Raw genomic sequence first — 72,089 nt, forward strand, 5'->3', positions numbered from 1 at the left:
GGGGGCTCTTTGATTTATGGAAGCACTTTTGCTCATAATATTTCTGACCTAAACACTATTTTGAATTCTGTTAACTTGAAACTGAATGTTTTTACACTCTCCTGGGATATTTTTTGCTAGGTAGACTAGGCTAAATGATGACTTCTTTTTTTTTCTCCCCACAACAGCACACACACAGCTGGAATTACTCATTCTGTGGCTGCAGAAAACTGCTCTTATTCTCCATCAGCTTGCTCCTGTTAAGTTAATAGCTTTACATATGACAACCGTGCTTTCATGCTCTCCATATGCCGTTTGTTTCAGGCTATAAGACCGGCGGAAAATGTAAATGCAATTATTACCCACACTGTCCAGGGCTCGGGGGTAGGCGGGACTCTGTTGCTATGACAATGACGTCAATGTTGGTGTCGAGTAACCAAAGGTCAAAATAAAGACAAGTGAATGAAAACGGAAGGAAACTTACCAGGCTGCTCAGAATAGCACAGAACAGGAGCAAATCGGCTCAAACTTCAAACTACTTCACTGCGGTAGGTGTCGACGTGACGGGGACCGGGGGTATCCGCTTTATTCGTCGGTAAGGAGACGTCAGACAGCAGAAGGTTAGGGTCACAGACGAGCTAACAGGAGCTAGCTGTGTCAACGAGCTAGCTGCAGCTATAGGTCGTTGGCTAACAGGAGCTAGTGCTAACACTTTACCACATTATATTGTTAGCTCTGGCCGTTCCGCCCGACGAGTCAAAGTTACTTTGAACGTTTCGCCGGCGACAGCGGTGTATTTCCACCATTTGACGCGTGTTAGTGAAGGCTGTTGTGCTATTTAAGTTAGCTTTTCCACTGTTGCAGCCTGTCAGGATAGGACACAGTAGCTGGCCTTGCAGCAGAGTATGTTTCCCAGCTGTGCAACTTCACTGACATGACATGACATTACCGTTATATACAGGCAGCGTTTACACGATGTGTAAGAACTGCGCTTGTATCAGTTAACGTGTGCTTATTAAAACGATAAGCTTAATGTATTAGTCATTTTAAAGCAGTTCTGTGAGTCTAAAAAAAAAGCTCTAAGTTTGACTCAAAATCCATAGTAACATGTAGCAGCTGTTGATAAATGAGCAGACCTCAGAGGTGCGCGGTAGTGAGCCTGCAGTGGAATGTCTCTGTCTGCTGTCATGACAAATGTAATCAGTTTGAGTGTGATAAAGCAGCCAGGACACCAGGATAATGACAATGAGGTCAGGCTAACTTTTCTTTTTCTCCATCTTCTTCATCTATAGTGTTTCGGTATTGAAATACGAAGCAGCAGACCATAACGCCTTTGATGCTGGAATCAGGATTCACTACAGTCATCATCTACAGCAGCAGTCAGTGTCACTGTGGTCAGATGATCATTTCCCATGGGTTTTGCTTCCTGTGAATGTGATACCTGCAGATGGAAGCCCGCAGTGATTTTGTAGCAGGTTTGACATTGATATCACAAATGGGATCATATGAGAGGAAGTCTTCAACTTTTCCGCCCCTTTCCCCGCTGTCTCCGGAGTTCTTATGACATATCAGCATTTTGCCTTTGCCTGGCTGTGCACGTCGCTGTCAGGGACAGATGTTACAAATGAACTTTGGTAGTTTGGAGCTGTAAACATCCCCGACTGGAAGCTGTCTCTCCACAGAGCTTTCAGTCTGATGTTTGCTGCTGTCGACTGCCTCCAGCCACACGGGAATGGACACATACGCTATGTCCTTTTATCTGACGACCTTTTAAAATCCAAATGTATTTGTTGGGGAACTTTTGTATTAAGTCATTCATTTGTTTTTGGTGGTGTTTTGTTTTATTTATTTATTTATTTAGTCAACAACAGTTGTTCAGACTCAGTTCATGTAAACATCCTACACTCAGCTGTGATTGGTTGCAGCAGAGGCTGAGAGAAGGTTGTTTACTTGAACTGCCTGGAAGTGACACACTTTGACATAAAGCGGAGTGAGCGAAGCACATTCACATCAAGGTCATATATCACAGGTTTACCATGTGATGACAACTGTGACATGTGATGAAGTCAAAACACCAAACATTTTGCTTGTCTTTATCTGTCAGTGAAACTTATATTTTTATATTCTGTATAATACCGATGGGCGTTTGGACTGTGCGACTTGAATGCATCACTTTGAGGTTTGATAAGATGCCACAGACAGCTTCACAGGCATGCTTAATGATTAATCAAGCTTAATAATATCATTACTAATGAATACAATCATTAGCTTCAGGCTTGATGGAAAAATGAATATAGATCTGACAAGTATAGACTGTAATCATGATCTTGTTCCCTTGGTGCAGTGCAGTGAGCCCTGCCAAAGTAAAGACGTTGCCTATTATCACAATGAGATTTATTATAAGGATGTTAACAAGGAATTTGTCTCCGGCTGCTGCAGCTCTCTAGTAATAATAATAAAATAAAATTAAAAAAACCTGAAGACACTATACACAGATGCAATATACAGGTGATAAGAAAGACAAACAGTAATGCTATGTTATGTAATGGTGTTGAATGTTTCTATGGTGTTGAAAACAGAGCAGCATAAAAGGTAGAAGATAGTAAAATGATTGGTAGTGAAGGATGTGATGCGTTCAAGCTCAATCAAGAGTTCCTATTCTTGCCTTCATGTTGACCTCTTAAACATTGTATCTATTAATAGCGATCCTGTTGTAGGGCCTAACAGGAGCAGTCTAATTTTTGGATCCATCCATTAATCAACAGGAATAGGTAGGTTAGTGCCAGGACGAGTTTATTTTTACCACAATTTGTTTGTTTTACTGAAGTACACCACTTAATTGTCGACTATGATAAACAGTAGATGTTTCGTGTGCTGTTTGTCATTTTGTGCTGCTGTGCCAAGGAGCTCCTCATTATCTCACAAACTGAGGAATACTGATGGGTAGATATTGACTGAAGATGTTGACAAAAGGTTTAATGTGTGGCACCCACCATGTAATGATTTGGAAATCTAAATAAAATAATGTAAATGGTCCACTTGTATGTTGTATTATTTCTTGATTTTTTTTTTTCAGACTCCTTAACAGTTAAAAGGGAAGTCCTGACATGTTGCAAATTTTTCTATACATTTCTGTAACAACACAATGACATTTAGCGTATTGGGAAAACAGATTTGTGTAGATTTGTATGAATCAAGAATCTTTGGGGATCATATGAGCATGAAAATACAAGTAAATAGAACTTGGAAATACTTATATGTATATACATGTGTGTGTGTGTGTGTGTGTGTGTGTGTGTGTGTGTGTGTGTGTGTGTGTGTGTGTGTGTGTGTGTGTGTGTGTGTGTGTAATTTTGATAATGTCAAATTAACAGATATTTATTTGTAAGGAACTGAAAGTGAGACTCAACACATTATGAACATTCACCACTAGATGTCATACTTGTGCTTCTAATTGATCTGCATTGTTCTGGATGCAACTCACTGACAAATCCAAAAGAATACATTCACATTTTCTAAAAGTCAGACGTTTGTATACAACTTCCTTTTTTAATTGTAATCACTGAAGATGCCTGTTGCAAATCATAAAGGTATGTTTATTATAGGGTGAAGTCGGGTAATATGGGACACTTTTTGGTAGAATTACCCAACATCAAAAAAGGTAGTTACTCACTCTGTTGATGTTTTCATCATTTATAGCAGATCTTTTCAATATTTCTGTTGTGAAGTTATTATTATTATTATTATTATTATTATTATTATTATTATTATTATTATTATTATTATTATTATTATTATGTTCTAAAGTAGATTTGTTTAGAAACTACAGACCTATAAACTCACTGGGACCCCTTCTCTCTCCGTTCTGCATGTTTCAGGTAAAATGGGACATTAACTTTTAGCCCAATTTTCTTTTCTTTATTTGAACATTATTATGCTTTTTTTTAAAACAATGAGGATAATAATAATATAATATAAACAATCAATCATCCATCAGTTTGTTATAATTATAATTATACATCAATGCCGTGTAGGCTAATTACTAATGGGCTTTATGCACAGCTCCACTACTTCCTGAAGTTAAGCCAGCTCCTTTATTTCCTGTCTTACATTATTGGACAAACTGATTATGTAATCCAGGTGTGTCTGAGTCGTCATAATGGTCAGCATCCGTGCCTTTTGGTACTGTGAAAAAATCAGGAGGACTTTGGGGGATATTGAAAAATGGTTGGCAACAGCTGGTAAAACAAATGCTGTACTATCACCAGCAATTTGTATTTTTCAAGGTGTGGAGAAACTAAGATACCCAGCGGTATGGCAAATTCTCTACTCATCCTTAGTTTTTAAGAAATTAATTCTCCAACATTGGAAAGATACTGAAGCCCCTACTATTTCACAGTGGAGACATTTGATGAAATATTATTTGAATATGGAAAGGTCGATAATTGAGGAGAATAAGAAAGAGAAACATTTCTTGCAGGTATGGAGTTTAATTCATGACTCCTTGTAAATGAGAGCTGCAGAGATCTACAGTAAATACACGTTTAAAGGAACTCGGCATTGTGTATTCTTTTGTGTGCCTGAGTGTGGGGTGTGTATGAGTATGAATGTGGGTTTTTGTTTTTGTTTTTTTTCTTCCTCTATGGATGTTTTTGTTGTTGAAGTTTTATTTGCTCCTGCTTTTTGTTTCTCCTATTTTTTATTTGTATTTTTTTTTTTTTGCCTTTTTTCATTTTTATGTTATTACTTATTTATTTTTAACAATTCGCTGATCGATAATAGGTTAGTTTACTTTAAATTTGGTGTAATAGCTGTTCGTATTTTTGTTTTTTCCCTTTATTATTGTTGTTACTTCTACTATTATTGAATGTTCTTGGTTGTTTGTTATTGCCCACTGGATACTTGTATTGGGTTGTTGTTGCTGACTTGACTGCCAGTGGTAGCATCTAGCAGCGTGTTGCCCATTGTATGTACACATGAGAAGGTATGCTTTGTCCTTTATGTGTTTTTTTATTTTATTTTGTTATAGCCTATATTTTTGTTCTGTTTTTTGGTGCGTGTGGATAAACTGAAGAAATAAATAAAAAAGAATTATAAAAAAAAAAAAAAGAAACATACTTTAAATGTTCTGTGTTGGTCAGGTGGTAGCTCTGGGGTTTTGACCTTTTATGGCTCCCTCTCTCCCTCTTTGGTATGGTTTCCAGGTCGAGGAAGGACACTGACTTGGCCACAGGGAATCAAGAGATGGGAGGTTGACTTTGATGACAGATTCAAGTAGGAGGTTAAAGTGAAAAGTATGTTCACACACAAGCTACCTACCTTGGAGGTTGATGACTCATCATCTGAGACTGGAGTGAATCTCCATCCTCATCCAAAGCCATGATAATAACCCGTTCTGCACCCAGATATTCAGAATGAATCGGCATCTCAATGTCTGGCACCTTGGGTGGTGGTGGCAGGGAGGGTGTCAGTGTGCCACAAACAACTTTCCCCACTCGAGGAACAGCCCACTGTTAATCCAGCAGCCATACAGCACACCATCCATCAACTGCTTGGCTGTAACAATCACAAGTGTGCAGCTGTACATACTACATGTCCACAGCATTGAATGCCACCAGCAACTCTGTCATCTGGTCAAACTGGACTACTATCCAGTCTTATTACAAACTAGAAATAGAAAACAAACGTGAATAAGTGACCAGAATATTAGCGGCAGTTGCCTTTAAATTTAGCTCGGGTCAGTCAGTGCTCAAGGCAGTGTTCTGGCCAGTACAACACAATATGCCAAAAAGTTAAAAGTCAAATGTTTTTAGAAACTTAAAAGTTTGGATTACATTCTACTTCTACCTTTTGATAGGTTTAAGTAACGCATTTCAATTTTCAGTTTGTGGGACTAAGTTAACACAACTTAGACAAAAACACAGACAGCCATATTATTTTTTCTCTTACGCCAACTCATTGGTTATTAGTTTACATTGTCATTGTTTTTAAGTACACAGAAGTCAAACCTATTGATATTATTATACTCAAAAGGGTACATATCACAGTGACATTGAGTAAATGTGATATGTCTAAATAAACTCTATTGAAAGGGATTTTCTTGCCCTGCAATGCTAGTATTAGAAAAGTAAGTAATAAAAACATTGCAGCAATTAAAGCAGTACTAAAGAACTTTCAGTTTTGGTTGAGTTTGGCGGTGCCAGTGGCCCAAAGCAGTAGTGTTTTGTCTGAAGGAAGACTCCATTTCCCATGAACACTAGCACGTAGCGCCGTAAACATCCTGATCTCCCGGTGCATGGAAATGAACAGAAGACGTCCAAACTAAGTTTCTGTTTCCAGCGGATCATTTCACAGTGAACACACATACACAATCCGACGGGAACGTACCGCATTGCTGCTCCCTCCTCGTCGTGACTCGCAAAAGTGAAAGTGAAACTTAAGTGAGAGCCGGTGTCCCACCATGCTCCTCAAAGCTGCTTAGTGCCAGTGAAGGCGATACAGACCATAATGATACAGACCCCCTCAGGCCATGACAGAGGTGTCATTCAACCTGTTGTAAGTCGATGTACCATCACAAAAGTTATGAAAATATTTTATGAAGGTTGAAAAGTTCCTTAGTGTTGGTTTAAAATAAAATACAAAAAATATAGGCTAAATATATAGCCTATAATTTTTTAGTAGTTGCAAACTATTTAGTCTAATTAATTGCATTTTGGTTGAAGATTTTTTGAGGTACAGAGCATTAAATTTCCCCTCGGGGATTAAATAAAGTATTTCTAATTCATAGATAAGTCCAAACATTCAGGAAGCCATCATCTTCAATGATAACAGATTTTCATTTACTACTGATACTAATTAAATGGTCTTGTGTCATGGCCAGCATTTCTGCCATTCTTTTTAACACGCTCCCAAAATACCAATAAACATTAAAGCAGAAGTGAGTGATTTGTGTTAATATAAGTCTTAAATAGTTATATCTTCCGACAGCAATCACTTACATAGAGTGTTTGGACTGAAACACGGGTCTCTCAGTCCCTCTGCTCTGCTCTGAGCCGAGGAGAAAACATTTATCGTATCCTACAGTTTTTATCCAATGAGGAGAGAGAACGGCATGCAGGGCTGTGTGTGCAGCCAAGGAACGCCGTGAATGTGGTGACGTAGCGACGAGGACTGTTATGGTGCGTTCAAGGAAACTCGTATTTTTCCGACCGTGAAGTGGTACCAGTTCAATCTGGTACGAGTTCACCGGTCGGAAGTTACGAGTGGCCGTTATAGTGACTTTCACCGGTAAAACAGGTCGGAAAAACACGAGTGGGTTGCCTGAAACGCTACAAAATCGTAAGTTGTGACTTGAAGCTGTAATTTACGATTTCAAAAGCCTGCCTGGAACGCAGCATTAGCGAAAACGACCGGACCACTCACTTCTGCTTTAACTTCTCTAATATTTTTGCCCTCCACTAATGTCTATGTCCTCCTATTTCAGTAATAGCCTATGTGTTTTAGGTGATGATTAAGCCGGATTTCATTAGTTTAAGTCTAGTGTTTATATTTGAGCAAAAACCTCCAGACTCTACCTTTAAGATCACTGTACTTTTTAATTGTTCAGAATGATTTCAGCCACTAACCACCACTGGCCTGTAAAAGAAACTGGAAAATTTTCTCGCAGAAATTCCAAGAGTGCCACAGGGGCTGCCATCGAGGGTGTGATCTGTCAACACGGGAATCGAACCTGCGACCTTAAGGTCAAGAAAAAGTGTGTGTGTCTGTGTGTGTGCACGCGCACATGCGTAGCCTATAGGCTTCTCACAAAAAGTTACCTGTGTGTGTGGGAGAGGAGGGTGTGCGCATGTGTGTGGTTGTGTTTTACAGAGACTTCATATTACATGTATGGGAGATAGGGGTCAGAAGTAGATTAACTGCAGGGGGACAGCTCTCCATTCCGACACACCTCCACTTCGACACCCCGCTGTTCCGAAATACCCCCACTTCGAAACAGAAGAAAGGAGTTAGTAAAAAGACCAGGTAGAACATTATATGTCATTAATATGAAGTATTTGCTTGTTTTGCAGTTAATTATGCACATGATCCGTTTCGACCCCAAAAAGGAAAAAAGGATCAATGCGCACTGCGCACTGGGGGTTTCCCCCAATAGCCTTTTCGGAATAGCAGGGTCTTTAGAAAAAATAGAAAACCCCGCTATTACGATGAATGGGAGTCTATTGTCGGAAAGGCCGGGTGTATTAGATTAATGAATTGGTCTCAGCTGTGGTTCTGGTCTGAGGTTCAGAGGTTGCCATGACGACTGATGCACCCCAGGCTGAGGAGGATAGATTTAGACATCAATCAAACATCTATTGCTTCAGCATACTTTCACTTAGAGCAGGGGTGGCCAACCCGCGGCTCGCAATCCGCATGCGGCTCTTGGCCAATAAGAATGCGGCTCTCCAATTGACAAGTAAATTACTGTTAAATAATACAACGCTCGCTCGCTTTCTGTTTCATTTCATTCTGTTTTCTGGATGCTTATAGGCGGGCTTACACTGTACGATTTTGCCACGATTTTGTCGTCCCAGATGAGTCGCAGCCCAATTTGCATAATCTTAGAGGGATCGCGGGGTCGTGAGCATAATCAGGACGTATGGTTAGTGAGGCTCTAAAGACGAGTCGCCGACCTCCCGACAAATTTCCGACATGCCAGAAAATTTCTCGTCGTGACGGACAATGTATGGGGTCCTACGTCACGATTCTGCACATACGACAAGTTATTGCCCCAAGTCTCCACACAAAAACACAAAAGCAGCTCAAATATGACTACCAGAGGTCGAGGTCGAGCTCCCGCTGCGCGCACCCCCAAGGAGAAGGAGGAGAGACTAGTGGAGCTATGGAGGGAGCACAAATGTCTTTTTGACGTCTCCGCTGCTTCCTACCATGATAGAAACATGAGGGACAATAGCTGGAGAGCCATCGCATCAGATCTTGGTCTACCTGGTAGGATATGATTAGCTAGCCTATATTCACATGGCTCCAGCTTTGTTGACATCGATGTTTTCACTGTTGATAATAAAGCAGTGGTGGACAGTAACGGAGTAAATTTACTTGAGTAGGCCTAGTGTACTTAAGTAGGCTACATATCCAGAGGATTTGTACTTTATTAGATTTCTTTGGTACTTATTACTCTTACTTGAATACATTTCCAAGACAAATATTTTTACTTTTACTCGAGTTAATTTCTAGGAAGGCTGAAAAGTACTTGTTACTTTCAGGTCTGCTGTGTTTGTCAAAGAAGGAAACCCTAACCCCTAAAAGCAGCACATCAGTGCAGCTGCTTTCAAAGAGTTCATTCTCACAAACAAGAGTTAAAAGCTCCTTACATTCATTTAGAAAAAATTATAGTCATTCATTGATGTGAAAAATAAGACATTTACTCTTAAGGCCCTTTCACACCGGAGACGTATTTTTCGTGCGAATAATTCGCGCATCAATATTTTTTTTCGAACCCCGGTTTTCATAACGGGTCCTTTCACACCGGCCGCGAACGTGAAAATGCGACATAATTTTTTTTCGGAGCGAGGTGGATTTTTCTGAGCTTTCGCCCGGCGAATAAACGCATCAACCAATCATGTGGCGTGAAGAGGAGGTAGGCCACGTCACAGCCCCCACGTCAGAACACAGCTGTTTCCCTTAACAGACTGTGGCCGCACAGTCTCGGCCTGCCACAGTCTCTCACAGGAAAAAAGTTTTTTTCTTTTTTTAGCGTTTCACCGTCTTTGCTCTCATCTCTGCCAGTCAGCCCCTCCACCTGCCGTCTCTCTGGCGTGCGGTCGCACCGCAAGTACACACACGGACACACACACGGGCGCATGGACACGTGCTTGGCCGCTAATGTAAATAAATAACCTGTGTCTCGGAGGAGAGGAGAGGAGGAGGAGGGGGTAAGTGGAAAGAGGAGAGGGGGAGGAGAAATAGCAATAGAGTGTGTTCATACTGTCAGGACAGTGATCAGATATTGATCAGGCAGTGATCAGATATTGATCAGTGATCAGACAGTGAGCTGCTGTGTTGAGTAAAGTTGGTAACAAGACGACAGTGGCATAGCAAATACGTGAGGGAAAATAACAGATTAAAGACATGACGTGGAGGCGAAGAACCAGCCGTCGCAAAGCGAAACTTTGGAATCTAATCGTCGCATCTGTCGCATATTCGTGTCGCCGCCGGTGTGAATGGTTTTGATGCGAAATATTTGGCCGCGAATATTTCGCAATTTCGTGTCGTTTATTCGTTACGTCCGCGGTGTGAAAGGGCCTTTACTCTTATTTTTACTTAAAGTAAATTTATAAGCATGTACTTTTGGATACTTAAGTACCTTTAAAAGCAAGTACTTTTTTACTCTTACTTGAGTAACATAAGTTTGCAATATAGTTGCCCAATAGGTCCGTTCATGTTTGTTGCTATTATTGTAATTGCAGTCAGTGAAATCGAGAGGAGGACAGCTTCTCTGCGCACCCAATTTGGGAAACTTCTGAGGCCAAAGCCAAGCGGGAGCGCTCAAAAGGCCCTGACACCGAGGCAAACCTGGATCCTAAGGCATTTGGAATTTTTAAGACCGGCAGAGTCAATCCAGAATTCCAAAGGTATTTTCCACAATACGGCGTGCCCGAGAGAGCCTGTAGTTGTAAATGCGCTGCTCTTTGGAGAGGTGACGGTGAGGGTATGGCTTCATTAGGTCTTTCCGCAAGGGGTAAGCTTCATCCCCGAAACATGAAGGGCATCTCCACATCAGTGTTTGGCAGTGGCTCAGGAGGAGGTATGTGCAGTAGGGTTGTATATCTCCACCACTGAGGCCGATTCGATACGCATCTCGATACGCTGCCACCGATACGATACATTAACGATACACTCAAGCTCCTGTCGATGCGATACGATTCACTCCTGTTCACAATGCGATGCGATTCAAATGCGATTCGATAACGATATGACTTAATTACAAAGAGATTTGGTTCGATATGATGTTTGATACAGTTGTGATATGAGAGTTTCTTGATACAGTTGTGATATGAGAGTTTCTTGATACAGTTGTGATATGAGAGTTTCTTCCCACATCAAGTTTATTACCTCAATACCATTCTGCTTTACTCTCTGTATCAATTTGAGGGATGTAGCCTACCGTATATTTGATTTTTACAGGGAAAACCTGTCAAATCATATTTGAAAGGTAGGCTACAGTCTAGAGGAAATAAATGGTGGAAATGAAATCCAGCTTAATCATATGGGCTAGTCTTGTGTGGTGGCACCTCTGCAGTTTGGTCTTTTCCTATATTATAATAATAATAACTTTATTTATATAGCACCTTTAAAAACACAAGTTTACAAAGTGCTTCACAAAACAACTTAAAAGAGACAAGTCACAGATGTTTTGTTGTGCACAGGACATTTCTGGGTGGAGAGTCTGTGTTTTCTCTCCAGCCAGTGCTCACAAAGCTCAGGTGTAGGTCCGTGCAGCAGAGTAGGAGAGCAACTGTACTAGCCCTGCTAGCCGTCCCAGATGCTAACCGCTACCGCTAACTAGCGGTTAGCATCCGCGGCTACCACCGCTTCCCAGCTCACTACAACCAGAGCCACAACCACGGCCCTTCTCCTAGTTACAGCCGGTGACGGCCGAGTATTGACCCACCGCCTCACTCGGACTGTTTACTTTTCTTGGCGGCTCTGACTACAGCTGCTGCTGCTCCTGCTGTCAGAGCAAGGGCAGGAGGCTGCGCACGGCTTTTGCGGTGGTGCATTCAGGTTGCCTCGGAAAATGAAATGATCGATTTAACCATGGAATTTACCGATGTAGAAGGCTAGAAGAGATGCATCGCAAATTCAACCATAAATTATGTCCGATGTAGCCTGAATCTACCGGTGCAGTCGCATCGCATACGTTTATATCGGACCACCGATATGAATCGGTGAATCTCCACATCCCTAATGTGCAGGAGGTTGCGGTCCATGGCGGCTCGGAGGTCAGATGCTGCAAACAACCCGGCATCCCCTACCCTACCCTGGACACCCACATTCACATAATTGAATTGGTAAGTGGCATCAACCACTGCCATCAGCAGGACAGAGAACCTTCCCTTGTAGTCTCGGAATGTGCTGCCAGAATCTGCGGGTGGCTGAATGAAGATGTGCTTGCCATCCATTGCGCCGAGGCAATTTGGAAATTGCCACTTCATCCAGAAGCCGTTGGCGATCGCTCTCCAGGCCTCTTCTGATGTTGGTGTCTGAAAAACAATTTTTATACCGATATTAACAAATATATTCAGAATCAGTATCAGAATCACAAGGAACTTGTCTTGGTGTCAGGTGCAAACATAAAAGTACCAAAAATAGAATAGAATAAGAATTTGGAGACACGCTGCAGTTTGGCCTTGTCTCTGGCCGTAGCTGCAACACACCAGACTGTCATGGAGGATGTGAGGATGGATTCGATGGTGGCAGTGTAGAAGTTCACCAGCATCTTCACAGGGAGGTGAAACTTCTTCAGCTGCAGCAGGAAGTATAGCCTATCCTCTGCTGAGGCTTCTTGGTGAGGGAGCTGATGTTCTGCTCCCATCTGAGCTCCTGGGAGATGGTGGTGCCCAGGAAGCAGAAGGACTCAACCAGGGTCCCTGTAGAGTCACAGAGGATGACAGGGGGGAGGGCAGCTTGGTCCTTTCTGAAGTCCACTATCATGAGCTCCAGGTTGTTCATGCTGCACCATGACACTAGACGGTGGAAGAAGCAGTAGTCTCTGCCTGGGTCACTGCTGTAGGCAGTCAGGAGCTGTATGTTTCCTATTCTAATACATGTTAACAGGTAAATATTGGGTAAGTATTTCCTTTACAGGCAACATGTTTTGCCACTGCTCGGGCTTCATCAGGGTGGAATGAATCAAAAAGAAAGCAAACAGTCAATTCATATATTCAGTTCAAATAGTCAGTCTACTAGGGAACAACTTCATAATTATTCTTTGGATATTTAATAGTGTATTTGTAAACCCCTAGTACATGTAGATCACATGTGTTCTATAGGGTGTTGTGCTGTTGATTCACAAGTGTAGTACCTTCATCTGTCCAGTAGATGGAGGCTGTTAGCTGTTTTGTTATCTAGCCTTTTAATTGGTTGTGATACAGCCCCCTATGGGTAGTCTTTAATTATGACGTTGTTCCCTAGACATTGTTTGAACTTAATAATTGAATTGACTGTTTGCTTTCTTTTTGATTCATTCTACCCTGATGAAGCATTGACCAAAAAACACCTTCCTATTTTTACCATTTGTAACACCAAAGCCCTCCTTTTTCTTGTTTAACAGTTAAATAATATTCCATGATCACAAATAATCCAAATAGTTATATGGGTCATTGGCTTATAGAAAAGGACAGCTACAGCATTTCTAAAAAAATAGTAAAGCAATAAATCAGACAACCTGAAGATATTGTTATGCAAGACAGTTATGCATTTAAAATCACATTCTACAAGAATTGCATATACCTTCAAGAAGTCGTCTTTTACTGTAATATCGTATGCAGGGCATCACACGTCTCCATCACTATTTTGTCGATGGTTGTGGCTCCAATCCTGTACTGCAGTCTCAAGGAGTTGTAGGTCTCCCCTGAAAAGAATATTTAGAAAAAGCCATGAAAACAACCGACGATAATGCACCTCAGTAGCCTATAAAAGAAAATGTGGATCTATTGTACCTGTAGCCAGAAAACGGAGCGTGACTGCAGAAATTGATTTTCTGAACTGCGTGTCTTGCTTGGAGATGAGTGGGGCTACCTTCTCCAGGAGAATATGGAACTCCTCCGGACTCATCCTCAGCAGCTCCTTGAAGCCCTTCATGTCCTCATCCTGTAAGAAATGCTTTATAAAGTGTTTTGCATAATGGTGTGTCAAACAGCTCCTGGTAACTTTATTCAACAATATTTACAACTTACACTTGCACGCGCACGCACACACAAATCAACATTGCCAATCTGTTGTACATACTGTGGGAGGGTAGAAGATGCATGTCACATGACATGACAAGTCATGTGACCACACGAAACCAGGAAGAGATAAATCTCAGCAGGTAGTGGCAGAGGGCCCTTTTCTTTGTTCTGGTGAGGCGGTTGGGCAGCTCGCTCACGTAGCGAGAGATAGCCGGATTTCACAATTCCCGTGCCTCAGGGCTAAGAACGACCTCACGGTAATATATGAATTGTTTCGGGTGTTTTTTTATGCAAGTACATGTAGCGTACTGTGTTGGATGTTTTTAATTTGTGTGGAAGCAATATCACGACTCGAAAGTTTATACTTACTGTTTATATTTGTGTGTCTTCCAGTGGAGGGATGACATGACCACGACAGAGCGACTGTGGCTAAAGGTCCGGTAATTAATGTATTAAGTTATGTCTGTATTTTAATGTATGCCCAAGCCATGATATTTATAATGTCCTCTCCTTAGAGAGTCTCACACACTGGGACCTGCCCTCTGCCCAAGCAGAAAATTGCCACGTGAACCAGGGTGTATGAATTCATACCTGGCAAAGTAGGCTTATATTTTATTACCAGTCTTTAGTGTTTTTAACTAAGTATGGTGCCTTGAATGTGTACTAATAGATGTTGTGTCTTCCTTTCAAGGACCAGCCCAGCCACTGTTTTCTATGATTACATTTCTTTTTTGTGTGTTCATTTATTGGTTTAGTTCCTGAATATGTGATCTCATAAGCATAGGTGTAGGTTTGAGGCTATTTATTTTTATGGTTTACGAAATGTGTATTATTTTCCTGGATGGTGATTTAAGAGTTTGATTTTCTGTCTCCCCTCTTTGTCTGCAGCTTGAGTGTCCAAGGCCGGGTCTGCACCGACACACTGCTCCTGTCTGTGGTGGGACTGTACAGGGTGACACATTGTAGTGGTGTGTATATATATTGCCTAGTGACACTGCATGATATCTTTAAAGTAATTAGATGTAAAGTTTGTAGTGCATGTTTGCAGTGCTAGACTTGCTGTCCCCTCTTTCTGTCTTCCACAGCTTCATCTTTCAGCTGGTGAGCACAGCAGACTCGACCTTCTGAGCATAAGGAGACGTTAGTTTGTCACCATCCACATTTTGTTTGTTATTTTGCCTCTCTCCTACACCATATTGCGCCCTCAACATAGATTGATCTGATTGTAATAAAAAGAGATTATTTTTCATACAGTACCCGCTTCTTGTAAGTTGTTCCTGTTCTGGGGAAGTATGGGCCACACAACACAAAGAGAAATCTATTACTAATCAAGGGTTCCTCCTGTCCTTTAATAGGAGGTGGCGTTGTTGACATGTTTTAGTGACTCGGAGGCACTACAATACCTTTGTACATTACATTTTATTTTATTTGCTATACTATTTATTATAGTTTGTTCTTTAGATCTTGCTATTTTATTATGTATAGTTTCTTCTTTATATTCTACTATACTTCTACTATGTTGTTATCATCACTGTATCGTCACTGTGTCTGTGTAATGCTGCTGCTACACTGTAATTTCCCAGCTTGAATCAAAGTATATCTAGGCTATCTATCTATAAATGACTCTGTGATGTGAAAGACATGACTCATAAGGATGAACCCACACAATACCTGACTGTGCAGTCATATGTTTAAATATATTAGTTTTTATTGTGGTGCATTTATCACATTTATCATATGTGATTTATATTTAGTGTGTTTCATGTCAGTGTCACAAACTGTGTTTGGTTGATTAGACCACGCACACACACACACACACACACACACACACACACACACGAATAACGAAATAGCTAGCTAGATAATTTATGACTTTACCTCCAATTCCTGCTGCAGGATTGAAAGTCCATATATGCCACGCTTCTGCAACCAACTTCTGGCCCACAATCTCTGTCTGCACTTGGCGGCTTTTTCCTTTTCAGCGCACAGAAAAGCACCAACAAAAAGCGCGACTTGCCGTTCGTCAGCCATTCTCCGGAACCAACAACAGGAACCAATGTCAATTTGATGTTTACAATCGAGCAATTATAGAGCAGCACAAATCTCAGCGGCATCACAGGGTAATCGTGGTGGAGAGCAATCGTAGAACGACGTGCAATTAGTGGGAGTCTGAGACTGATCTGAGACGTAGGACTGAAGAGGGAAGCTCGTGCAGTTTGAGATGTGAACAGACGAATAGTCGTGCAGTGTAAGCCTGCCTTTAGACGATTTACCCTGATCAGACACATTTTGAAACATAAGAAATTAGTGGAATTAATCATTTTTAATTTGTAAATCACTAATTTGTTTTAAGTTGTGTGCAAGTTATTGCTTTAAGTTATCAGAATCAAATCAATCAAAAATGATTATTACTTTTTACTCAAAAAGGAAAAGTGAACCGCCACCTTACCGTGGTGGAGGGGTTTGAGCACCCGAATGATCCTGGGAGCTATGTTGTCCGGGGCTTAATGCCCCTGGTAGGGTCTCCCAAGGCAAACAGGTCCTAGGTGACGGGTCAGACTAAGAGCGGTTCCAAAACCCCTCATGAGTGGATTTATACCGAGGAAGTTCACGTCGCCCGGATTGGCGTCACCGGGGCCCCACCCTGGAGCCAGGCTCCAGGGTGGCGCCTGGTGGCCGGGTCTCTGCCCACGGGACCCGGCCGGGCCCAGCCCGAAGGAGCAACGTGGGCCCGCCTTCCAGTAGGCCCACCACCCGCAGGAAGGACCATGAGGGGCTGGTGCCGTGTGTTTTGGGTGGCAGGTTGGGGCGGGGGCCCCGGCGACCCATTCCCCGGACAACGACTCTGGCTTTAGGGACATGGAATGTCACCTCGCTGGGGGGGAAAGAGCCTGAGCTCGTGCGGGGGGTTGAGAGGTATCGGCTAGAGATAGTCGGGCTCACCTCCACACACAGCGGGGCTGTCGTGGCTGACACGCCTCTGCGGCATCGCGTGGCAGTCGGGGACAGTGCCTCTGGACTGGCAGACCGGGGTGGTGGTCCCTCTCTTCAAAAAGGGGGACTGGAGGGTGTGTTCCAACTACAGGGGGATCACACTCCTCAGCCTCCCAGGGAAAGTCTATTCCAGGGTGCTGGAGAGGAGAATTCGGCCGATAGTCGAACCTCGGATTCAGGAAGAACAATGCGGTTTCGTCCTGGCCGTGGAACACTGGACCAGCTCTACACTCTCCGTAGGGTGCACGAGGGTGCATGGGAGTTTGCCCAACCAGTCCACATGTGTTTTGTGGACTTGGAGAAGGCTTTCGACCGTGTCCCATGTGGCATCCTGTGGGGGGTGCTCCGAGAGTATGGGGTCGGAGGCCCTCTGCTGAGGGCTGTACGGTCCCTGTATGACCGGAGCAGGAGCTTGGTTCGCATTGCCGACAGTAAGTCAGACCTGTTCCCGGTGCGTGTTGGACTCCGGCAGGGCTGCCCTTTGTCACCGGTTCTGTTCATTATTTTTATGGACAGAATTTCTAGGTGCAGCCCAGGGCCGGAGGGGGTACGGTTCGGGAGCCACTTGATTTCATCTCTGCTTTTTGCAGATGATGTGGTCTTGTTGGCTCCCTCGAGCCAGGACCTTCAGCATGCACTGGGGCGGTTTGCAGCCGAGTATGAAGCAGCTGGGATGAGAATCAGCACCTCTAAGTCCGAGGCCATGGTTCTCGACCGGAAAAAGGTGGCTTGCACCCTCCAGGTCGGGGGAGAGTGCCTGCCTCAGGTGGAGGAGTTTAAGTATCTTGGGGTCTTGTTCACGAGTGAGGGGAGAATGGAGCGCGAGATCGACAGGCGGATCGGTGCAGCGGTCGCAGTAATGCGGTCATTGTATCGGTCCGTCGTGGTGAAGAAGGAGCTGAGCCGAATTGCAAAGCTCTCGATTTACCGGTCGATCTACGTTCCCACCCTCACCTATGGTCATTGACTCTGGGTCATGACCGAAAGAACGGGATCCCGGATACAAGCGGCCGAAATGAGTTTCCTCCGCAGGGTGGCGGGGCGCTCCCTTAGAGATAGGGTGAGGAGCTCTGTCACCCGGGAGGAGCTCGGAGTAGAGCCGCTGCTCCTCCACATCGAGAGGAGCCAGCTGAGGTGGCTCGGGCACCTGTATAGGATGCCCCCTGGACGCCTCCCTCGTGAGGTGTTCCGGGCATGTCCCACCGGGAGGAGGCCCCGAGGAAGACCCAGGACACGCTGGAGTGACTACGTCACTCGGCTGGTTTGGGAACGCCTTGGGGTCCCCCCGGAAGAGCTGGAGGAAGTGTCCGGGGAGAGGGAAGTCTGGGGATCCCTGCTCCGACTGCTGCCCCCGCGACCCGACTCCGGATAAGCGGATGAAAATGGATGGATGGATGGATGGAAAAGTGTTACATAAACCTAACATATTTAACTAAGTAGAACTTTTTTTGGCATACTGATTACACACCACTTACAGTAATCTATTTACTTACATTGAGCATTCAGTTCACCCCGGCCATGATGTTTCATTCAACTTCAGCCACTCGTAACCTTCACTGGTGGGTGTAGCCTACTTTGGGCAGCATGTGCCAAATAGATAGCTATATAACAACAACTATAGACAGAAATCCACAGTGAAACGGATAATTAATGAATTACAGTAAAGTATTTCAGTTTTAAAATATTTTCAGTGTTTGGATACGTTAGGGCTGAGATAAATGGATTGCAATTTGCTATATTAGCAATTTGCTGCAAAATGTAGCCTATTAGAGGATGTGGTAAGTGTAGCATACAAATCCGTCAGCAGATGTCAACCTTGTGCCTGCTGCGTCTTCACATAATACTGTAAGCCATATATGTATATACGTGTGTGTGTGTGTGTGTGTGTGTGTGTGTGTGTGTGTGTGTGTGTGTGTGTGTGTGTGTGTGTGTGTGTGTGTGTGTGTGTGTGTGTGAGGAGTAGGAGTCACACAGCTGCTGAGTGGATGCAGCACCTCCATGCTGCTGAGCCACAGGTGGATGCAGCAGGACCTGGTCTAAAGAGTGGGCAGAGAAGCGGATCACAGCAGGCTGTGGAGGATCTCGTGGTGCAGAATGGCGCTGGGGCACAGGGCAGGTGTGTTTCAGCATTAACAACCACTACTGCGTTGCCTAGCAACGTGTAGCGTCTTCTCTGTGTGCTCGTCGGCTGCAGTCTCTGTGGAGTTGTTGTTTACCTCTACTTTTTCCTGCATCTTTTAATATTATTGCTACATAGAGTCTATAGACAATCCATAAGTGTTGGATTAGACTACATTAGATTAATCTCTTTCTACTCTTTAGTGCAATATAGGCCTATGTTTTATCAGCTTGTTACCCCTCCTCTTTTCTAAACGATCTAACCAAGTGACATAGCCTACATGTGCACTCTCTGTGGTGGTCCTGGCCAATCCACATCACCATCTGATCCATACTCTCATTTTGATGTGAGAACAGGCTGCCAACATCCCTCAGGTTTTTATTTTTTATTTTTTTACAAGGTTTGTTTTTATGTTTAACCTTGCAGTTTTGTGCTGTTTTGTGAGCAATGGTCTGTAGAGCTTGACTTCAGGCAATGTCCTTCACACCGGCTGATCAGTCACTGGCCGTGCCAAGTAAAACAAAACTGCTTGCATGAATAGCAATTTCTGCATGGCAGTATTTTTTTTCAGGGCCATGACCTTCTCATTCCATGAAATCTGTAACTTTTCAACTTTGAAAAGTTAAAATTTAAACTATATTTAATTGCTATTTTTTTAACTAGCCAGGAATCAAAGAAAGTTTAAAATAACAAGAAATTATGTTGTGCCATATCAGGCTGTGGAATTTTATATTTTATTACAGTTTTAATGTTTTCCTAATCTTGTCAACCCTGTTACCGACAAACTTTACAATATACAGTATTTCTAATTAGAAATTATTGAGATTATTTTCTATATATGGTCTATATAGTTTGAATTATAATGTCAACAGTTGAAAGTCAATTTTTTTTTAACATTTTTATCAAATTAATGACAACAACAGGGTTGAGGTTATGGTAACAGGGTTGACAAGAGTAATAGATGACAGGACACAGATTCTATTGTCTGCACTGCAAAGGTAACAGGGTTGACAGTAACAGGGTTGACTATTTCAAGCTAATTTGCTCATTGCTAGCTGAAATAAATGCTAGCTAAAGTGCAAGCTATGTAGGCTACTTTACCTGTAGATAAGGTAGGTAGCTAATTACCTGTAGATATTGATTATATTATGAGAAATAGAAAATTATTTAGATCTATATGTTAAAAAGTGGTAACAGGGTTGACGTTGTATGCTCAAACCTTGAAAAAACGTCAAAAATAGCGCAACAGAGATGAGAGAAAGTTACTTGTCACTGAGCTGTTAGCATCCTGGGTCAGAGATGATGCAAACTCCTGTCAATCATGTAAAATCTGGAATGTTCCATTATTTTTTTAGGGTTTTTTGGTTAGGGTAACAGGGTTGACATAAAATCAGGGGACACCGATAAATTGGTAAATATTTATAATAATTAATATATTATTACCAAAAACACTGTTTTACAATAAGATCATACTTAAAACAATATGTAAATATGAACATTTTAACATTTTGCCAACATTTTACAAATTAAAAGTCCTGTTGACGTACAACAACAACAGTGAGGGACAGGCCAAAAACCTCACCCTCATCAGCATAAAAGTCATTTTAATTATTTTAAATTATATTTAATTGACTTTAATTTGATGTTATAGTAAGGAGAGAAGACATGGTAATGTTATATTTTTAAATTACATATTAATTTGTTGTTATCGTAATTTTATGACTGATTACTTCTTGGGGACACAAAAGTTACCGATTTCATGGAATGACAGTTAAGAGCAGTTAATATGCTGCTGATTATCTTGGTCTGAGCTCACTTTCTCCTAGAGTACAGCTATAAACAAGGTCAGTGATAGTTTTTGTTTCATGACCTTTAAAGGTCATGAAACCTTTAAAGCTACATTGTGTAGGAATTCCTCCCATCTAGCATTTCGGTTGTATATCACAAGCAACTTAATCGTAATTTTCATGCTGCATTCACGTGAAATTGGGCAGACGGCAGACGGACGACAGCCGCTGCACGTAACGGCATAAACAAGCCTCTATGTAAACAAGTGGTCCGTCAGCACGAGGCAAAACGATACACGTGACAATATGTTGTCATGGAGATGTGGTATTGTTTACCTGACCCACGTTTTACCGGCTTTCTCTGGACTTCTGTGACTAAAATGACATCTGGTTTGTTAGCGACGGCCGTCTGCCCGACTGCACGTGAATGCAGCATCAGTGTAACGCTCCATTCGTCCTCACTGCGTTACCACGGTGACTTTTCACAGACGCCACCTCGACCTGAGCCGACAGCTCCGGTGTCTCCGCTAGTGATGTGTCGGTCATTAAAGATCCGGCTCTAAGAGCCGGCTCTTTGAAGTGAGGAGCCGTTTTAGTTTTTTTTTTCCCTCTGCTTGTTGTAGTGAAAGCCACAGGTCGACGGGGGAGGGGGGGGTAAAAACGAATAATCAACCAGCACATCCAGCACGAGCCTGTGGCATCTCTCTCGCTCTCTCTCTCTCTCCCCATCTGACAGTCTGACCGTCCGACGGAGGGGGGGGGGGGGGGGGGGGGGGGGGGGGGGGGGGGGCATTTAAATAAGCAGTAAGCAGTTCAAAGGCAGAGTGTAGATTGTGCAAGGTGAAAATCTCAAATGGAGCCACTTGGGAGCCGAAAGAGCCGGCTCTTTTTAGTGAGCCGAGCCAAAAGAACTGGCTCTCCAAAAAGAGCCGAAATTCCCATCACTAGTCTCCGCTGAGTTTCCGTGGTTACCTACCGTCACACTGCCACTGAAGGTAAAAACATGGAGACACCACATGGCAGCCAGCACCGAGCTTACCCACTCCATGTAGATATGAATGATATGAAGAGCTAATTCAGAGCTGAAAGGAACCCTTCAGTTTGTTGATGGGGGGGATTACTGATGAATGAAAAACAGACTTTTGAACCAAATAATCGATTTTCCTGAAGAGATAACTGGAGAAGTTACACAATGTCCCTTTAATTCATGAAGGTTAGATCTTTTGCAGGGTGCATCTGTGGGAGAAAGACTAGCCACTCATTGGTCACAAAGTAAAGTTTTTGTTGTTTTTGTTTTTTTTGGCTAAGGTACTGGACAAATGACTTGCATTGAGATGAGAACCTAGAGACGAATAGACCTGTTATAAAATGAGGGAAAAAGGTGATGAGAGATGTGAGTGTTAGGAACAACCAAGTCATACAAGCTTTTCCCCCTGGGATATTGTGATGAAGTTCATGTTTTCATGCTACACTTACATGTCAACTCTTCAACCCTCCCCTCCATGTACAGTAGTTCCGCTTCCACCTAATTCCACCATGCAGATCTATGTAAATTCAGGTGTGAGCTCACCTAAAACAGGTTGAGGACATATCTGAGGTGTGATCAGTCAGACCGCCCTCTTGTTTCAGGTCACCTGCCCTTCCCTTGTGTGTCACCAGTCTGCCTGCCTTGATTATTCCTGATTGTCTCCAGCTGTTCCTCATTACCCGTGTGTGTGTGTGTGTGTGTGTGTGTGTGTGTGTGTGTGTGTGTGTGTGTGTGTGTGTGTGTGTGTGTGTGTGTGTGTGTGTGTGTGTGTGTGTGTGTGTGTGTGTGTGTGTGTGTGTCTCCCTTTGTCCTGTGCCGTAATGTTTGATCGTTGGTTCACCCCAGCCGTCCTATCGACCACACCCATAGTTGTACTGCGCTTTCTTGTCTCCTTGCCTGTTTGCCGTTTTGCCTCACTGCCTCAGTGTTTTTTGTTTCTCTCCTTTGGAGTGGTTTTTTTGTTGTTAAAGGTCCCATATTATACTCTTTTTAATCAATTTCACTCAGCTGTCAGACGTCCAACTAAACTGTATTCGAAATGTGTTGCCCCAAACTGATCTGTGGTCCTGAATGTCAGCTGTCTAAAAGTCGCTCAAATGAGCTCTGCTGAGAACAAGCTGTTTCTGTGCCTGCACCTTTAAATGTTAATGAGCTCCGTCTGTCACAGCCTTGCCTGCCCCTCTCAGCCAATCAGGGGCCTAGTAAGGCGGGTCTTGGCGTGGCCATAGTAGGAAAGATTCTGCCTCAGGGACAGGATGTGGCTAACGGTAGCATGGGCTAATGTTTATGGATGTATCACTATGGCCAGAGCGATTGATATAACAGCTTGGCGACAGCTCTTGACGTTGCCGCCAGTGCGGTCTCGTGGTTCATGTAGTCCCAAACTAGGCTTGAAACAACGTTCAAAACACACACAGCCAGTATCACAACTAAGCATAAAGTCCGTTAGCTTAATGCTAACGTATAATGTAAAACCTCATAGACGGGCTAACAGAAATTAGCATCGGCTGTCGCCGTTTCGCAGCAAACGAACAGCCATAGAAGCTGCTAAAACCCTGTTTTAATTCTGGCTTTAGCACTCTTAACACGTCACAGTTTCATGCGAGAAAGTTTAATCCAGAGTCTGTGGTCAGTTTGCTCCGATGTCTGTCCTGGGAGAAGTGCAGAGTCTGTGTGAGCCCCGACCGGGGACCGTGGCAGCGGCTGTCACAGCAGCAGCCGCTCTACTGAGCTGATCTGCCGGCACGGAGCCAAGTAACGTATCCGCACGCTTTTAGAGGTTTACCGCTGGCTGGTTAAATTCTGTTTAGGAGATTAATGCTGGTCTCATTGATGAAATTTTACAACTGTGGCAGTGGCATTAGTTTGAGAATGAAAAGTGAGGAGGAGCTGGGTACTGAAATCACCACATTTACGTAAATAAAGGGGAGGGGGGCGACAGCGGAAAAGCGACCAGACTCATTTTAAAACATTTATTGATTGAAATGCGGTGATATCTGATGACTTTGGCGCTCGTTTGTGCAGCCAACAACAGAGCAACAGCTTCTTCCAGGTCGTACATTCGCCATTGTTCTAACCAGAGCTATGTTAACAAGCAGGAAAAAAATGGCACGGTTTAGAAAATTTCTTCAGGCGTGGCAAACCTTTACCTGGGGCGGTGCCACCAACCTAGGGGGTGGCGTCGAGTCTGTCGGTGACGTCACCAACAGACTATCTTCAACTGGCCTGTTTAAGCACACATTTTCTAAAGACAGAGAAAGCAAAAAAGAGAGAGGATGAACTTTTTTCATACCAGGGGGGATTGTAGACAGGCCGGGGATGCATATTATTGATAGAAAACCGCTCTAAAGTGTATTTTGCATAATATGGGACCTTTAAATAAAACTGGCTTCTGCCTTTTGCCACTCTGCACCTGTGTCCTCTTTCCAGTCCAGACCTGACAACGGCTACAGAAAAAAACACAAACAAAGGCCTCAATAAAGGACTGCCTACGCTGCTTACGTTTTCTGCTGGGTAGCCTATAATTGGTCACAACACAGCCTTATAATAAACCTATATCTCTATATCTCTCTTGCTATTTTTTCCTCTCTCTCCAGTCTGCCTGATTGGCTAAATACTGTCATGCATTCTGTTGATTTGTAACAGGGAAGTGACATCTGATGAGATGGAATTTGTAGAGATCCGTTTTAGAGTCAGGTGAGCTGACAGGTGGCAAGCCAAGGGCTGAGGATTTAAGTTACTGCCAGTGCACTAACAGGTAAGCCATCATTATTCACTATTTTTATTTTCTTATTTTTTATAGTTTTTATCCTGTTGTCTAGCAATACAGTAAACTGTCAAGTTTACAGTTACTTGGTAAACAGACAAGTCAGAGGTTTTTTCTTTCCTTTAATAGAATAAGCTATATTTTAAAACAGTATTTTAATACATTTATTGAATGATCAAAGCTGTATATCATGGCTATAATCTTTGTTACAGATGTAATGAAATACTCTTGTACTATTCTAATAATGCTGATTCTAAGCCTTAACACCACATTTTCATTTACTTTTATTTGATTCCTTCTTTCTTAGATGATCATTGTTAACGTTATTGTTCCCTGTAGAAGCAATGTTCTATATTTACATTTAGGCTACTGTACAGTACAATTTGAATGGTGTTTGAATATGTTGAAGAGAACAGGAGAACGACTCAGCTGTTGAAGTTGAAATCTTTTCTCTTGGCTCCCAGCAACTCTTAAGCTTGGTGTGGTGACACTGCTAACTGCTGACACAACAAGTCCAGCCTGAGTTTCTAGTTTCATGTTCTGCTGTAAATTTGATATCAACTCACCTGTACCTGTTGTTGTTGGTTGTATCCACAGATCAGATCACATTTCTTCTCCATTCAAACTGCCAAGATGCTTGTTGGAATGAATAAACTCAGGGCTGTCACATTCCTGCTGTCCATCGCTGCAGTCACCCTGTTTATCAGCCACTTGTGGAATGTGTCTGTATTTTCCCTTGGCTCTGATGAGTCAAGTGTTTGTTCGTGTCCCAAGTGTTTAACAGACGGTGATCCCTGGTTTACTGAACTTATCACCTCATCTCCTAAGCCCTTTCTGTCAGGAAAAAGTGCAATCTCAGAGGAAGATTTCATTTGGTGGAAGGTAAATGTCAACTTATCTTTTAAGACACAGCAAAAATCTGGTCTGGAGACAGATTGAGTGTCCTTTAGCAAGAACTATAGCCTACCTATTCTCTGCCCTCATTTTCTTCATCAGTTTGAATCAGTTTATTCCACAGAACAACTAATTACCATCATTATTATTCATTAAAAATGAAATTTAAGAGTAAACGTAGGTGTTGTAACACCTGTGAAAGTGTCACACACAACTGAATAAAGAGTCAACAAAAAAATTCCAGCCATAACCATTAGCCCATGGTAGCATTGATAGCAAATCAGAGCAATGTTTGTAATTCACTTTTTTATTAGTTTTCAACAAGAAAATACATACATACATACATACATACCACAAGTCTAAACCAAGCCCAAACAGAGCTTCTACAAAAAACAAAGACAAAGAAACGTACAGAGGGAGTCCAACAGTATACCTACACCTATACAAATACAAATGCAGACTGGTGGAGTTAGCCTAATTGGTGCAACCCACCATTGTATCAAGATGCTGCAGTATAAGAGCCCCTTATTTTCATTTATAACTTTTCCTTGTCTCGCAGCCTATAACTAAGTCGTTCATAGGAAGCAATCTTGAACATCTTGTCGAACCATTCCTTCACCTGTATAACTTCTTTAGTTTTTCCAGTGTCGCAACACTACCCTGCATCCAGTAATAAGCTGTTCTAGACCATACCATCTGGTGGACAGTTAGTTCCCTTTGGTAACACACCTAATAGACAAAGCAGCGGTTGTTGTACCAGAGTAGAGGACATCACAGTGTTAATAAATCAGATAATCTTAGACCATAGTAAGTCTATCATGGGGCATGAGTACAACATACAAAAGTAGTCTACCACGAAAAGTGTCACATCTCCAATACAAGCCAGAATTTCTAAGTCCTAACCGTGCCATTTTACATGGGGTCCAATAAGTTCTATTAATAATTTCATAACTAATCAAACGGGTCTGCAGTTCCCTCAGTACTTAAACCATGATTCAATAATTTGTCCCCATGTATGCTCCAGATATCTCTTCCTCTACAGAGCAATCTTAACCAGTGAAAAATAGCAAGATTTTCATATCAGCAACCAATTACTGTAGCTAACATTATCATGCCTAACTTTTTCTGGTCCCTGAATATCAGGTCACTATAACATAATGTAGCAATTATGTTTCTTGAACACCATGATTTCTTCACTGGAGGAAACTCTGGAAGTTCCCTTTCCTCTGAATGCTGTGTACTGAACTGTGCAGACACTGTGTGGTTTCAGACATGGGACAGTGATTACAACACACATAGTGTGGGTGTGACTTTGTTCTCTTCTCAGGACTCCATTACATGCAAATAGACATTTTTTTTGCTTTGTTTATTGTACTTTTAACAGTTCCTTGAGGCTGTTTCTTGTTAAAGGGATAGTTCAACATTTTGGCAAATTGGCCCATTGCCATAATCCCTATAGTCATAGCAGTAGGTTCGTTACCTTTAATTGTCGGTGCAAGCTATTTTTAGAACAGCGGAGCAGAGCTGCGAGCTGCTCAGAGCTACGCTACGGAGGCTAATGGGATTTCTTGGTTTTCCTCATCAAACTCATCAAATACACAATCCAACAACTCCAAAACGCTCTGGTGGACAAGTTGTGAGCTGCACATTCACCACACTATGAGATAATAATGGAATGTTCGAGACAGAGTTGTTTTAGAGGGAAATGCAGGGACTGCTTTCTGAAAAACTGTCCCTGAAGGCAACGCGCATCTGCGGTTTTGCATGAATTTCCCTCTAACACAACTCTTGTCTGGTAACGTGTTATTATCTCATAGCGTGGTGAATGTGCAGTAGGCTTGGGCGGTATCCAAATTTTGATACCGTCAAACTTCCTCCACATTTTACCACGGTACCGTGACTAATTAAAAATGATGACGTAAGTGGCATTACCAAACATTGGCTTGTGTCTTCACCAATCAGAAACTGAATACTAGGGCTGAGCATTAGCAGACCAAAATCTCATTGGTCGATTGGTCAGGAAAAAAAAAAAAAAAAACATTTGGAGCCCTGTCTCGTCAAAATTAAGTCAAAATCAATATGACGAACTGTATATGAAAGGCTATAGGGCTTTTATTTTGAAGGGCCAGATACAGGAAGTCATCATGACACGCACTTGCAGTGTTGCCAACTTGGCGACTTTGTCGCTAAATCTGGCGACTTTCCAACCCCTCTTGGTGACTTTTTTTGTCAAAAGCGACTAGCGACAAATCTAGCGACTTTTTCCCGTGATATTACAAACGTTTCTGGACCTGAAATCACGTTATCACAGCTGTTTTCAACGAGCAGCGGCGCTGCCGCGGGCACTCACAGGTAGTCAGCCTACACACAGTAGTGTCACGGAGCTGCCTCCGCTGCATTCAGGGACGCACTGCTCCACGCCACAGACATAAAGAGCGCCGCTGGCCGCCGCCGCCGGCACACCCCCCCCCCTGAGATAATGACGTCATTTAGCGACTTTTAGCGACTTTTACGACAGCCAATAGCGACTTTGCTTACTGAGGAGTTGGCAACACTGCGCACTTGCTGTCAGTTTTTTTTTTGTTTTTACAAGACACGGCAGGTCCGGTCCCTTTTTTTTTTTTTTCTTGTCAAGAGCGACTTTTTCCGATGTTGTTCCAGACGTTTCTGGTTTGGAGACGTATCACTGGTGTTTTCAACGATTAGCGGGACCCGTCCCACAGGCTCACCGGCGGTCAGTCTCACAGTGTCACGGAGCAGAGACATGATAGTCCCCGCTGCAGTCAGAGTCCCGCACCGCTCCACGCCGCGGACCCCCCACCCCACCTGCCGCAGCTCAGTCACTCACCCACCCTCATCTACTGTGTTTATTGGTGATAAACGGGCATAACGGTAAAACCCGACCGACTTGTTGAAACTAATCAAGTTCATAAACTGTGTGCAGAGCGATCTGGCTGTGTGATGTGTGTGTGAGTGAGAGTGACTATGGCGGAACGTGTCCGACGGGGAAGCGGAGAGGGGGGGTGTAAAAGTAGGCTAAAACATATTAAACTAACTGAAAATTCAACCACACATAAGTGCTACTGGACATATAATCAATTTTAGACATTAAATTACTTTTATTTAATATTTAATCCTTATCTCCTATATAAGTGCATCACATTTTTTCATGACGGTATTGAAATTGATACCGTTGCTATTTTTAAACACCTGCAGTATAAAGTATTACCCTAATACCGCCCAAGCCTAATGTGCAGGTCACAACTTGTCCACCAGAGCGTTGTGGAGTTGTTGGATTGTGTATTTGATGAGTTTGATGAGGGAAACCAAGAAATCCCATTAGCCGTAGCTCTGAGCAGCTCGTGGCTCTGCTCCGCCGTTCTAAAAACAGCTTGCACCGAGAGTTAAAGCAGAAGTAAGCGATCCAGTGGTTTTGGCTAACTTCCTGTCAGCAGATGGAGTTAGCAGTCCCCGCCCTCGTCCCTACGTCACCACATTCACGCACATCCCTTGGCTGCACACACAGAGAGGACCGCCCCTTTATGCCGTTCTCTCTCCTCATTGGATAAAGGTTGTAGGATACAAGGAAAGTTTTCTCCTCGGCTCAGAGCAGAGCAGAGTGACTGACAGACCCATGTTTCAGACCAAACACTCTATAGAAGTGATTGCTGTCGGAAGATAGAACTATTTAAGACTTATATTAACACAAACATTCCGCTTACTTCTGCTTTAAAGGTAACAAACCTCATGCAATGACTATAGCGGTTATGGCAGTGGGCCAATTTGCCAAAATGTTAAATTATCCCTTTAAGACTGATTCTAAAAATGACTGTCGACACACCGATGACACATTAGTAACAAAGAATTGTGGTCAGTGTAACCCTCAGTAACAAAGTGTTTTCTGAGTGCTTCACAATATAATGCTGTAACAGTGCTAATGTTCTTAATGTTCTGCCTGTTATGTGTGTCAGCGCATTTACAGAGAAAGCTACAACTTCAGTTACTACAATGCAACAGTGAAAAGCTTGTTTGAGACGTTCCCACCCACTCCAGCTGTTGTAGAAGGCAGCCCTGAACGCTGCAGGACTTGTGCTGTGGTGGGCAACTCTGCTAATCTGAAGAGATCACATTATGGACCTCTGATAGATTACCATGACATCATAATAAGGTAAAGCTTCAGAATTATAGAAATGTGCACGTGTTTGTCATTGAATGATAACAACATTAATGCCTTTAAAAAATGTATAGTGTGAGTGATGTTGTTGCCAAATTCAGATAAATGTTCCTGTGAAGTTTAACAGAAACATCTAAAATCCAGTCATCTTTTTTTTCTGCCAATACAAAACATGAGCATCATTTCCATTGAATGTAACTCTCAGTCACCATATAACTGACCTGTAATGGCATGATATTAAATATGTCCTCCCTTGTATTATTCAGAATGAACCGTGGGCCTACCAAAGGTTATGAAGCAGATGTTGGGAGCAGAACAACTCATCATGTGATGTATCCAGAAAGCGCTGTTCGTTTGAACAGCACCACTCATCTAGTGCTGTTTCCATTCAAGATTAAGGATTTACTATGGCTTCTCCAGAAATTCAATCAAGGGTGAGTATTCTAGGCTCTCTACTACTACTACTACTACTACTACTACTCTCTCTATTGTGTCCCCCAATTGGGGGACTTTAAGACATGCAAAACAATCACAGAGCCACCACTGCACAATTATGAAAGAATATAGTCATATTATATGTCCACTGCCACTGCCACGGTCGGGGCTCACACAGACTCTGCACTTCTCCCAGAACAAACATCGGAGCAAATTCCCCAGCGTTATAAACTGATCACAGACTCTGGATTAAACGGTGACGTGTTAACAGCGCTAAAGCCAGAATTAAAACAGTTTTTAGCAGCTTTACTGGCTGTAAACTGCATGCTAATTTCTGTTAGCCCGTCTATGGTGTTTTACATTATACGTTAGCATTAAGCTAGCAGACTTTATATGCAATTAGTTGTGACACTGGCTGTGTGTGTTTTGAACGTTGTTTCAAACTATGTGGGTTTGGTTGAACATCTTTGATGCTTAAATATATGGGTGATTCTTCAATTAAGGGAGTTTTTCTGTCCCCAGGGTGAATTTTCAAGAAAAAAATGTTTTTTTAGAAAAAACAATTATTTGTTAAGGTTAGGTTGTAGTAGCTATGAAAAAAATAACTGTGTCTCAATGATGACATTTTAATACTTTTTCAGTGTGTTGAAAATTCAAATGTGCAAGAATTTCACTGTTTTGGGCTTGTCCCCAACCCAGACTTTTTGACATCCCCTCTATACAGTGGCGGCTGGTGGTCAAATTAGTTGGGTGGGCTAATAAATAAATTATACCCATTAAATGGTTAACACAGCTAAAAGTTAGGGTTATCCCATCTCACAAAAGTATAGCAACTAACTAGGCCTACACACTGCATTAAGTAGGCTAAGGGTCTAGTCCAAAAAAAAACGCACGCACACGCACGCACACACACACACACGCACGCATGCACACACACCCGACGATATTGCTCAATTAAAAAAAAAAAAAAAGACGATATATGCAGCTCATATCGACGGCCTTTCTGGTCTGTTATTGCCATGTCATTCAAGTCTGGTGCTCCCAGTGAGTTTAGAAACTAGATTCTCCACTTCGTTCATGTTAGCAAAGACAGTTTAGAGCAGTAAAGTATGCTAATGCTACCTGTGATGCTAGCGCCTAGCGCCGCTGTTTCTGTCTTCTCCCTCCCACAACAACACAACTTTTCCTCCGGTTCCTGTCATTGGTCTGAAAACAGCGGTGTTGGGCTAAATGAAATTAGCCCCAATGACAAGTAAACCAAGGGGGCGGGACATGACGACTGTCAATCATTGACCCTGCGTCAGCCCGCTGCTGATTGGTCAGAACCGATCGGCCTGTGGGCTGAATGAAGTTAGCCCCAACAGTCGGTGAATGGCGAGGGCGGGACCTGGCAACTGTCAATCATCCACAGTCGGAAAATGAATGAGAGCAGACTCGGTGAGCTGGGGCTGATTAAAATGAGCCCATTTAGAGATATCCTGTGTTTTTCTTGAAACTATTTAATATTGTTGCCAGTTCCGCTTTTACTAAGACTTAAAACAATCTTTTGTATGTTATTTAGAGAATATAATATAGGCTATATATAATATTTTTTCCTCATCTTTTGTTGTGTAATGCAGGGAGGGCTTAGCCCCACTAGCCCATTGATACCAGCCGTCACTGCCTCTATAATAAGGCAATAAAAAGTGCTAAAATCAAGCGTAGCGTTAGTTCTGGCAGGCCATGACGTCAAGCTCTTAAAGCAGAAGTAAGTGATATATTTGTGTTAATATAAGTCTTAAATAGTTCTTCCGACAGCAATCACTTACATAGAGTGTTTGGACCGAAACACGGGTCTGTCAGTCACTCTGCTCTGCTCTGAGCCGAGGAGAAAACATTTATCGTATCCTACAGTTTTTATCCAATGAGGAGAGAGAACGGCATGCAGGGCTGTGTGTGCAGCCAAGGGACGCCGTGAATGTGGTGACGTAGGGACGAGGACTGTTATGGTGCGTTCAAGGAAACTCGTAACTCGTGTTTTTCCGACCTGTGAAGTCATACCAGTTCGATCTGGTACGAGTTCACGGGTCGGAAGTTACGAGTGGCCGTTATAGTGACTTTCACAGGTAAAACAGGTCGGAAAAACACGAGTGGGTTGCCTGAAACGCTACAAAGTCGTAAGTTGTGACTTGAAGCTGTAATTTACGGTTTCAAAAGCCTGCCTGGAACGCAGCATTAGCCAAAACGACCGGATCGCTTACTTCTGCTTTAATCAGCACAGCGTAACTGTCTTCACCTGTGCAGATCAGCTGATGGCTCAGCTGACTCCCCGTGGCTGCTTCCTATTGGGGAACTGCATTCAGAGCGCGCTCTTTAAACTGCTCTAGCCCGACGTCACCTCCCTTGCTGCTGCTGCTTCCTCTGCCGGCTTTTTTGCAACCCACCTCCACCCCAGCTCCTCCTGTCATTGTATACATGTTGGTTGCTCTGCTCTGTCTGGGTTTTCTTTGCTGCTGCGCTCCCTGCTTATGCCGTTCATGATGGCTCGTGAAGGGCAGGGAGGTGCTCTTCCTGCCTCAGGCTTTCCACGCGAGCGCGTGGAAGAGCAGGGGGTCCCAGAACAGTACCATACCGCCAAATAAAACTTGTGCAAGTAAATAAATATTATTTTGACATAGTGGTCCTGACAGAATTCATTTAAATTTTACTTTGCATTTCCTCATAACAACTTAAAAAGACATTTTTCAAATTCATATAGTTTATATTTGTTCAATTTGCAATTTATTTATAGTTAAATATCGCTGTCCCTCATACATCTGTCATTACCATCACACTCAACATTTTAGAGATCAATTAAGCTTTTACAAACAGTTACTTACATTGTTGCATGCAAATTAGATGCTCCAAAGGAACATTCCAAGACATGAGGCATAACCCAGATTTTTTGATGCCCACATGTGTAATTAATTTGATGTTTTGTATATCCTGATCTGAGAGTATGTTTATTAGGCGTCATTACCAAACAGGTTACTATTTGAGTATTTTATTCATTACTAAGAAATGTAACTTTATTTACATATATTCAGTGTACATTGTATGCTAGCTAACCAGTTAGCTTAGTAAGTCTAAAATATAGCCAACATTTTCAGCAAAAAGTCAAAATTGTCATTACCATCACATGTCATTACCATCACACAAGTGACTGTGATGGTAATGACAATCAGTGACGGTAATGACAATTTATGGGTTTATTACCTTATAACTAGAATATATTATCTTAATTTACTATTTACTAGCCTACATTATGATACATAATTGAAAAGTGACCAACAGTAATTTACATTTTTATTTTTTAAGATGTCAACATGGCCCCAGCTTAATGAAACGGTCAATACGGTTCATATAATAATGGTTCATACAGTTATCTATCAATTTATCTACGCGTGCACTTCAATGTTTCATCTTTTTATAACAATCTTCAACTATTTCTCACTATTTCTCCTCCTTCTCACATGCTCTACTTTAATATATTCCCAGCCATTGCTTCAGCTATGTTAGCACTGGTTCATCAGTTTTCTTTACTGTTGGGTTTGCTGCATATTTCAACTCTTCAAACTTTTCAACTGTTACACGTAAACATGCAGGATTTCAACATTTTCTTAAACATTTTTTAAATTTCTACTGCTTTTAGCCCTTTATTCAGCATTGCTTCATTTGGCATTGCTTTAGCAATGGCCTTCAGCTACTTTCAGCATTCACACGGATTTCCTGCTGGAAAGGCTTTCTTTTTCTAGTTACATAAGCAATGCAAAGCAATGTGGTAGTTTACCAAGTAATACATTTTAATGGAAGGTTAAGTGTTTAATTGTTTTGTCTTTATTGTTTTTGAAAAGTAGTTTTTCTTTAATCTTTTGTTTGTTGTGAAAAACAATAACAAAAAAACACTAGTGTTAATTGTTATGTCATTACCAAAACGTGTTATCATTACGGGAATACATTGTCATTACCATCACAATACATTTTTTGATAAAAAAAAATGTGACTTTTTGTCAAGATGGATTTTACCTCAATCATTGTAGTAATGTTTAAAAGTCTAAATTTGAATTTTCTGAAAGAATATACATTATATTACACAATATTTCATTGTTGAGAAAAGGCAATATATTAAAAAGTTAGAGAGAAATAGCTGTTAAAATGTATTTTAAATGTATTTACGAATATTTAAAACATGATTTTAAAGAGCATGTTTTGTACTTACTGGAATGATTGTGAAAACTTTGCTTGTCAAATCATTTTGTATTAAAATCAGTGTTTTGTTTTTGTGATGGTAATGACATTTTGCTGTGACCACTTTGAAAAAAGCATCATTATATCAAAATTATCATGAAGTGCAATCAAAGCTATGCTAAGATCTTTGTTCCAGACCAATTGATAGACCTTTTGAAATAGAAAAAACTGAGATTAAAGAATTTTTTTTTTCAAAATTCCAAAAGTCAGAAGTGCCCCTAATTGAAGAATCACCCATATATTGTCGCTTAATATATTGCTTTACTCCTCTTTCTATGTGCCATTTTTACTGTAGGACAGGCTAGAACACCGTTTGTTTACTATGGTCACTTCCGTCCCTCCCACACAGTCCTTTATGTGTTACTACCTTAGGAACTCTCAAGTAACTTTTTTGATTTTGACCGGTTTGACCGGTTTGAACAGCCGTAGACAGCGCAGACCGTAGGCATTTTCCTATTCTTTTCCTGCTGGCAAAACACTTCCTGCCCTCCATCTGCAGTCGTGACGTTCCGCGTGAGGTCATCTGAAAACCACCTATGGCCACGCCAAGACCCACCCCACTAGGCCTCCGATTGGCTTATCACGATGCCCTCTACTCTGCTGGTTGGGTTTAGGCATGAAGAAGGGAGTGGTTAAGGTTAGGGTAAGATGCATGTGTCTCTGTTTACACCGGCACCACCGGGATTACGGCAGCCAATCAGCGCTGAGCGACGAGCGACTGACGGCCAGAGAGTTGGGATTTCTCATCTCGAGCGACAGAGCAAAAAAACGCTCCGTCGCTGTCGCTCCGAGCCCCAGCGTTTTTTCGCCTGGGTGATTAAACGCTCCATCGCTGGTTTGCATTGACTTAACATGTAAACTCGTCGCTCGTTCGAAAAACAAAAGGTCCGGTGTGAACGCAGCTTTAGAAGTTGAGAGAAGTTCAACTTTATGTAAATGAGGAGCGTCGCCGCGGCGGCGGAAGCCAGTTGCAGACCGGGAGTCTCACAGCGGGAGAAATTGAGAGTGCCTGAGTGGACACATCTTCCTCGCTGCTCGGAAGTCCCGCCCCTTTCCCCGCCGGCCACTAGAGCTGGCAGCCAGTGAATAGAGCGTTGAGGGCGTCTGCTGCCCGTGCTGCTGACGCTCCTGACGCTTTTGGTGTGAACGCAGCATTAGCCTTGCAGAGGCAGCCAATCAGAGGCGGAGCAAGGCGGGTCTTGGCGTGGCCATACTGGGAAAAAAAGTATTGCGGCCCGGAATGAACTTCTTATTTAGTCCCAATTGATTCTTTTTCAGTTAGTTTATGCAAATTGTGTGAAAATAAAGATTAAACAATGGTTTATAGTGGCAGGTGGTTCCAAGCTGTGCCAAAAATGGACATTTTGGAAAACTCGCCTGAATATTTTGTAGTAAAATCTCAATAATTTTGTCCTGCTTCAATTAATCAGAATCAACCACTGCAGAGACAATGTTCATATGTTGTACAATGATTTTATAGAGAGTTTTAGCTATGTTAGCATTATTCTAAAGGACACTCATCAAAAATATGATTTTTTAGGCGAATATTAATTTTATTTAAGTTTTTTCTGTGTGTCATCTTCATTTACTCTTCACCAGTAACACATATACTGAAATTTACACATCTCAGCAATTTCTCAATTTTTTCCCTTTACTATGACACCAAAAGTATTCAAATAGACCTTGTGGTTGCAGAGATATACTCATTTTATTATGGATATGCAATTTTAGAGAAAAGGCATAAAAAATAAGCTTGGTTTTTATTAATGTAATTTTTTTTTTTTTAAACAGAAGTCCATGCATATATTTTATTTTATTACTTATCACCCAGTTATGAGAAGTGTTAGCAGAGTAGCTTGGTTTTCATGTTTAGTGTGATGACGCTGACTGTAGCATGTGCCTGCCTGTGCTAGGTGTATAATTAGCATTCTGGGTTTTAATGTCATGATTGCAAAACAATACTTAATGTGTACTTAATTCCACTTTATTCTAAATGAATGCTCCCTCCAACAGAAAAAATACTGCTGCCAATTCAAACCCTAACAAGGATCTGGTGAGTATTTAATAGTATTTTATATTTGAACTTGAATGTCTTGCATTGTAGATAGCCTATAAAACAGAAGGTATTGTGCATTCATGGTAAAAATGAATGGTTGATAAGTGTCAGAATGAGGGCTGATTCTGCTTCATAACAGGTGATGATCCTCAGTCCAGCTTTCATGAAATACGTTCATGAAAGCTGGCTCGAGAAGAAAGGCGGATATCCATCCACTGGCTTTCTGACTGTGGCTCTCAGCATGTACATGTGTGATGAGGTAGGTTCAACACTGACTGACAGTTGGTGACAATACAATGTCCCAGTAAAGTTAAAGAGGAGGAAGAAGTAAAAAGAAATGCATTCATGAAGTGTCTGATGCACTACGTGCTTATCTGTGCATCTGTGCATTGGCAGTGACAGATAAACAGCTACTAACTGGTACTGTCACTTCACACCTATTGAAGTGGAAAAGAACAGCTCAGTCACAGAAAAAGCACAGGTGTACCTAACAAGATGAACTGAGCCGTGCCAGTCACGCTCTCTCTCTCCCTCACACACACACACACACACACACACACACACACACACACACACACACACACACACACACACAGACCACAGTCAGTGTTAATTAGTGAGTAATTATATAGGCTACACCTGTGTCAGCTGCTCTAGTCCACAATGAAAGGCTGTTTCATCCCAACTGTTGGAGTCATGTGTAAAATACAATCCTCCTCCAGTATGTTATCTCTCTGGTCATTGTTTGGTTAGAGATGTGTGTCATCTACTGTATTTGAGAGAGACTCACCAGAAAGACATTAACAAAAAACATTATTATTATTATTATTATTATTATTATTATAACCTTTATTTAACCAGGTTTGTCCCATTGAGATCCAAGATCTCTTTTGCAAGAGAGGCCTGGCCAAGAATGACAGCACATAGTTTCAACACATAGTCACATTAATTAAAAACATAAAACAAACAAACAAAATTGAATTTTTTAAAAATTAGTTAAAATAATTTACAAGATTAGTCAAACATTTGCACTCAATTAAAACATTTGCACTCCTGAAGCCTGGATGTGATGGAATTTATCATGGACTTGAATACATTCAGAGATACCAGACTTTGGAGTTTGAGCTCTGACTGCAAACTGTTCCATGTACTCGGAGCAGAGAATCTAAAAGCTTTCTTCCCCATTAAAGGGACATTGTGTAACTTCTCCTGTTATCTAGTCACTAAAATCGATTATTTCATTCAAAAGTATGTTTTCATTAATCAGTAATCACCCCCATCAACAAACTGAACAAAACTCAGCGGAGACACCGGAGCTGTCGGCTCAGGTGGAGGTGGCGCCTGTGAAAAGTCACCGCGGTAACGCAGTGAGGAGGAATGAGGAGGAATATATTAACACAAACATTCCGCTTACTTCTGCTTTAACGAGAAATTTCCAAACAAAAAAAATAATGGGGCTGGGAACTTGTTCTTCGATCCACCCATTCCATTCCTGGGACATGTGAGCCTTGTCTGGTGAAGGCACAGTCTTCCGAAAACCATAGATGGGAGGAGGGAAACAAACACACCATTAACTCTTTCGCGACCACACTAATTCCTCAGCACATCCGCTCAGGACCACATGTTTTTGGCTATTTGTTTACCTTTTTCTCACGTCGAACCGAACTCTGTACATCACCTAGAAACAAACGGTCTTCACTTGGTTGAAGAATGACTTTACAACGTGCTCCTCGAAAAAACGCCGAGTTTTTCCGCCGTTTCGTTCGTGAGTACGAAGTAGAAGAAGAGAGCTGGGTTTCTCCAAAAACGGAGCTCCCGCTCTAGTTTCAGAGAAAAACGCACTTTTGTGTCAAGTGGCAATCGGCTAATTTTACCGCTACTCTGCAGTGTGGCATGTCTCCCAAATCATTTATACAGCTAAATAAATATGGTTACACCCCGCCTTTCCGACAATAGACTTCCATTCATCGTAATAGCGGGGTTTTCTATTTTTTCTAAAGACCCCGCTACTCCGAAAAGGCTATTGGGGAAACCCCCAGCGCGCAGTGCGCATTGATCCTTTTTTTCTTTTTGGGGTCAAACGGATCATGTTCATAATTAACTGCAAAACAAGCAAATACTTCATATTAATGACATATAATGTTCATTATGCTTCTAGCCTGTCTAGCCTCTACCTGGTCTTTTTACTAAACTTAACCAACTCCTTTCTTCATTGCCTAAACCCAACCAAAGCATCTCCCTCAGTCAGCTGTCAGCACGAGCGGCGGCTGCAGCAGCCTCGCGCCCCTGTGAGCTCAAGCCGGGTTCAGCCGCGCTCGAGTGGAGCAGGGGGGGAGAAAAAAAGTGTATTTCTTTTACTGTGTGGAGATCTCTAACAACGGAGTCGGGGAGAAAGCAAGTGGGACAAATCTGCCCAGTCCCTGAGCAGCGCACGTTTCACAGACAAGCCTCAACACAGAGTGTAAACAACGTCACGCGGTTCAGCACCTTGGACAGCTGCGGGGTGGGGGGGGGGGGGGGGGGGGGCGGTCACAGCCCCCGCTGCAGAGCGCCCGCTCCGCTGCACCGTGAAAACAGCCGTGATAACGGGCTTTCAGATCCGAGTCTCCAAACCAGAAACGTTTGTAACAGCACCGGAAAAAGTCGCCAGATTTGTCGTCGGTCGCTTTTGTCAAAAGAGGGTTTGGAAAGTCGCCAGATTCAGCGAGAAAGTGGCAACACTGTAGCCGACAGCCGCACAGCGCTGCACGCTGTCCCCAGAGCAGCATTCAAGGAGAACGATTACTCAAACAAAACCAAGATCACACAGTTTATAAAAAACATTATGTTTTGATTGTAGTTTAAAACAGTTTTACATATCAGAGGACTACCATATTCACACACAGGGTACCTCAGAGTGTCTATTATCCTAATCTGTAAAAAAAAACGGTTTTGACGAGTTAACTCGTCGATGGTCGTGAACGTTCGGCAGGCTGTGACGAGTTTACTCGTCAATGGTCGTGAAAGAGTTAATGACATCAATGTAGCCTGAAGCTACCCAAGGACCCATGGAACTCAGACAGCGGCAACACAATGAAAATCACATGACAAGAATCGTGTGGGTGAAAATCTGAGCTTAACATGATTAACTATAAGAGGGGAAACGGCTAACGCCCGGCTCTGTCAGTGACCAAGACAAAACAATATCTGGTTTATTTAATCAGTACTTGTTGGTGTTAAAGGACTGTTCACTCAACCTGTTTCAAAATAGAATGCTAAGCGATACACAGTGTCTCCTTTCTCTGGCCTGATATTACTGCTACCGATCTTCTTATTCAGCTTTTAGCAGGAAAGGGAACGTTTGAAAATAAGTGCTGAACAGGTTTTGCTACTCTGCTACTTTGTGTACTACATAGTTGAAAGTCTACACACATCTTTTGTTTTAAATGAGCAGGCTACGAAAACCTATAAATGTCAAAAACAATACCTTAAATTCTAGGTTTAATGTTTGTTTTCTCAGATCAGTGTCTTTGGGTTTGGTGCCGACAGTGATGGAAACTGGGGTCATTATTTTGAAGTACTCCACAACAAAAACCTGAGAACTGGACCTCATCCTGGAACACATGAATATAAAGTCATTGAGGAACTTCACAAGACAAAGAAAATCCATTTTTATAAAGGATCGTAATTTTTGCCTTTCTCTTTCTGTTAATTGCATTAATATGAGCAACATCATGTTTTGATTTCCTTCATATCTCAACATTGTTTTTGTCAGAAGGTTTTGTGTTCTATTAACTGCAATGGCAAATACATTTTGTTTAAATTGTACAAAAATATTTAGAGACAACATATGTTCAGAAATTTTTATTTAATAGGATTAACCCCTTGAGAGGAAACCTCTCGTTTTCGAGGGGGTCCCGAAATACATTACAAACAAAAATAAAGGGACAAAACACAATCAACAATCTACAAACATACAACAACAAAGACAACAGACATCAACGCAAACATAAAGAAATGAGTAAAAGAATAAGCACAACCTCTCGATGGCCGCAAATGGCCATAGCAGAAGCCTAGAACTAAAAAAAAAAAAAAAAAAGTATAATAATAACATAATATTGCAAATTGAAATTACAGTGTGTTACAAATAACAGGCTATTGATATAACATCATCTGAAACATGTGCAATTTAACTCAAAATAAGAAGACAAAGAAGATTTAAACCTATGAAAATAAGTCAATGAACGTATGTTTAACTGAAGATTATTCCAGTCTGATGGCGCTTTAAACATAAATGCTCTTTTACCAATTGTTTGATTCACTGTAGGAATAAGGAAAAATTACTGAGATTGCCGTAATTGATATGTTGTGGAATATGGAATCAGAAATTGTTGTAAATAAGCAGGAAAATTGCAATGTATGCATTTGAAAATGAACTGTAACCAGTGATTATGTCTTCTTATACTGAGTGAGGGCCATTTGAGTGTATTATACATGATGCAGTGATGAGTGTAAAAAGAACAACCAAGAGCAAATCTACAAAGACTGTTATATATTGTGTTGAGGGGTAGAAGATTGGTTTTGGATGCATTTAGATATATAACATCAGCATGATCAAAAAATGGTAAAATAAGTTGTAAGGCAAGTTTCCTTCGAACATTATGTGTAAAACAGTTCTTGGATCAAAATGAAACACTGACACCAAAGTTGATTTTACAAAGAATATAGTCGATATGAGGTTTGAATTGTTCAACTCCATGCAGATTCATACCATCATTACATGTTATTATTAAGTTATTAGATTTCATTTTTAGGTTATGTTTTGTACCAAAGACCATGGAGTAAGATTTCGTTTTATTAAAGGGACAACGAGGAGTTTCTATTTGGTTATAAAAAAGTCTCACGTTAAAGGACAATTCCAGGCGAATTCAACTCGGGGGTGTATTTTCATATCATTTTACGTCTAAAAGAAGGAATCTGAAGATTTTCAGTTTAATTGCTCCTGTTTTGGGGTAGTTGCGTCTGTCCCTGCATCGCCACGGCAGCAATGAATGGGAGTGGATATAAGTTCTGCTGCTTAGGCTGTTTACATCCCTCAAAGCCGCAATTTTTTTCCACAGACAGCGTCAGATGGCGACTCAAACATGCACCGAGAAGTTTATTTACTTCAAGCAAGCCGACATGTTTGTAAAAGTCGATCTAATTCAAAGTCTCCCGGAGTCTCGCGCGAGACCCAGTTGTTCAGGTGCAGTGGGAAAAGCTACCGTTTGTGTCATAAACACAGGAATATCAACTCTTTACTTGCTTCAAGTAAAAAAAACTTCTCGGCACATCTTTGAGTAGCCATCTGACGCTGTCTGTGGAAAGAAATGTACACTAGAAGCAAGTAAAGAGTTGATATTCCTGTGTTTATGACACAAACGGGAGCTTTCCCACTGCACCTGAACACACCAGCACTGCAACTTCGGGCTCGCGCGAGACTCAGGGAGACTTTGAATTAGATCTAGTTTTACAAACATGTCGGCTTGCTTGAAGTAAATAAACTTCTGAGTGCATGTTTGAGTCTCCATCTGACGCTGTCTGTGGAAAAAAATTGCGGCTTTGAGGGCTGTAAACAGCCTAAACAGCGGAACTTACATCCACTCCCATTCATTGCTGCCGTGGCGATGCGGGGACAGACGCAGCTACCACAAAACAGGAGCAATTAAACTGAAAATCTTCAGATTCATTCTTTTAGACCTAAAATGATATGAAAATACACCCCAGAGTTGAATTCGCCTGGAATTGTCCTTTAATGTGGATGAATCTACGCTACCCACACTTGTTAATGGGCCCATTTTCGATAAATATATCGTTTTGTCTCTATCATTATTTTGGGTTACCTCTGACTTTAATTCTTGATGAATGAAAACATGAGTCTGTCTTGCGCCGGTCAAAGAATTTCACGGTGCGCGGAGGCTCATAAATGTAGTGTGAAAACACTTCGCTTTTCCAAAACTCCTCGTTGTCCCTTTAAGCAGCAGTCTGTTAGATGACAGCCAATTTTGTACAGCATCAAAGTCTGATTGAAGGGCATTTTGTATCTGTAAAATATTAGATTTAGAGATATAGATGACAGTATCATCTGCGTATAGCTAAGCTGAAGTATATTTTATTAGATAGATGTCTTTTTGCAATTGAACTTTTTTTTTTGTCAAAAAAGACTTAGTATTTTAATTTTAATTCATTTTTAATTTAATATATTTTTTTTATTTTTCAAATATTCTTTCTTTGACTGTGTGATGTATCTCACCAAGCACTTTATTAACCCCGAACAAGTTACATCAGTACAATGTATAACATGTGTTAGTGTAACAGAGAATGTCTCTGTATACAGGCATTGCTGCTAATTCACTAGCAAGGACCACGCCACAACGGTGTGAGTTCAATCATTTAATGAGGGGGGTGGAGGGGTGAGGGTGAAGGGGGTCGGGGTCGGCTCTGCTGGTCTGGAGGACGGGGCGATGGCAGGCGGTTGAGACTCAGGGTGGGGGTTCCGTCTCAAAGGGATTCTGTCTGGGCAGGATGCGAGCCCCCGGATGATGCCAGAGGGAGTGATGAGGTCCGGGATACCTGGATACAAAGGGGAGAGGGGTGGGTGGGTCGAAACGTCTAAGGCAAACAGAGGGAGAGGGGGTGACCGGGTATATGAAGGCTTGGCTTAGTGATTAGAGGTGTGGTTGAGGCGTGGTCTTGCTCCTGAACCCAAGTTAACTAATTAACTTCATTTCTGTTCATTTGGTTCTTGGGACATACTGTCATGATCATTTGGAGCTCTGTCAGGGGATGTGGAGGGTTTGGTCGACAAATGTTTTTTATAGAAATATTCATCAATAATGTAATATATCACAAATCAAAGAATACTAAACAATAATAAAAGTCAGAGACAACAATTATTTAAATGTATTGTTTCCATAAAACAGTTATAATCTGACAACCTTTCCTTGCAGTCTTTGGGTAATAGCTAAGGTAAAGCAGCATTATGCAACTCCTTTCTTCTTTGGGAACTTGTCACAACCTGGCTCATAAGCCGTGACAAAAGGAATGATCGACTGCCAAAATGCCAAATAAAATATTTTATCAACACGTTCTAACAAAGATAGATGAGGTGGGGTTTGTCTGAGTTATCAGTCATGTTAAAGGGATACGCCAACATTTTCGTTTGTGTCTTGCCTCACCCCCGAGTCCATGACCAGCAGATAGACACCATCCTTTCGACTTTGCGTGCAGTAACAAGGCAGAGCCCCTATCGTCGGTAATTAGCTTAGCTCAAACACTGGAAGTGTATGGGTAGTGTTAGCCTGCCTCCTACCCCAGCCGAAATCAGCAGTCAGAAGCTGATTCCATTTTAGCTCTAAACTCTGTAAATATATCACTTTATCGACATTTCAAACATTTTTAAGAAAGTAGCCGTTTAGATCAGCAGTGTGTCGTTAATTTGTCTAAATACCAGCTGTTTACAATTTTGTTCGGATGAATTCAGCGCTACTTAAGCTAGCCGTTGTGACCAACACACTTACTTTAAAAAAATAAAACACCTGTTGCCCTTTACATACAGAAAACCATGACGATAGAATTTGTGCTTTTACTTTGAAATAGGAAGCTAACCTACCCTCGATGTAGCTAGCTTGAACCAAAATAAAGCATCTTTGCTTGAACCCTCCGTTTTGACCGATCTCGTCCAGTTAGTGGCATTTGACCGCTCAAGATGCCTTACCGGAGAGTTTTGTCAGCTCTGAGACAAAGATCGGCCCACCGGTTCCCGTTTAGAGTTGGTGAAAAGTTACTCTGATGACTTTAGCTGGAGGCACTTTGATCTGGATGGTGCAAACCTCTCCTTGTCCCACACCCTTTTTGTAAATTTACATTTTGACACACTGATAGTCAGGCCGGCCCAGATCAGCCCGTCAGAGTGTCTTCACTCTTTTTAGATGTTCTTCCCATAATCCCACATCATCTAAATGACTGCACAGCACACCAGCTCACACTCTGAAATGTGTCTGGGGCATTTCACAGTCCATATGGCTTGATGTATACAAGTAGAGACCCAGCAGAGTTACAAAAGTGCATATTTCGTGGGGGTCTTTTAGAAAGAGGACCTTGTCAATAACCCTTAAGAATTATTGAATTTACTAATTTATCGGGCTGCCCCTTCCTGATCAACACCATCTTCCATCCTTAGGAGCGGGAAGAAAACAGGTTGTTATGACATTAACCTTTCAGAAATCAGTGCAGGCTCTATCAAATATTTTTTCCATCTATTTCCCCCCTGTAGGAACAATACATCACTTCACAATAATTTAGATGACAGGTAACCTTTTTTTTGTAAAACAACAACGACAAACACACACACACACACACACACACACACACACACACACACACACACACATACAATTTGCACTATTAAGTTTATTAGCAGATATGCTGTAATATATAACAGCTAATACGGTATATACTCTACAACAAAATGATATTGCTAACTTGCTGATCCAGGATGAGTGGACAGGATGAGCCAGCCTGCTCTGAGGTGATATCTCATGGCCATACATAATAAATGTATGTGTTTTAAATCTTTTTAATGTTAGCTGTATCAGGAGTTCAAAAAACTGAACTGAACCCACAATGCAGATCTGGTGCCAAAGGTTATTTATTCAGACACGAGGTTCAAAAAGAGAAACAAAAGCTGACCGAAGACAGGGCTGGAGGAAGAAAACACAAAAACAGGTGAGACGAGGCAACAACAGAGCTGGAGTCAAGAAAATATGCGTCAATCACTAGGTCAAGGGGCCGAGAGCGTTACCACCAGGTGGATGTAACAACGAACTGGTGATGAGTGGAAGGAGAGACCGGCTTCTAACTGCTGTTGGTGTGAAGAGGGAATCAAGTTGATGGAGCAGCATGTGCAGAGGAGGGTGGATGCAGTAGGAACCAGAAAGCCCCGCCCAGCCCTGGGGAAAAAGAAAACATGGACACAGAGAGAGAAGAGGTGAACTGGACCCTGACAAGCTGTGTAACTGTAGAGAACTGCTCCACGTTGTTCCGGTTGTCATAACGTTTTTGAATGAAAAATCATGTTACGCAATAAGTGAGAGGAGTTGTCCATTTAGTGAGCTCTTTGGAAATATAATACTTATTGATGTGATATAAATAAAAGCCCATTAAGGATTATGTGGGCAAAGGGACAAACAAGATTGAGTGTCATCTTCTTTGTGGGTCCCTAGGAATCATTACCACAGCAAACCATGACTCAAATAAAATATCTGACCTTAGAAAATTGTGCTGTTGTGCCAAACAACATAAAGAAAAAAAAATAACAAAGAGTTGAATTTCATACAGTGTAATTACCATAAAAGGATGCCATAAAATAAGAAAGTTTAACCACATTACGGAAGAATTCTGGAAACCACAGCTGTCAATCTTTACAGTACTTTTTTTTTTTTTTTTTGGGGGGGGGGGGGGGGGGGGGGGGTTACAGTGCACATCACGTTAGGTATGACCTTCAAGAATGATTCTACAGCAAGTGTTTCAATGTTCATAATCACACACACGGATGAGAAAAACTAAAAAATGTAGGTGTCCTTTAATGCTCTTTTTTAGGAATAGAGAGCCTCAAACAAGCTTTTATCCCTTTTCATATAAAATGGGTTCATTTAATTTAAGTTAAGTTCATTAACATGATTGTAAAAAGGAACAAAAGAGGCAAAACGCAAAACTTTAAATCACCCCCTCGACTTATTTCATATAGGACTTTTTTTTTTTAAAGAACTGTGCTTTTTTTTTTTGTTTTTACAATTCATGCATGAAACAAGTGTGTGAAGCTCAAAGAGTGCTTCATACTTTGTATGTGGAGGATGAAATGTTCTTTTACCTTGATAAATCTCTCTGGATTCATCCTTTGCCAAAGCAGCGCCTCACCTCATCGCTACAGCAGCTTCAGTAATGGGCTTTCCCAGTCAGCGTTTAAGTCTATCTGACCAACCTTTATACACAGCGCCAAGATGAAATTGAAATATATACTTAACCATATGCAATAGTCTCAGAAAGAATAAATAATATAATAATAGTAAGGCTTCTGTTTCAAAATCAAACACTTTCCTTTTATATAAAGCAACACTATGTAGCTACTGTTACTCTGGTTGAGAAGAGCAACTGTCAGCTATAGAGGGTATGCACGTGACGTCACGGTACTCGGAAGTCGCTGTGGAATGTCCACTGAGTGGCAAAAAGACGAGTGGCAGAGCCGCCAAAGTTTAAAAACGAGCAAGTAACGGAGCGATTTTCTCCACACAAGTCTGACATGGCTTTGCCAGCATGTAAAGCAGCATGACCTAACAGAGCTGCTAAAAATCTTGAGGATACGTCTCACTTTGACCGAGTTACATTCAAGAACCTGTTCTCAATGACGGAAAGTAAATTCACTGGAGCGGTCATTTTTTTTCGATCGATCAGCTGTGTTTACCGTTTCATGTGTCATAGTTATGATGTTTAGACAGATAAATTAGTCCTCTAACACATCCTTTACCCAGACTGAAGGATAAACTGATTAAATGTTAGTGGCCAAAGGTCAAAGATCAAGGCCATGTTGACCTCATGGTCTTGTGGATGGGATGTATCAGAAAGTGAAATTAATTTGAATTCATGTTGCACAAACATTCACTTTGATTGAAGGTTAAACTAATAAGAAGTTGGTGGTCAAAGGTCAGAGGTCATTGTGAACTCATAAAACATGTGTTTATTATTCATTTCCTGATTATGACGTAGTTAAAGGAGCATTATCGCAAATCCAAATTCTTAATTCGGCCACTAGATGGAGCCAGGCGGAGCTTATCAGATATAAACAAGCCGGCAGCTGTCAGAGAGAGAGAGGAGCCTCGTTTAGTCCTCCCCTTCTCCCCGTCCTCCTCCCTCCTCCCCCCTCCTCCTCCTCCTCCTCCTCCTCCCTCCCCCCTCCCCCCTCCTCCTCCCTCACCAGGCTGAATGAACGTGCAATCGCGGGAAAGGAAAAAGAAAACTCGCTAGTGGAAGCGGCAGCTCTACGTCGCGCACAACCACAACAACGGCAACAACAGCAACTGCAACTTCCTCCAACAAATGTATGATCGTTGGTGTGACGTGCAGACCGCAGTGGGACGATTCAGTGACTGTAGCAGCATAACACTGCTACATTACTATTTACTGTTGCATTTTTCCGGTTCGGAGGTCGGATTTGCGAGTTCCGAGTGCAATTGAACGCAGAAAGCGCCGGGCCGGCTTGGATCATAACAAAGACAAATGCTGCATTTGCCCCACGGACACTATACTGTTGGTGATTTTTTTTGTAAATTTAGTTATGGCTCCCCCCAACCTATCTTTTGCATATTTCAGTTTGTTTTATGCTATTACTGCTGTATTTGCGATAATGCTCCTTTAAACACAAATGTGAAATAGTGGGATTAGTATTCAGTGCTGTCACTCAAGAGGTATATCTATCTGTCTGTCTGACTGACTGACTGACTGACTGACTGACTGACTGACTGACTGACTGACTGTCTGTCTGTCTCTCTGTCTGTCTGTCTCTCTGTCTGTCTGTCTGTCTGTCTGTGGTCATTATCTCTGCCTCCTGAGTGACAGCACTGAAAACTGACCTCGGTCTCTAGAAAAATTGAATAAAGTTTTAAAGATGCTTACAGTATACAATAATGTAAGACAGGAAATAAAGGAGCTGGCTTAACTTCAGGAAGTAGTGGAGCTGTGCATAAAGCCCATTAGTAATTAGCCTCTACAGCATTGATGTATAATTATAATTATAACGAACTGATGGATGATTGATTGTTTATATATATATATATATATATATATATATATATATATATATATATATATATATATATATATATATATATATATATATATTAATAATGATTATTATCCTCAGTGTTTAAAAAAAAGCATAATAATGTTGAGATAAAGAAAAGAAAATTGCGCTGAGTTAAGGGGTCTCAGTGAGTTTATAGGTCTGTAGTTTCAAAAAAAAATCTACTTTATAACATAATAATAATAACTTCACAACAGAAATATTGATTAATATTTAAAAAAAACAATTAAAAAAGTTGTATACAAACGTCTGACTTTTAAAAAATGGGAATGTATTATTTTTGATTTGTCAGTGAGTTGCATCCAGAACAATGCAGATCAATTAGAAGCACAAGTATGACATCTAGTGGTGAATGTTCATAATGTGTTGAGTCTCACTTTCAGTTCCTTACAAATAAATATCTCAGTTAATTTGACATTATCAAAATTACACACACACACACACATGGACATACACACAATGCATATTTTTCTCTTACATAATGTTTGTGTGTACATCACACATATTTATTAATTCTTTTCTTCCAGATGCACCCTTCTGTAATCAAAGAAGGCAACAGCCTGATGTACACCGTGTCACCATCTGGTTTGGGGTGTCCTCTCTGCCCCTTATTCAACACAAAGTGGGAGTATCATCCACAGGCACTTTTCGAATCATGTGGAAAATGCAGTGCATTTCAATGGTATGAAAAATATCTTTTTGAGATCATATGCCTTTACATGTAATTTTTAATGATACTTGTGTTTTTACATGTCTAAGGTCTTGTGTATTTTAACCAGTGTTATACTGGGTTGCACTCTTTTGAGGTTTGTCACATATACAGTAGTACAGTGAGATTCATCTTCTGCATTTGTAGCACTCTGTGGAGTTGTTTCACTTTTTCAAATAGACATAACTGTTTATAATGAAGAAAAACACATCTGTATATACTCTATAGGATGTTAAATAAATATTTGTTTCTCAGGTACTGTATGATTTTTAAGACTAATTACTCTAACTTTTTAGAAAAGATAATCTGCAGATGCAATCTGCAGTGCAGAAATGGAGGACATTTCCATTGTCCATTTTGTGCTACAACAATAATTCGGAACGCCATTACCACAAAAGATGAACACTTGGCTGATAATAATAATAAGCTGTCACTTAAAGTCTTGAACATTTATTTAACTACTGTGAGAAAATGCCAGTTTAGGGAGAATTATTGAGAGGGATTATTAGAGTAGAGTAGAGTAGAGAAGAGAATACTTTATTCATCCCTAGCAGGGAAATTCAAGATAGTCCAGTAGCTCACACAACAATGACAAAAAAGATGAACACAAAAATACATTTTAACAAGTGTTGTATAAAACAATTGCAGCAGGAACAAATGATCTCTTAAATCTTTCAGTTCTGCAGGTCAGGGAGATGAGCCTTTTGCTTCGGCTGCTCCTCTGACCTGAGAGGGTTTTGTGTAGAGGGTGTTGGGGGTCACCCAGGATGGTCTTCAACTTACACCCCATTCTCCACTTAACCACAGCCTCTACCAGCTCCGCTCCCTCCCCCATCACAGAGCTACATTTTTTGATGAGCCTGTCTACTCTGTTCCTGTCCCTGACCTTGATGTTGTTACCCCAGCAGACAATAGCAAAGAATGTAACACTTGCAATGACAGACTGATAAAACATACGCAGCATTACATTACATACATCAAAAGACCTGAGTCTTCTTAAAAAGAAGAGCCTGCTTTGTGTCTTTTTGTACACATAATTTGTGTGTACGGACCAGTCCAGCCTGTCATCAAGGTGTACTCCAAGGTACTTGTATGACTGAACCCTCTCAATGTCCACCCCATCCATAGTCACAGGCCGTAAGGATCTTTTGGACCTGCCAAAGTCAATAATCATTTCTTTGGTCTTTGATGTATTAAGCAACAAGTTGTTCTTGTTGCACCAGTCTGTGAACGCCCCCACCAGGTCCCTGTATTCATCTTCCTGTCCCTTCTTCACACATGCCACTATGGCCGTGTGGTCAGAGTACTTCTGAACATGGCAAGATTCAGATGTGGATGTGAAATCTGCAGTGAAAAGTGTGAAGAGGTAAGGTGAGAGCACAGTACCTTGTGGTACTCCTACACTGCTCACCACTGTGTCTGACATGCAATTCCCCAGCCTCACATACTGTGGCCGCTCTGTAAGATAGTTATAGACCCACAAGATGATGGTTGGATCTACACCCATCTTCTCCAGCTTTCCTCTCAGAATACTAGGTTGAATTGTGTCAAAAGCACTGGAAAAGTCTAGAAACAGCAGTCTCACATATCGCCCAGGTTCATCCAGGTAAGAGTAAATCCGATGCAACATGTAGATGATTGCATCGTCCACCCCAATGTTCTCCCGGTATGCAAACTGCAAGGGGTCCACAGAATGCTGTACTTGAGGTCGAAGGTGGCGAAGTAGTAGTCTCTCTAGAGTCTTCATAATATGAGAAGTCAGCTACTGGTCTGTAGTCACTGATTCCTGCTGGCCTCGCCACTTTGGGAACCGGCACCAGGCACGAGGTCTTCCAGAGAAGAGGGATCCTACATGACTGCAGACTCAGGTTGAAGATGGTATGGAGAGGCACAGCCAGCTGGGCAGCACAGTCCTTAAGGAGTCTAGCTGAAACACCATCAGGGCCAGCCGACTTGCCAGGACGCAGTCTCCTCAGTTCTGCCGACACTTCCTCCAGGGAGAGTAGAGTGTCACCGCCATATGGAGCAGGACCGCCAGGTGGAGCAGGGCCGCCAGGTAGAGCAGGACCACCAGGAGGAGCTGGACCGCCGGAAGCAGGACCGCCGGATGGAGCAGGACCGCCAGGTAGAGCAGGACCGCCGGATGGAGCAGGACCGCCAGGAGGAGCAGGACCGCCAGGAGGAGCAGGACCGCCAGGAGGAGTAGGACCGCCAGGTGGAGCAGGACCGCCAGGTAGAGCAGGACCGCCAGGTAGAGCAGGACCGCCAGGAGGAGCAGGACCGCCAGGAGGAGCAGGACCACCAGGTAGAGCAGGACCGCCAGGAGGAGGAGGAGGAGCAGGACCGCCAGGAGGAGCAGGACCGCTGGAAGCAGGACCGCCAGGAGGAGCAGGACCACCAGGTAGAGCAGGACCGCCAGGAGGAGGAGGAGGAGCAGGACCGCCAGGAGGAGCAGGACCGCTGGAAGCAGGACCGCCAGGAGGAGCAGGACCACCAGGTAGAGCAGGACCGCCAGGAGGAGGAGGAGGAGCAGGACCGCCAGGAGGAGCAGGACCGCTGGAAGCAGGACCGCCAGATGGAGCAGAACCGCCAAGTGGTGATGGTGAGGGAGAAGAGGCTATATTAAACCTGTTGTAAAACTGGTTAAACTCATTTGCCAGGTCAACATCTCCCTCAGGCTGCCTATTTCTCTCCTTGTATCCAGTGATGGTCCTCATTCCTCTCCAGACCTCCCTGATGTTATTATTTTGTAGTTTGCTCTCCAGCTTTTTCTTGTAGTCTCTCTTTGCTTGCCTTAGTCTCACTTTCAGTTCCTGCTGTGCTGTCTTAATCAAGACTGAGTCACCAATCTTAAAAGCCTCCTTCTTCTTATTTAGGAAGCTTTTGATGTCACTTGTGATCCACGGTTTATTGTTAGTGAAGCAACGAACTGTTCTGGCCGGCAACACCACATCCCTGCAGAAGTTTATATAGTCAGTGACACACTCTGCCATCTCATCAATGTCAGTGGATGTGTTGTAAGGTGTCTGCGAGTGTAGCAGAACATTCCAGTCTGTAGACTCAAAGCAGTCCCTCAGAGCCTCAGTAGCCTCAGGTGTCCACTTCCTTACTGTGAGTGTAGTTGCAGGTTCCCTCTGCACACAGGGTTTGTAACAGGTCTGCAGACAAACCAGGTTGTGATCTGACCTGCCCAGTGGTGGCAAGGCAGTGGCTCTGTAAGCTTCTTTTACATTGGCATACAGCAAGTCAAGGGTTTTGTTTTTTCTGGTAGCACATTTAACAAACTGTGTGAATCCAGTCAGGTGGGAGGAGAGGATAACATGGTTGAAGTCACCTGATATTATAATAAGTGCCTCAGGATGTTTTGTCTGTATCCTACACTGTAAGAAAAGTCCGTAGTTTTACGGCACAAAGTACCGTGTTCATGTGAAGGAATTTTCCGTAATATTTTTTTACGGGTGTTTTCACCGTATTTGTTAAGGACGCATTGCATTGTGGGAGAAGCGGAAGCCACCAACCGCCGTTAACGGATGTTTATCCTCGACGTCTCGTCTTCGGAGTTGGAAAGCCTTTTATTGCACTTCTGTGGTAAATTTTTTATTATTATTTTCTAACTAAAATAACAAGTAATTAACTTAACGTTGATTTAACGGTTAGTTTTAACCGGAACGTGTTCTCCAGCCTGTTAACCTGTCTTTTTTTTTTTTTTTTTTTTTTTACCGGTCATTACGTTAACGTTACACGTTAACCCGACATGGAAGCTTAGCGATAACTCTCATTCTAAACCCGGCTGGGGAAAAAAAAAGGGAAAAAGCAGCCAGTTTTTTTTTGACGGCGATATGTTTTGATATGAGCGTTAGCTGCTGTTAGCCACTGCCTGTAGCTCAGCTAGTTAGCTTCAACCAACTGTGTTTACATCGATATCTTAGCGCTGGTCTTGTTGCTAAGGTAACCCTGCTGCCTGCCAGCCCCTGGAAGAATGGCCCCGCAAGGAGTTGGTGCTGGTCTGGAACCAGTTTTAAGAACCAAGAACCGGTGCTTAGGCGGTGGAAAAGCAAAAAAACTGGTGCTAAGCTGGTAAGTTACAGAGAATGACTGTAAATATTTCGGAGTGGATAAAGTTTTCAGTGAGCTTGTGTCAGACTTGTGTGAGCTGGAGAAAAATGGCATATCTTTTGAGGATAAGATATACAGAGGTACTGTTGCATGCATAATGGGGGATAACCTGTTTTTGACGGCGATATGTTTTGATATGAGCGTTAGCTGCTGTTAGCCACTGCCTGTAGCTCAGCTAGTTAGCTTCAACCAACTGTGTTTACATCGATATCTTAGCGCTGGTCTTGTTGCTAAGGTAACCCTGCTGCCTGCCAGCCCCTGGAAGAAGCATCAAAGACTTCCTCGACTCAAATGGAATGAAGATGTCAGGGGAAGATCCAGTACAGCTGATCTCAGGAATTGCAAAATTCTTTAAGGAAAAGCCTGATCTGCTTTTCTATCAAAGTGAGGTAGGTTTCCAAAGAGATCAGTAATATCCCACTCAAGGTGTGTTCACACCGGACCTTTTGTTTTTGTCGCTGTCGCTCGTATCGCTCCGAAAAAAACGCCCCGTCGCTCAGGTGCAGACGCTCGTCAATTTGGCACAGAGCCAGCAGACTCGCATTTTCGCTTTGATGACATCATGCCCACTGCCCATGTGTCTCTGTTTACACCGGCACCGACGGGATTACGGCAGCCAATCAGCGCTGAGCGACGAGCGACCGACGGCCGGAGAGTTGGGATTTCTCATCTCGAGCGACGGGAGCAACTCGAGCGAAAAAACGCTCCGACGCTCCGTTGCTGTCGCTCCGAGCCCTAGTGTTTTTTCGCCTGGGCGATTAAACGCTCCACCGCTCGTTTGCATTCACTTAACATGTAAACTCGTCGCTCGTTCTAAAAACAAAAGGTCCGGTGTGAACGCAGCTTTACTTGGTTTGTTTCCTGATAAATCTAATTCCTTATCTGCTGCCTCCTCTCCTCCCCTCCCCTCTCACACATACAGACAGACAGACAGGACACAGACAGACAGACGGACAGACAGACAGATAGGACACATACAGACAGACAGGACACATACATACAGACGGACAGACAGGACACAGACAGACAGACGGACAGACAGACAGATAGGACACATACAGACAGACAGGACACATACAGGCAGACAGACAAGCAGGACACATACAGACAAGCAGGACACATACATACAGACAGGACACAGACAGACAGACAGACAGGACACATACAGGCAGACAGACAGACAGGACACATACAGGCAGACAGGACACAGACAGGACACAGACAGACACCTCTCTCCTCCCGTCCCCTCTCCTCTCTCCTCTTTTCCACTCCCCTTCCCTCTCACCTCCCCTCCCCTCTCTTGGTGAAATATGTTTGAGTATTCATGATCTGAAAAACAAAGGGTTCTAATATTAAAGGTACACAATAACTGTTTAATGGCCCAAAACAACAATTTTTCTCTTTTACATCTCAAAATATCTTTTTGCTCTGACAGAGCTCTTGATACAAGGATTATCAGTTTATAATAGCTAAAAATGAATTTTGAGGTTTAGGCTTATTGTAGTTACTACGACCTAGTCATATATGATGTAAATATTTGTATGGGAAATACTGTATAGATTGGAAACATAGTTCATGACATTCAGTGTTTCTTCAATATTTTATTTTCCAACAACAGGAGTCTACAGCAACAACAGGACTGAGCATCCCGAGCACCCCCTGCATCCTTATCATGGGTATGTAGTCTGTATAATATTATGGCATGCATGTTATGGATTTAACTTTTACTCTTTATTCTTACTCCTCAACAACCATCGTTGAGTCACACAAGGCCACTCCTGAACAACAGTCGTTAGAATGTCATCATCTTTATTTTCCTCATCTTTGTATCTTCCTCTGCTTCTTTCTCCTTTTCTGTGTTTCCATCTATTCCCCTTCCTCCTGCTGTAAACCATCCTTGCATTTCTCCTTCTTTCTCTTCTTTTTTCCTTTCTCCTCCTTCCTCCTCTTCCTCTCTCTCACTTTCTTCTTCAATCTGTTTCTTCTCTTTATCCTCTGTCTCTTCCTCCTTTCTTACTCCTGACTTTCCTGCTCATCTTCTCTTTCTCCCCCATCCTTTGTGACCTTCTCTTCTTCCTCTTCTTTTTCCTTCAGCTCCTCATCTTCTGTTGTATTTCTCCATCTTTTCCTTCCTGATCTGTTCCTTCTCTTTATTCCCTGCCATCCTCCTCCATTTCCCTCATTTTTTGTCCTTCTTATTCCTCTGTCTCCCCCTCTCCTTCTTTCCATGTTGCTCCTTCTCTCTTTCTCTTCTTCCTCCACCATCTTCCATCTCCCGCTAACCATCCCTACACTTCTAATTTTACTCCTCTCTCCTGCTTATTTCTTTCTTCTTTGACCTCCTGACCTTTTCTTTATACTCTTCCTCCCAGCTGTCCTCCTTCCTTGTTCTCATCTTCTTCTCCTCTTGTCTTCTATTTTCCTTCTTTCCAACCATTCTTCTCTCCCTCCTGCTATCATCTTTGTATTTCTCCTTCTCTTCCTCCTCCACCTCCTTTTTTCCTGCTCCTCTTTCCCTTTGTCTTCTTCTTTGTCTCTTTCTGTTCTCTCCTCTTCCTCTCTTCCTGTCTGTTGTTCTGTTTGCAGAAACTCGCTCTGCTGCTGCACAAACCATTGTACTTAGTGATCAGCTTGAACAGGCATGACAATGATTGTGTAAACATGATACTAGTGTAACTATGGCAGCTCTACTACTTATTACCAAAAACTGAAAGTGGTCATTAGCAAACCAAAATGTTGGAGTATAGTGATTTAAATAATTATGTTTGCAGTCGTTTTCTGAAGTGGATGTGCATTGTTTTTCTTTTTTTGTTAATATTTTCTATCTTCTAATATCTATATGTTTAAGGTGATCAAAGATTCAAAGTTGCTGTGGACCAGGAAGTTGTGAATGGCCATGTCAGTTCACTCATTGTGGCCCTCAGCTACACCCTCAGCTACACCTTCTCTTTATTTTATGTGCTGAACATAAAATACCCCAAGGAGCTCTCAATCTCTAGTCAGTCACCAATTAAAATCATTCTTATCACATTACTCTGTTTTGAATCCTCACCAGTCCGGTTTCCGAGCTATGCATAGCACCGTCACCGCTATTTCATCTGTTACCAACGACATCATAAGTGCATTAGACAAGGGAAAATACTGTGCTGCTCTATTTGTGGATTTATCAAAGGCATTTGACACTGTTGACCACATCCTGCTGCAAAAACGTTTATCTGACATTGGTTTCAATTCAAATTCACTTCAGTGGTTCAAGGACTATTTATCCAACAGACAACAGTCAGTGACATTGGGACATCATCATTCTTCACACCTACCCTTAACGAAAGGTGTTCCGCAGGGATCCATATTAGGACCTGTATTATTCACAATCTATATCAATGATATTACATCCACAATAACCAACTGTCACACCCATCTCTATGCTGACGATACAATTCTTTACTGTGTCTCCGATACCCCACACTCTGCCATTGAAGCCCTCCAGCAAGCCTTCAACAAACTCCAGTATTCTCTTTTCAATCTCAATTTAATTCTAAATACGGACAAAACCAAGTACATGATCTTCTCAAAATCCAGAAATACAATAAATACCAACTTATGTATCACCACTCATTCTGGACATGACATACAAAGAGTCACTGAATACAAATATTTAGGCATCTGGCTGGATCAAAAACTTACATATAAATATCATATCGACAACCTTGCAGTTAGATTAAAACAAAAACTTGGATATTTCTATAGAAACAAATCTAACTTTCCATTAATTTATAGAAAGCGTATAATAGAGGCCGTTTTGATGCCTGTTCTGGATTACGGTGATGTCATCTACAGGCATGCATCTGCTTCTATTCTTGCCTCACTCGACTCATTATACCACTCTGCTCTCAGATTTATCACCGGATCCACTTATTCTACCCATCACTGCGTACTGTATAAGAAAGTAGGATGGGCTCCTTTATCAATCAGAAGAGACATACATTACTACCTTTTTATTTATAAAGCTTTAACTGGCTTTACACCAACATATCTTAGTAATTTATTGAACTGGCCATCTCAAATTTATTCAACTCGTTCAAATGATTATCTAACACTCCAGGTTCCTCGGACGGATTCAGCTTTCGGTAGAACTGCATTCAGTTTTTCTGCTGCTCATACCTGGAACTCTCTTCAACGATCTCTGAAAATGAATTCATTTGTTACCCCAGGCCAGTTTAAAAACATGATCATAAATATGCATACTTTTGAATGCAATTGTTTTAAAAAATCCTAAAAAATTGTTGATAATGTCTGATCGTATTGCTGTTGATGTATTTTTATGATCACTGTATTTGTTATATGATTGCTGTTGATTTGATGTGCTCTCGACGCCATTGGAAATGAGGGTTTTACCCTCAATGGCTTTCGAGATCTAAATAAAGGTTAAACAAACAAACAAACAAACTTACCCTGGAATTCATACAAAGGTAAGCAACTCTTTCTCTTGGTGTTATGTATAGAACATATTTCAGTTTAATTAATTTCATTACTTGTGTAGCTAAAAAAATATATATCTATTTCTTTAAGAGTTTTCCTTGGAATAAACCCAGAGAGAGGGTCGAAGGCGGAGAAGAAGGGCACCAAACACCAACACATTCCTCCAAGACTGCTTAAATTCCTGTGTGGACTGAATAACTTCGAACATCCTTGGATGGCAGTTTAGGAAATGGAGGCTCCAGTGACACACACACACGCACACACACACACACACACACACACACACACAGAGTCATGCCTCTCACACTAGTTTCACTTTGAACAGTGTTGTTTAATAGGTTATTTTCATTATTAGGGTCAGTATTACACTCCCCGAGTCTATTTGAGAAGACACACAGCAGGTCTCACTTCCAGATAATTAGCTCACTGAGTTAGGAGCTGGTTCTTGGTGTTGGAGGATGTGGGATCAAGACCCAACCAGGGAGTTGACTAAAATACCAGATGGTCTTTGTGAAACAAATGTACAAAATCTTAGAGTCACAGTAGATGTTTGACAAATACATATCAGAATTTTACCTCTTTTTACAGTGGTTTCAAATCTGCCTGCACGACAGTGAATGGCTTACTCAATTTGTGAAGCCACCATAGTACTGCCACTTGCCAAGTAGCTCAGTGTGATAGACAACGGCCTTTGTTTCCAGAGGTCGCGGGTTCAATCCTTAACTGGTGTAAAGTGAACATTACAAGGTCAACTGTCCTATTCTGTCCTACTCTTCCTATTCTCCTGTTTGTTGTTCAGAATTTGCCTAAATTTGCCAAAATATAGCCCGGACCCGACCCATCGCTGCGCAGCAGCTATAATCAATTAATCTGTCTTTTGTTTTGAATAATTGATTTGTTTGTTTGGTCCACATATTGTTGGCAAAATGAGAAAAATGAAATACAGTAAAATGTTGAAATAAAGGTGCCAGCAGGTGGACTTCACACATACTTGCAGCTAAAACAAGTGTGTGTAGAAGTTAAAATTAGCCTGCGGCCTCTACCAAGTGCTGTTACCTTTAAATTGAAGTCGTGATGAAGTGACTGGGCTGTTTATTGGATAATAATGCTGACTGTTCATGCTGAGACTGCACCAAAAACCTAGTTCTTGAAAACGTTGTATCATTGTTTATCGTCTACAAAATTAGCACTTTTTAAATGGTGCTTTGCACTGTAGTTAAATTAATTGAAATATTGTTTAAAGCAGAAGTGAGTGATATATTTGTGTTAATATAAGTCTTAAATAGTTATATCTTCCGACAGCAATCACTTACATAGAGTGTTTGGACCGAAACACGGGTCTGTCAGTCACTCTGCTCGGCTCTGAGCCGAGGAGAAAACATTTATCGTATCCTACAGTTTTTATCCAATGAGGAGAGAGAATGGCATGCAGGGCTGTGTGTGCAGCCAAGGGACGCCGTGAATGTGGTGACGTAGGGACGAGGACTGTTATGGTGCGTTCAAGGAAACTCGTAACTCGTGTTTTTCCGACCTGTGAAGTCATACCAGTTCAATCTGGTACGAGTTCACGGGTCAGAAGTTACGAGTGGCCGTTATAGTGACTTTCACAGGTAAAACAGGTCGGGAAAACACGAGTGGGTTGCCTGGAACGCTACAAAGTCGTAAGTTGTGACTTGAAGCTGTAATTTACGGTTTCAAAAGCCTGCCTGGAACGCAGCATTAGCCAAAACGACCGGATCGCTTACTTCTGCTTTAAGTCTGTTAAGTGCTAACAACATTCTGTTTGTTGCTGTTTTAAGCAAAAAGTCTGAAACCTTTTAATGTTGTTTTTCATATTGTTCAAATAATTCTTGAACGACTTGTTTTAAAGCAAGCAAAACCTTTATGCATATGTCTCAAAATCGTTCATGGCATAAAAAAATAAACATGTGCAATTTAAATATGTTGTAGTGATTGTATTTGATCATGTTGCTGTGGTGTTATTTTAACTCATTACATTGGTCTGGTGATGGATACCATTTGTTATTGTATTTTAGCATTAGAGTGGAAGAAAATACATGTTTATTTAAGTCGCAACTAACTTTCTTGAAATTTTATGTTTCATTTAGACATTTTTAATAATTTCTAAATCCTTCCTTCCAGTGAAGAAGGAAATCAACTTTAAATCAACGGAATTATCAGTTTTCTGACTAACAGAAGTGTCTGTGAATGAACAGAGAATTTACTGTAAATATACGTAATTATCCGTTTTTGACTAACAGAAGCGTCTGTGAATGAACAGATAATTTACTGTAAATATACGGAATTATCCGTTTTCTGACTAACAGAAGCGTCTGTGAATGAACAGAGAATTTAATGTAAATAAACGGAATTATCCGTTTTCTGACTAACAGAAGTGTCTGTGAATGAACAGAGAATTTACTGTAAATCTACGGAATTATCCGTTTTAGAATTAACAGAAGTGTCCGTAACATTAACGGATAAGTTACTGGTAATTTTCTGCCAGGACTTTATCCGTTTTTTAACGGAATTTTTTCTTACAGTGTAGCAACCATTTCATGCAGTATTTCACATGGAACATCAGCTGTTGCCTTGGGAGGGATGTACACAAGTATTGTTATGATATGACTGAATTCTCTTGGTACATAATATGGCCGCATTCCAACAGCCAATAATTCAATATCTGGACAACACATCTTCTCTTTGACAGTAATATGTGCAGGATTACACCATCTCTGGTTCACAAATAAGGCCAGACCTCCTCCTTTTTTCTTGCCACTTGCCTTAGCATCTCTGTCTGACCGTATGAGAGTGAAGCCAGGTACATCCACAATGGAGTCAGAGATGTTTTGATTCAACCAGGTCTCAGTAAAACACATCAGGCTGCACTCACAGTAAACTTTCTGAGTCTTCACCAATAGAGGGTATGCGTTTACGTCACGTTGCCCTCGGCAACGCCCCGTTCGATCGGACTGAGTGGCAAAACAAGCGTTCCTCAACATGCTGGCGGATAGCGGTGGACTCATAAACTGGATAAAATGTCTTATATCAAAACAAATTGATGTCAAAAGGAATCGACAACCAGCTCCCCAAAACTGTCTGCTCCACGGACACTTCCTGTAACACGCAGGGTGACCGCGGTACCTGCAGAGTGACTGACAGGCTGCTTACTGTGCAGAGGGACGAGATTACAGCTGTTACTGTCGCCCTGACAGTGACTCCCGACACTAAAACACAAGCTGCTTTTATTCTGAAAAACTCTGACCAGTCAAACTGTAGGATGTGTTAGAGGACTAATTTATCTGTCTAAACATCATAACTATGACACCTGAAACTGTAAACACAGCTGATCGATCGAAAAAAATGACCGCTCCAGTGAATTTACTTTCCGTCATTGAGAACAGGTTCTTGAATGTAACTCGGTCAAAGTGAGACGTATCCTCAAGATTTTTAGCAGCTCTGTTAGGTCATGCATGCTTTACATGCTGGCAAAGCCAGACATGTCAGACTTGTATGGGCTTGGAGAAAATCGCTTCGTTACTTGCTCGTTTTTTAACTTTGGCGGCTCTGCCACTCGTCTTTTTGCCACTCAGTGGACGTTCCACAGCGACTTCCGAGTACCGTGACGTCATGTGCATACCCTCCATATCTCCAGCTCATCACTCTTGTTGGTCAGAGAGTTGACATTCCCCATGATGACAGACGGCAGAATGGGCTTGTATCTCCACTTCCTTGCCTTTAAACCTGCACCAGCACGGCAACCACGAAAACGCCTCTTCAACTCAGCCGGAATAGTGTGATACACCCCAGATTTTCTCCACTTCAACGAAAAAAGCTCTTCACTTGAGAAAACTCTTCTCTTCACAGAAGAAATATCCATCAGTAATTGAAAAAATATGATAAAATACAACAAAAACAGAGTAAGAAACTCAGAGCTACCAGACTTTGCTGCTTCCAGTTGAAGCGCATTCTAGAATTAATTAATTATTAATTAATTATTAACCCCCAATATTGGTGTTAAAAAAATATCTGTGTGCTATCTGTGTCCTCAGCTGAATTATCTTCCTCAGGGGCGAAAAACTCATTTTATAGTTAGGGGTGAGACAATAAACAGTAAAATTTTAGAGAATAATTCCAGGGAGGGATGAGAAATACAAGTTGTAGTCTGTCTTTTATACAGCATCTTTTACAGCAATTTGAGGCTTTAGTTTCTCTATCTCTCCAACAGGCAGGCAGAAGACCTTTCTTAGCACTGGCTGAGTCCACCTGCATATGTCCAGATTTAAAACAAAATGATTGAAATCAAATTAACATGAAAAATAATGATTCCTGCTCTGGTCCTGTGCTCTCTCTCTCCTCTCTGTAGCTTCTTTAGCTTAACAGCTCTCGTAATTGAGTAGGCTTTTGAACAATGCAGAATAAATGTTGCAGTAATTTCTGTGACTGTTCCTAGAATCATTGTAGCTGAGTAGTCCAGTTTTTGCCGTTGCTGGCAGTCCTAATTTTTTTTCATCTTTCTCTGCAGGATCATGGATGCTGCTGAGAAAGGAGGAATTCTAGCAGGACACAGATCAAGGTAACTTTTGAATAGACTGTGCTTCCAGTAGTTACAGTCTGTCTTACTTTCTCTGATGATTACATGTTCACCTTATACTCTTTGGTTTCAGAACTTGCATGATGATCTGATCAGAGAAAGCATCTGTTCCAACAGGATGTATCTCTGGCAGAACCCCTCCACCTCACTCGACCTCAAACAGCATCTAAAACTCAGGACGCTGAATTTACCAGCAGGTAAATGAAAATGCCATAAGTCATGTGTATGTGTGTTCACAGAGATAACATTAAAAAGGTGAATTTGTTTACTTTGTATTTTTCTTTTCAATAGTTCTTTGAGCTCCTGAGGGTGATTGAGGAGGTCACAGGCATAGGGGAAAAATAAAGAGAGGGGAGCTAAGACTGCTGGATTTTGTCTTTGATGTGATGCTCCCAGAGGTAAGAAGGTCAATCTAGCTTGGAAAGCATAAAAACAAAAGAGTGTACCCTTTACAGCATCACAAGGTACTGTATGATTGGATCATGTTACTATTTTTCAGATTTTGATCAAAATCCTTCAAGAAGAAGGCTTGATGAGGCTGATGGCAGAGATGGTGTTCGTGCCTCTTTTAAGCCCCACCACCACCACCTGCTACCGCCTACCCCCAAGAGAGCATGATGGCCAGTGGGAGCCTGGCAACCCCCGTTCATTTTATTTGTTTGTTCTGTTTGAAACTTTGCCATTGGTTTTTGTTCTGAATAAAGACATTGTTTACAAAAAAAACTCCAAGTCAAGTTATTATTGCCAGTAATATTGTGTTTTATTGGATTCCAGAAAGAAAATAGAATTAACAGAGGACTGAAAATAGGAAATTATAATGATTGCATTCATTTAATAGCTAAACCTGATAATAAACACATTTGTAGATCCAGGAAATTCCTGTTCTGTTGCAGTAACACATGTCTGGGGCCATTGTGTTGTCCATGATGCCCCCACTCGTCCCTGAAGATCCCTGGTGGGTGAAAATATGACCAGCAGGATTGAAGTCATTTTGCCAAGCTGCTCCTCTCTGCCTTTAGATAGTGTATGGGGAGCTGTGTCTGTGCAGTGATATTTGCTCCAGAGGCAGATAAATACAGAATCTACAACAATTGTCCTTACTCCCCAGCAGACTGCAGCATAAAACAACACACTTGCCACCACAGACTGATAAAACATCTGCACTGCAGCATCTTGCGACAGATGTCAAGAGATCTGACTGAGCTTCCTTAAGACAGCACAGTTCCCCAACCTGACAAACTGGCCTTCCTTTATCTCCTGGATCACAGATTACCTGACAGGAAGGATCATATGATCAATGCATAATGTCTGGGCAGTACCACCAATGATGTACAGTGCCTTCTAGTTTTAAAAAAAAAAAATTAAAATTAATATTAATTTCAAAGTAAGTATGACATTTGTTGTGACTGTGTGTGCATGTTGCAACTGCTGCCTAATCTGAAAGTGGTCAATTAATTTGGTTGTAAATGTAAATTCTCATTTTATTAATCCTAGGTTTATTTAATATGAGAATTCAGTCTATTCAATCTTAATTATTATTCAGTCCTATTGAGTTATATTTGTTGATATTTAAGTTATATCCATGAAAAGTTAACATTACAACTTAGTGATTAGTGTAGGCTTCTAGCTTCTGAGTTTTACAGTTGCCTATAAACTTGCGGAGTTAATTACAGTAACTAGTCAATTATACCGTTACGAAAAACATGTTAATCCATAGAATTATGTGTAAACGTACATGCTTTTATTTTGTTTTAGCTCGGTGTTTAACTAACTTCTGCTTGAGACTTCCGGTATGGATTGGATGTATGGCGGCCCCCTGGTCGGCCATTGTTACTGCAGGAAGGTACTCTTGTATTAGGCCTACTTATTTACTTTATTTAGGCTATTTATTTATTTTTTTGTCTGCATATTTTGAATTAAATAGGGCCCTTCCTTATTTCTACTGGCATAATATTGCAATCTGAGTCTTTGATTTAAGACCTATACATGTTGCTACATTGTGTGTGCGTCTGCATGTGTATGTGCCTTTGTGTGTCTATGTCTGTAAGTGTGTGTTTTGTCTATTATTGTTCTTGCTCCCTGCTCTCATCAATTTATCTCCCCCCACTCAAACTTTTCTATCTGTACTGTCCTCTTTCGTATAATACACAATTGATTTAGTGAAAAGGGACTAAAGATTATTCACCTTAACATTCAGAGTCTTGTCTCAAAAATGTATTTATTAAGAGCCTGGGTTACTCTTCATAAACCACACATCATCACTATTTCTGAGACATGGCTTCATGACAACATCACAGATAATGAAACGGAAATTGAAAATGTTGTGTTATTTAGAGCTGTCCTCTGGAGGTGGTGGTGTGGCTTCCTATGTTGCATCAAATTTAGTTTCTTGCCTCATCAGTCCTACTGTTGAGCCAGTTAACTTTGAATGTCTTTTCATCAATATAATTTTCCCTCAGCCCCTTCTGATTCTACCATGTGCATTTTATCTACTATTAATTCCCTTGGGAGGCATAATGAACTAATTATTCTAGGTGACTTCAGCAGTAACTGGCTTCATCATTCTTCTCATAAGGACAGAAACTTGTTTGATAGTGTACACCTCACTGCTCATGCTCCGATGAAGACTGTCAGAGTTAAAGGAAGTCAACTGCCTTGGATTAGTTCTGAACTCCTTAGTCCTTTTAAGCAGCGGGATAAAGCATGGGCTATACTATATCCTGCATCTAGGGATGCTACTGACTTGGACACTTACAGCTCACTAAGGAATGAATGTACAGTCAAAACCAGGAACGCAAAGTCTAATTACTACAAAGAAAGCCTGTCACAAAATTTCCACAAGACAGTTCTTGAAACGACTGAATCTCATTCTTAACAGAAATAACAAAAATGCTTTTTCCCAGATTCACTTTAATAATGAGCCTATCTCTGACCCATCACTTATTCCTCATGCATTTCTCTTCTATCTGTAGCTCCTATCACTTTGACTCCTATTGGACTGCCAGCCCCTCATATAGTACCTTCTCCGACCATTCATTTTCCTTTAATAAATCTTGCCAAATGATGTTTTTCTTGCTTTGCATCAACTGAGAGATAACACTATTGCTGGCCCTGATGGCCTCGAAGTTAAATGTATCAAACTTGCCGCTCATGTCCTGATGTATCCCCTTGCTGACCTGTTTAATTAATCTCTGTCCACCTGTTCAATTCCCTCAATCTGGAAATGTGCCAAGGTTACTCCCATTTTCATAGGAGGTGATCCATCCGATGTGAATAACTATCGCCCCATTTCTATTGTTTGCTCAATCGCAACGTTTGAAAAGCTTATTTTTAACCAGCTATCTCAGTACTTCAATTCATACAATATTCTATCGCCTTTTCAATCAGGATCCAGACAAAAAAATTTCCACTACCACAGCCTTGTTGAAATTCACAAATGATGTGTTCATCTCTTTTGATAAGGGTCAATTAACTGGTGCAATTTTCATTGATCTGTCTAAGGCCTTTGATCTGGTTGACCACTATTTGCTTCTTGATAAACTGTTTGCAATTGGTCTCGATCGAAATGCTCTTCTCTGGTTTAATGCTTATCTCCATAGTCGTCAGCAATGTGTTGTTTTTCAAGGTCATCAGTCTGACTTTTTAATTATTGACAAGGGTGTTCCACAAGGCTCCACACTAGGTCCACTTCTTTTCTCTGTAGCTATTAATGATTTGCCTAGTATTTGTTCAAATTGTCATACATGGTCATATGGTTCAAGACTGGTTCTGTAAGAACAAACTTGTACTGAACAAATAGAAGTCATGCAGTATGATTTCCAGTACTTCACATAGACTACATTGTTAAAAAAAAAGCATATGGCCGTCTCATCTCACTTTATCACTCGTTGCTAATCTTTCATCTTTTCACATTGACAAATTGCATTAGGTCAAATCGAAATGTGCTGATTTCCTAACTCCTAAACAGATGTGTTTTCTTCATGTAACTGTCTTCATTTACTTTAATGTTCTAGAAATGGAAAGAATTTTTTAACAAATCCACTCAAAAACTAATTCACTATCATACAATTACATGATTACATTCTTTATGAAGCAAGTCCCGATGTCCTCTACAAGGGACAGTCAATACAAAATTAATTTAAAAGTTTATTGAAAAAAAAAATGTTGCAACATGTTTCTTTGGACCACAATACTTAAATTATAATAAAAAAAAAAATTTTAAGTAAAACCTTTTTTCCTCTGGGTCTCAGGAGGGACCAGCCTTTCCCTGTCCTGACAGCTACTGTCAGGTATTGTCCCTCCAGGAGGCTGAAATCACAGGACATGTTCTGTCCTGAAATGTGTGTTTCTCAGGCACGTGCACATGCACACATAAGGCCCAAGGGGTGCTTGAGCCCTTTTTGCCTCAAATTAAAAAGTGGCCTTTTTTTAATGTGTTTTTGGATAAATAAATAAATTCCTCTTGTGCATAGGGATTAAAAAAAAACTGTGGTATAAAAATGCCACGGTTAGAGGGAGAGGGAGTCGCTGCCTTATCGATAACGCCTTATTGCGTGCCACTGCTGAACATAGATGAGCCGTGACAGTGGAGCTTTGTAAAGCTAAAGTATGGCTCATTCTATAGGTGAGTGTCAGGTTTTTGTGTTGATCATGATGAAAGTTGGTTTCTTTGGAAGTTGCTACAGCCTCTTCTGAACCACAGTTTTGGGTCATGATAACACAAAGAGCTGAATTATTTATTTATTATGCAATATTATAGAATTTGATAGGCGTGTGATGCACCACATCTGCTCCTTTGTTGAAGAAGTTTCCTGAGCTGCAAACCAACACCATGTCCCCATCTAGTGGTCAGATTTCAGTACTACAAGACCTTGTCCCATAAAGAGAACAGAAAACATCAAGGCAACATAACAGATTTATTCCCAAGTAAATTACATATACATATACAAAGATAGATTGATTTTGATTAAAAAAGTGGTATATTTATGCGTTGATGAAAAGAAGTGATCACCGCTGACATGTCTTTACTTGCATACAAAAAGGAGTTCATTACAAAAAGGACAATGTGACAAAAATGAAGAATCATGGAGAGGCTCTGGTGCCAATGTGAGATCTCTCTCCCTGTCTTAACCCAAAACCCCTCTCTATTATGTTGGCTTTATCCTCAACATTCCACCTTCACCAACAAAGAGGTACCACTATCCAGATTTTCCATGACCTCTAACCTTTAGACTAAGGAAAAACAAAGCATCAAATAACCTCAAAAACCATACCCCCCACAGAGAAAGGGAGAATAAGGAACACATTTCTAATTTCACACAACAGGCAAAATACATGACACATCCCACAAGACAGAGAATCATCACCTTCCTCTATTGGACTACTAAGCAACTAATCTAACATCCTTATATACTATGCTGCTCGTAATATATTATTATTATAGTAATGTATATGTGCGTGCCTTTCTCTCCTTTAAAATCTGTATTTATTTGTATTTATTCTGTAAGAATATAAACTATCACTTTTCACAAATGAAGTTCCTAACTTTCTTCAAATTTGAATTAAACTGAACTGAACTGAGTTGAGGATAATATACCACAATGGAATTGCAAATCATATGTAACCATCAATATCTGCACTGCTTCTGCTGTCAGCAAGTTCTTTGAGTTTCCTGTGGTTTCTCTTCATGTTCTCCACCAGGCTCGGTATACCTTCCCTGTACAGCAGCTCATTTCCACTGATCTCACGCAGTGTTGATGTCATCTCCTCCAACAGCCTCATCACAGGCTCCAGCAGGATGTGGCGACGGGTCTGCAGCTCGACAACACGCCCCACCCCGCTCAGCAGCCCCAGCTGAGTGACCGTTCGTCTAATTTTATCCTGAATATCAGCAACAACCCTACGCTTCACAGACATGTCACGAAGCTTGGCTTCTGTCTCACGAATCTTATTGTCCACTGCTGAGATGTCACGGCGAGCTTCACTGATCAAGGAATTGTGGCGCTGCGCTTCGATAGAATATAAGTTCACGTAATATGCCCAGTTATCTACTTCTTGACGAGCTGCGTCCACAGCTTCATAGGCCTGGTTCATGTCCTCTTGACCAACACCAATCATAATTCCTCCTGAAATCAAAGTAGATTAATGATGAAACACATCGATGACAAATACATTTCAGTGGGATACATACAGTGATCATTTTATTTTGTCTAGAATAACTAATAACATGGTGTATTTACTCACCAGCAATCCAACCCACAATTGGGATAGCCATGATACCAAAGCCGACGTCTCGCACTGTCTGTGCTTCATCCATTTTTTCTTTCATGTGCCTCATGGTGAGTTCTGCTGACAACAGGTTACTCCTGGCTGTCGCTAAAGCTTGTTTGTAACTGTTTAGAGTGGACTGGAATGATGACAGCTGTGTATTCAAATTATTCAACTCATTAGTTTTCTGTCTTTTCTCCTGCTCTAACTGACTATGCTGTACAGTTAGAGTCGCCATTGCCCTATCCACTTGTTCAAGCTTTGCTTTGGCCAAGCGCTCTGACTCTTCCATCTGCCGCTTCATGTTCATGATCTGTCGTCTGATATCATCAAAGGTCTGGGATCCAGGAAGGATCATGTCTGCATTGATACTGAGGAGGATCCCTGACACCGTGATGAAGGAAGAGAGTCCACTCTTCAGTGGTACAATCAGACTATCAGACAGACTCCTCAACTCCACATGCTGCCCTACAGACCTGTGATGCAGACAGGAAAGGGTTAAAGCTTAGTTACACAACAGAAAGAGCTGAGGAGAGTCCACTGCTAAATTTTGGTGTAATGGTAAATTCACCAAACAGGTTAATTAGCCAGATTCACTTAAAATTCCAGTTCAATTCAATAGGTTTTATTAACAGAAATGAGAAATAATCATGATAAAATGAATTGTGTGTAACCAAACTCTCTGTGACATATGACATGGTTTCATTTAGTACCTGTGACAGTGGGAAATTTCAGTACAGTTAAGTCAATACGTACCCATAATAAACAACACTATCCATGATCTCGACGTTACAGCTGGATGCTTAATCTCTGCAAAAATGAAAACAAATACTTTGATCATCTTATACAGGAGTGTAGGGGAGGAAATATTCATCAATATTTAACAATATCTCCCCAATACGTGTCTTGTCTTTCCGGTGTTAAGATGAGGTTTTCAAAATAAAGTAAAGTAAATACTTGTTTAATCTGACTCCATTTAAAAATAACTTTACTCTTTAAAAGTTAAAAGTTAATCAATCATTTAAAATATAAACATTTTAAGAATCAATTCTATTGTTAAGAAATCTGGAATCAATCTTAGTTCAGTGATGGTATAGATTATTAAAACCACTCAGTGACCTTCTTAACAGAAGAATAGCCCTGATGCCTGGGTTGAAGTATTCAGAGGTATAAGAACATGATACTCAATCTTATCTGTCCAACTCAGAGGTTAAGGGTGTGAATAGTGCCTAGTGAAACTTACCATTTAACTAAGATCTTTTAGACTAACTTATAGTCGGGGAGCCACAGGCTCAAAAGCTCAAGGAAATGGGTTGAACCTGACACCGTCCGTTATACTTTTTATTTGTGTTTTTTCTGTTAACTTTGACTCTAAGGAACAATAATTGAGGGGTCTGCTCTGCCGGAAATATCGCGAAAAAAAATTGTGGCCATTTCACTGTATGCACCCTTTATTTTTCGACAGGAAATTGTAAAAAATGATTTTTTTCTTCAAATCCTCAGTAGCCTGGGTAGGCTGTCAATGAATGCATTTCAGATACACAGAACACATGTGGTGACAACATCCACTGAAAAAATAACTCCTAAAATACATTTCTACATGATTTTGTATCAATTTTATGGAAAAAAAATTAGGCGTTTTCTCACTTTTTCCCAATATTTTCATCTTTACTTCATTGGCAATCAACTATGGGTCCAGGTTATGACATCAGTCAATGTGTCATCATTTTCAGCAAACAGTATACTCATTCCAGTGAAAAAATTATAAAAATCCAACAAAAATCATTGGTTCTATGATAATTTCACTACTAGCTGGCAATCAACAGGCTCAGAGCCTCAATAGAATTTTAGGCTAGGCCTACTCTCGAAATTCCAAAAGACATACTGGATGTTTAGCATCATGGTACACTCACAAACACGAACTTAGTATTTGAATGAGTTTGAAACAACCAACAGTTACCAGTGTTTCTAGTTTAGCTGTTAGTTGAAATTCAACTCCCGTGGGAAACCCCCTAAAAAAAGTAGTTGGGGTACCTGTAACCAGACTTTCAAAAATTCCGAAATTTTTAATTTGGCCTTAAGTAAGTTGTGAGGGGTCAAACTAGGGGTTTTTCACGATTCTGAGTTGATTGCAAGCATTAGCTTTTCATCCAAAACACTACTTGGTGTAAAAAAAAACAGCCACACCCACTTTTCCTGTTCATCGGAAAGGAACAACCCCCTCCCCCCACCAATAGAATGTATTAGAAGTTATTCCTTAGCATTGGCACAGGTTGTCTTTAATGTCACATATCACTACTAAATACTCAATATAATATAACTTATATTCTACCCTTTTTTCTTTGTAGGACATTATACAGACCCTCCAGGATTTTGCAATGTCGCAAAATTTCTTAAAAAATTACAATAGGCTAAATGTAATTTATTACATGGATCGGGAGCAAGTGAACGAAAGAGAAAAGACACTGGACATGCACTGGATTTCACATACCAGCAAAAACTGAAACAAGTTTGCTAGAAATGAAGAGAGGACACAAAAAACACATAGTGCTGTCAGGTACCAGCTTTTGTTGTGGGGTGTATACATCTTTGCATCAACTAATAGAGTGCTAAAGATTTTGTAATCTAAGTAATATAATTAACCTTACTTTAATGTTATGAGTTAAAAACTCATAACATGTGTGCTGATGTATGTTGAGCACTGTACAGATATCTCCAGGACCCTCAACCTCAACCCTCAAGCTTGTGTTTGTCCTGTTTGTCGCCTCCTTCTACGATTTTCCACAAGTTGCCACACGAGTTTACCCGAGCCAGGAAAACAAATTTGATTGGTCGTTATTGAGCGGGCGGGATATTCAATGTTTGGGGCGAGACCGAGCTCGGTGTGTGTGTGTTGTCTCAGACGTTTGATTGACGGATAATGGATCCAATAGCATTGGCTGATGAATCGTGAGCAGCGTGACGCATAACCCGTGCGTCTGCATTATCCAATGCGGAAAAAAACTACCACACTTTCATCCCAGATTTACTCGAAAATAGAATTTTGCACAAAGTTTGGGCTACATCGTCTGATAGATGAGTTATTACACTAATGTTAGGACCAACAGTGGGCTCAAATTCATTTTTCTTTTCTGTACAGCTTTAAGGGCTATTTTGTGACTTAGAAATGGGACACCCCTTAAATGCCGATACCCCTAAAATAAGAAAATAAATGTTATGTAACAATGAGGTAAATACTCCATAAAATGGCCCTAGACTTAGATAATACAATGGTTTTCGTAATATTCATATCTCTATTAACAAAGAAAATACTGCATTCTGGATAGCCCTTGCTCCCAAGGGTGGTGTCGGAAAATCTCAATATTGAGGGCTATACAGCCCTTAAACTTGCACTTAATTTTTCTGAGAATCAGGACAGCACTAGCACTAGCAGGAGCGCACCTTTTTGAGATTGAGGGTTAAGATTGAGGGTTAAAAAAGAGAGGAATTGGAATTCACCCAAAATTTGTCCAGTCCCATTGGTGTGAGTAAGGGAGGATCAGAAAGTGGAATAGATTTAGTGATGAGGAAAGTCACTGTCAGCTACACATCTGTCAGCA

At 41.4% G+C, this 72,089-nt stretch overlaps 1 protein-coding gene across 1 annotated transcript; it reads left to right on the forward strand.

Moving 5' to 3' along the window:
- Positions 1 to 16,514: 16,514 nt before the first annotated feature.
- Positions 16,515 to 40,117, forward strand: LOC310993262 (CMP-N-acetylneuraminate-beta-galactosamide-alpha-2,3-sialyltransferase 1-like; the record flags this gene model as incomplete). The annotated part of the gene is made up of 5 exons (XM_083981576.1): positions 16,515 to 16,672; positions 29,502 to 29,687; positions 29,960 to 30,041; positions 36,590 to 36,709; positions 39,950 to 40,117. The coding sequence occupies 5 exons, from the start codon at positions 16,515 to 16,517 to the stop codon at positions 40,115 to 40,117; spliced, it is 714 nt and encodes a 237-aa protein (XP_083837702.1).
- Between the last annotated feature and the right edge of the window lie 31,972 nt (positions 40,118 to 72,089).

This window comes from Trachurus trachurus (genome assembly GCF_905171665.1).
Source record: "Trachurus trachurus genome assembly, chromosome: 11".
Lineage (NCBI taxonomy): Eukaryota > Metazoa > Chordata > Actinopteri > Carangiformes > Carangidae > Trachurus > Trachurus trachurus.